The 72,089-nt window shown below is 44.2% G+C and overlaps 2 protein-coding genes and 1 long non-coding RNA gene across 3 annotated transcripts; all 3 read left to right on the top strand.

Moving 5' to 3' along the window:
* Positions 1 to 44,847: 44,847 nt before the first annotated feature.
* LOC123168207 (uncharacterized) lies at positions 44,848 to 46,115 on the top strand. The gene is made up of 2 exons (XR_006484244.1): positions 44,848 to 45,770; positions 45,837 to 46,115. It is a non-coding gene; the product is annotated as an uncharacterized lncRNA (long non-coding RNA).
* A 2,707-nt stretch (positions 46,116 to 48,822) lies between these two features.
* Positions 48,823 to 52,510, top strand: LOC123170996 (uncharacterized). Its single transcript, XM_044588679.1, has 4 exons — positions 48,823 to 49,445; positions 49,668 to 49,677; positions 50,216 to 50,316; positions 52,072 to 52,510. Exons 1-4 carry the CDS (start codon positions 48,823 to 48,825, stop codon positions 52,100 to 52,102), a joined length of 765 nt encoding a protein of 254 aa, XP_044444614.1. The 3' UTR covers positions 52,103 to 52,510.
* Positions 52,511 to 55,949: 3,439 nt separating this feature from the next.
* LOC123170995 (uncharacterized) lies at positions 55,950 to 57,815 on the top strand. The gene is made up of 3 exons (XM_044588678.1): positions 55,950 to 56,792; positions 57,122 to 57,326; positions 57,392 to 57,815. Exons 1-3 carry the CDS (start codon positions 55,972 to 55,974, stop codon positions 57,737 to 57,739), a joined length of 1,374 nt encoding a protein of 457 aa, XP_044444613.1. The 5' UTR covers positions 55,950 to 55,971; the 3' UTR covers positions 57,740 to 57,815.
* The last annotated feature ends 14,274 nt before the right edge of the window (positions 57,816 to 72,089 follow it).

The raw sequence follows: 72,089 nt of genomic DNA, 5'->3' as shown, positions 1-72,089 counted from the left end.
ACTATATTGCTATAGATGCCATTGAAAAAACTACAAGAAAAATGTAAAAAAATCGGGAGAACAAGATTACCCTGCACAGTACCAAATCGATTCGCACTTCCCTCAACAACAACAAAAAACAAATCAATTCCCACCAAAGAAAGAGTAATGTCCCTTTTTATATGATTACAGATGCCATGATCTCGAATTTCAATTTTTGAATCCACGTTATGTTGAATTCAAATATATCGTTAGGTGACCTTCCGGTTTATAATTGATGTAGTCGTACATTTTGATCTTCCATCATATATGAACATTTTACTCCACCATGTGAACATATATATTGTCGTCTACCATATGGACTAAATTTGAATCAATTTTCCTTATTTGAATACGATTGTTGTCAAGTTATACAATAATTTAAATATTATCTTGATAACAAAAAACATACATATAGCAGTAATCATACTTCACTATGAACTACATGTACCATACGCTCTCCAATTCAAATATTTGTATCCATTTTATGTTGAATTCAAATCATAGTACATTATTGGTCTAGGTAGCGAGATGTTTGGGATAATCTAAACCCTGTTTTCATACGTATAATTTTTGGCTGAATTGGGACAAGTTTTGGTATAAGCCTCTTGCAAAACCGGAGATTCTCTCAACAAGCCTCGTGGTTCCGAGAGGGAACGTGTCACCTTTGTGTGCGAAACGATATACGCTGCCTCCCCCTGATTTTATTTACAGAGGCAACATAGAACTATATGAGTGCCCTGTTAAATTTTGGAATTATTTCGCGTTCATTTGCCCTTTTATACACTAATTGAGTTTCTGGACTTTTAATGTGCATAATCTAAATATGAATTGCATGCACATGCTCCGGTGCACCAAAGTGGGTTGAAAAATCACATGTGTGTCCTTGGTTGAATTTCTAGGTCCCATGGAAGAAATGAGAATGAAATTCAAACATCTGGGCGTCATGACTCGGCCGAGAACATCGAGAAACTTTGATTTTGAATTCATGTAAATCCAAAACTCGTCTGGAAATCATGAAACTTGGCATGGTGTCATGTCATGGTACTAACATGTTGTGGTAAAAAATTGGGCCGATTTGGAAGCTCGTGGTTCTAAGAGGGAACGTGCCACCTTTGAGTGTGAAACGATATACGCTGCCCCCCTTGAGTTTCTTAACAAAGGCAACATAGAACTACATTAGTGCCCTGTTAAATTTTGGAATTATTCCGGGTTCGTTTGTCATTTTTTATACATTAATTGAGTTTCCAGTCATTTAATGTGCATAAGTCAAATTTGAACTACAAGCACATGCTCTCGTGCACCAAAGTTGGTTCAAAATTCACATTTGTGTCCTCGGGTGAATTTCTAGGTCCCATGCAAGAAATGAGAATAAAATTAAAACATCTGGGCATCGTGGCTCCGCCGAGAACATTGAGAAACTTGGTTTTAAAATTCTAGTAAATCTAAAACACATATGAAAATCATGAAACTTGGCATGGATGTCATGTCATGGTACTACCATGTTGTGGTAAAAAAATTGGCCGAATAGGAACAGATTTTGGTATAAGCTTCTTGCAAACCGAAGCTTCTCTCAAGAAGGCTCGTGGTTCGGAGAGGGAACGTGCCACCTTTGAGTGCGAAATGATATATGTTGTCCCCCTTGAGTTTATTTACAAAGGCAACATAGAACTACATGAGTGCCCTGTTAAATTTTGGAATTATTCCGGCTTCGTTTGGCCTTATTTACACATTAATTGAGTTTTTGGTCATTTAATGTGCATAATTCAAATTTGAACTACAAGCACATGCTCCCGTGCACCAAAGTTGGTTGAAAAATCACATTTCTGTCCTCGGGTGAATTTCTACTCCCTCCTTCCATCTATATAGGTCCTAATGCGTTTTTCGAGGCTAACTTTGACCAAACGTTAGAGCAATAATATATGACATGCAACTTACACAAAGCATACCTTCAAATTTGTATGTCAAAGGAGCTTCCAATAATATAATTTTCATAGTATACATCTCATGTGCTATTAATCTTGTCAATAGTCAAAGGCTGTCTTGAAAAACACATTAGGCCCTATATAGATGGAAGGAGGGAGTAGGTCCCATGCAAAAAATGAGAATAAAATTCAAACATTTGGGCATCGTGGCTCGGTCGAGAACATTGAGAAACTTGGTTTTAAAATCATGAAACTTGGCATGGTGTCATGTCAGGGTAGTACCATGCTGTGGTAAAAAAAATTGGCCGAATAGGAACAAATTTTGGTATAAGCTTCTTGCAAATCGGAGCTTCTCTCAAGAAGGCTCGTGGTTCTGGGAGGGAACGTGTCACCTTTGTGTGCATAATTCAAATTTGAAATACAAGCACATGTTCCAGTGCACCAAAGTTGGTTGAAAAATCACATGTGTGTCCTCGGGTAAATTTCTAGGTTCCATGCAAGAAATGGGAATGAAATTCAAAATTCTGGGCGTCGTGGCTGGGTTGAAAACATTGAGAAACTTAGTTTTTTAATTCCTGTAAATCCAAAACACGCATGAAAATAATGAAACTTGGCTTGGTGCCATGACATGGCACCAACATGTTGTGGTAAATTTGCAGTCCGATTTGCGAAGGCGCACACATTAACAATCAACAAAGTCATTTTGGAACAAGTGTTGTCACGTTACAATCGGAAACACAAGTATTATTGAAACTGTGGGCGTTCTACTTACTAGTACCATTTACGTGCCGCCACGCGTCCCCATTTTTTATTAGCTAGGAGGCGCCGTGCAGGGTAGCTATTTGAGTACGAGAGGCATGCGATCAGACCTCTGCGCCTGCTTATCGGTTGGAGAGCCCTTTGACCTCCATCTGCCGTCCACCTCTCTCCCAAGGTCTCCATTAATGGCACCCGAGCCTCTATTTAATGGCGTGGCTATGTCTCACTCGACTGAGATTTAAGAGAGAAAAAAGAAAATCTGAAAGCACGGATCTTGATGTAAGATTCGACGGACCTATATAGCATCTACTGCGACTTATAGCACGACTGATGAATATATAAGGACGATTAATTTTTTTTATCAAAGAAGGGCTTGCCCCTTCCGATTTTCATTACTGAAAACCACCACAATTCACAAGAAGTTTAGCACAACTCGTTGAGAAACCACAATTCAAGGGGCGGAGGCACAAGGGGCAGTGGAGCACGGTGAGGTCCATCGAGACCTTAGAGAGCTCCATCGTCGGGTCCTTTTCGGTCTGCATGTTCTCGCCCTCCTCGTGCACAACCATCTCTCGACTTGGGCCGGGGTATTACAAAGCTTTACCGTCACATATTTTATACTACTTCAAGGTGCATTAAATCAACACATGCAAGTATCAAAAGGAGAGTCACGGCATGCATGCATGCATTGTAATTAATGCATCGGTAAACGCAAATTATTGAAATATATCGAGTGTAGTGCTTTGATGTGTCGTGTCAACTCGTACATCAACAAGAAGTTTGATTATCCTCTCCCTCGCAGACTTAACTGCACCTGCCTTTGGCTGTATGACAGGTTGGCCACACACCTGTCAGGCCCACCTGTCATACACGCAAAGGCAGGAGCGTCCCTCCCTCGCCCATGAGCGTGGTGGCTGGCAAGACTAGGAGAAGCTTTCGCTACACGCTCTCCCTCCCGCACGCGGTGGACATGCAGCAGTTCAATCAGTGTCAGATGGCCAGAAGCGTACTATAGTACTCCTCCAGTGCAGTATTACTCCATCATTGTTCGACTTCCCGAAGAGGCGAAGAGCCAAGTGCAGCCCGGACGCTCGTGTGGCAGTTTCATGTGTAGAGTAGTCTAGGATAGCGTGTACCGTGCCTGTAAGCTTAAAATCGTTGGGGTCGGCTCCATGCTATGTGGCCGTCTCGAAGTTTTTAAAAAAATTAAAATAGTCTTCTGGCCCTACTTGACACCCTGGTGATTGTAGTTTGCACGCTCATCTGGTCAAGACAGGAATATATATATTTTAATTTGTTTTTTTTCGAAAAGGGGGGACTCCCCGGCCTCTGCATCAGAACGATGCATACGGCCACATATATTTTAATTTGTGGTGGGTAAATGTTAGAGGTTGCAGCAAATATATTGTACATTGTGGGTCTTTCAGCCAAGTTTAGAGGCAAGCATGTGGGGCCAGTGCTATGATATGTCGCGTCAACTCGTACAACGAGGAGAAGCTTGATTTTACTACACGCCTTCTCCCTCACCCATGCGCGCGGTTGCTCGCAAACGAGGACATGCTTTTGCTTAGTAGTACTTCTACAACAAGCTATCCGTCCCGCTCGTGGTGGACGGACATGCAGCAGTGGATTCGACACTGTAGAAGCAGTAGTAGTAACATCATTGTTCGTCTTCTCGAAGAGGCGAAGAGCCAAGCGCAAATCGAACGTTGCAGTTGCGAACATTGGAGCACGCATATAGCGAGGCTCTTGCATGAGACAAAATTGCTATGTGAGCCCACTATTGTACTAGTATGTACAACTACTTGCTACTATAGCCCTGTAAACCAGAAAGGAGTATTTGCCCTTCTAGAGATTTCAACAAGTGACTAGACTACACCGAGACGGAGTACATATGGAGCAAAATGAGTGAATCTGCACCGTAAATAAATACGTACTAGTTCTATCATTTTCCTCTCCGAGGTGCACAATATTGAGTATACTGACTAGTCTCTTTTTGACACGCATTTAAGTTTTTTTTACACAGTACAGACGCAAGCGCTCATATACACGCGCATACACTCACCCCTATGAACGCACACACGCACGGCACTATCATCTTGAAATTTACGAAGTCACCATAGGCACCTCGTCGTCGACAATGTAGGAAAATTATGAGGGGGGGTCTCTCCGACAGTGTTCCTTGGCTCGCACCTAGCATCACGGTGGTCGAACTTGGAGTCATTCATCTGGTACACGTGGCATCTCAGATCTGGACACAAGGTGACGCGACCTCTCACTTCCTCCACCATTTGAAGCGGCACGCTGGTGGAGGGCTAGCATACTCCAATATTAGGTTGGCTCTATGTGATGTGGCAACTTCATATACTAACCAGATGCTGGCTATACTCCCTCTGTAAATAAATACATGGTGTATTGTTTTATTCCTAAGGGCGAGGTAACTTAATGTCTTTTTGCTACTTAATAGGATTACATGCAATGAACTAACCACTGCATGTGGTGTTTGGTAGTCTCAAGTCATTGAAAGCATGCACGGGCATGGAGGGGGACGCAGCTTCATTGACTTACTGCACCTGCCTTTGGGTGTATGACACGTGGGTCCAACGGGTGGCTGGCCAACCTGTCATACAGCCAAAGGCAGGTGCAGTAGAGGGGCGAGGAGTAGATGGCCAACACCGTAATGCCCACGATGCGGCTATATCTCCCACGTGTCGAGGCACGACTTAGAGGCATAACCGCATTGTGGTTTTGTCGCAAGAAGGGTCATCTTCACACAATCCCATGTAATGAACAAGAATGGGATAAAGAGTTCGCTTACAATCGCCACTTCACACAATACATAAATATAATTCATACATCATCCAAAATACACACATAGACCGACTACGGTCAAGATCCAAATGAAAATAAGATAACCCCAAATGCTAGATCCCCGATCGTCCCAACTGGGCTCCACTACTGATCATCAGGAAAAGACACATAGTAACGACCACGTTCCTCGTCGAACTCCCACTTGAGATCGACCCCATCATCGGCACCTGCAACTGTTTTGGTAGAATCTATGAGTCACGGGGACTCAGCAATCTCACACCCGCGAGATCAAGACTATTTAAGCTTATAGGAAAGGATGGTGTAATGAGGTGGAGCTGCAGCGGCAATAAGCATATATGGTGGCTAACATACGCAAGAGAGAGCGAGAAGAGAAGCAACGGAACGGTCGTCATCTAGCAATGACCAAGAAGTGATCCTGAACTCCTACTTACGTCATTCATAACTCAAACCGTGTTCACTTCCCGGACTCCGCCGAGAAGAGACCATCACGGCTACACACACAGTTGATGTATTTTAACTGGGTCAAGTGACATGTTCTCTACAACCGGACATTAACAAATTCCCATCTGCCTCATAACCGCGGGCACGGCTTTCGAAAGATAATACCCTGCAGGGGTGTCCCAACTTAGCCCATCATAAGATCTCACGGTCAACGAAGGATAAACCTTCTCCCGGAAAAACCCGATCAGTCTCGGAATCCCGGTTTACAAGACATTTCGACAATGGTAAAACAAGACCAGCAAAGCCGCCCGAATGTGCCGACAAATCCCGATAGGAGCTGCACATATCTTGTTCTCAGGGCACACCGGATTGTCCAAGCTTCCGATAGGCCAGACCAGAGTTGCCCCTGGTGGCCACCGACGACTGACAGGTTGGACCAATACTCAGAGGAGCACTGGCCCGGGGGTTTAAATAAAGATGACCCTCGGGCTCGCGAAAACCCGGGGGAAAAAGGCTTAGGCGAGAAATGGTAAAACCAAGGTTGGGCCTTGCTGGAGGAGTTTTATTCAAGGCGAACTGTCAAGGGGGTCCCATAAATCACCCAACCGCGTAAGGAACGCAAACTCAAGGAACATAATCCCGGTATGACAGAAACTAGGGCGGCAAGAGTGGAACAAAACACCAGGCATAAGGCCGAGCCTTCCACCCTTTACCAAATATATATAGATGCATTAATTAAATAAGATATATTGTGATATCCCAACATATCCATGTTCCAACATGGAACCAACTTCAACTTCACCTGCAACTAGCAACGCTATAAGAAGGGCTGAGCAAAAGCGGTAACTTAGCCAAACAATGGTTTGCTAGGAAGGGCCAACTATTGTAAATCTCGAGGCCAACGCAGGACTGATCATCTAGGCTGAAGCGGCCTACTATATCACGACCAGGGTAGGTAACCACCGAAATGTCCGACGTATAGATACAGTTGCTTCTCATAAATGGTAGTAACGTTGTGTCAACAGCAGCTGGATCGGCTTTCACCATCATTGGATAGTTTTGTCCAAGGAAGAGCGAGTTTACTCCAAGAGCGAGTTTACTCCAAGAGTACTAATAAATAACTTTGATGTGTCCCGTCAACTCGCAGAACGACGAGAAGCTTGCTTACTACGCCTTCTCCCTCACCAACGCGTGCGCGGTGGCTCGCAGCACGAGGAGAAACTTTTGCTTACAAGCGGTGGACGTGCAACAGTTCATTTGGTGTTAGATTGCCAGAAGTACTACTGTAGTACCATCATTATTGCTCGACTTCCAAAAGAGGAGAAGAGCCAAGCGCAAGGTCACCTACTAACCTAGTACAGTACTACTATAGCCAAATCTGGTCCACCTTTTTAGAGCATGGTTAATAAATATAGGCGGCTCTTGCAGCGGCACATCATTTAGAGCAAGTACTCTCTTTGTAGGAACAAAGGAAGTGAAACAAAAGTTGGAGTGGATGCTAGATTGCCAATTAAAAGATGATTACATAGGGAAAGAATCCTATAGCATTCTATCCTATGAATCAAACGACCAATGTAGGAAAATTATGAGGAGGGTCTCTCCAACAGTGTTCCTGGGCTCGCACCTAACATCACGGTGGTCGAACTTGGAGTCATTCATCTGGTACACGTGGCATCTCAGATCTGGACACAAGGTGACGCGACCTCTCACTTCCTCCGCCATTTGAAGCGGCGCGCCGGTGGAGGGCTAGCATACTCCAATATTCGGTTGGCTCTATGTGATGTGGCAACTTCATATACTAACCGGATGTTGGCTATACTACTACGGTACTCACACTCCAAGAAGTGACTCGAAAACCATTCATAAATTGAGTCTATGACATGCATTCGCAACTGAAATGTACCATTCATTAAATACAACAAGTCATCAACACACAACGACAACGAGGATACATGTTGGATTATAGATTATTTCCAACAAAACATTCTAGCAAATACTAAAGTTTTCATCACACAACAAATAACAAGCAATGAAATGAACTTCAACTCAACCAATCCTCGGTGTTGGAAACGCTTGCTTTGAACCATAAGTGCTCTGGGAAGGGCCAGCTATTGTCAATATCGAGAGCAACACGGGACTGATCATCCAGGCTGAAGCGGCATATATCAGGACCAGGGTAGGGAACCACCGAAATGTCCGAGGTATAGATACAGTTGCTTCTCATAAATGGTAGTAACGTTGTGTCAACAGCAGCTGGATCGCCTTTCACCATCATTGGATAGTTTGGTCCAAGGAAGAGCGAGTTTGTTCCAAGACTATCAATAGTGAACCAGGGAGAAGGTGTTTGCGCTAGCACACTAGTATCCGTCCTGAATACCATGCAACGGGTGTTGGAATAGGTCAGGAGAGGGTGACCATGGGAGACAACACCTGCTTCCTCAATAGTAACAGTCTGAGTGCACTGTATACAGACAAGAAGAGGTGATCCATCGGAATTAGTTGCCAGGCGCCACTGAGTATGTAAGTTCTGCTCCTCCTCATGCTCGTGATCATCACCATCGTCATGTCCCCCTTGCTTATAAATTTTTTCAAGTATAGGTGGTGGAATGTTCATAGGACCTTGGAAACACAAGAAGAAAGTTAATTAGTAAAGGGAAACTTGCTAACACGCATGCATGTGGATGAAACAATTATAATTACGGTGGAAGACAAACGTACCGAAACTACGAGGATCCCATGCAAAAACAGTGCCATGAGTGGTGGCAGCAAACACAAGATCCTCGTATTCAATTGCATCACAGTACACATCCGTGTATAGAAACTGATTTTTGAGCAATATCCATCCAGTCGAACCACGAAGGACGGCAACAAGCTTGTCGAAGATAGCAACAACTTGATAGTTATTGTAATTCCAAGAGCGGTTGGGAACTCGACAAATTGCTATCTTCAGTAGACGACAGTCACCGTGATCGTATTTGAACGTACGTAGATCATCTGTGTGCTCAACATCAGGGCACTCGGAGATTTTTGGAAGTGGAATCCGCTGACAGGTGTACACATTCACAAGTTCCCACTCGCAATTGTACCCAATATAAACAACCCAATCTCCATTTGTGCTAGCCCAGGACTTACCCTTAAGCGATGGCATCTTGACATCACACGTATCATTATCAAGCGGCATCAACTTGCACAAGGCGAGGCCTCCGCTGTCCGTGCCCATGCGAACAGGCTTATAGCGAAGAAGATAAGGGAGATCAAACCGCTCCTGGACCCTTGGGTTCCTTGTAATGATGTTATTAGTTGAGTCGAGAATGGGCGTGAACGAACCTGCCATGCTAGCCGAGGTGATGACGTCGCACCGATCAATGAGTTCCCCCACCACGTCATCTTTCAGATCGGGGCAAGAATAACGGGGTCGTTTCCGGCTTGTTCCCTCCATGGAGAAGATGATCGAACAATGGCAGAAGGAAGGGTGAAGGCAAATGGAGGACAGAGGAAGAGCGTGCGACAGTAGTTCCAAATCGAGAGGGAAAGGCGAAGAGTCGGTGGACGGTTGCCAGTTTGCCACGGTACACGAAGAGGCGCCCCGGCCTGCACGTCCTTTCGGAAATTGTACAAAAGGACTCGCCGTCGTCTCACTGACATGTTGGAACGGGACCACATGTCAACGAAACATCGTGTGTAATTTCTCGTGCAAAATGCGATCTGGCCGCGTTGGCCCGAGGTGCCGCATTATTTCTCGACTTTATTTTTTTAATGGCGTGCCATTCAGTTTTGAAGCACGACTAACTGGTAATGTTTGCAGAGAAAATATAAACTACTCTACCACTACTCCACCTCTAGTACTAGTAGTATAAAAAAGATATATAGGCTTGAGCTTCAGAGCTTTCTTACTAAGGGCTGCCCACTTGCTTCTCACACTATCACCCTCTCTCCAGATCTAAAAAAGACGGCCTCTCTCTCCCTCCTCACCGGTGGTCACAGATCCGCCTGGGAAGAAAAGACATGCAGTGTTGACGCACTCGTCGTCGGCGAGCAAGGTCACGCACTGACGACAAGGCCGTCCTCTCAGACCTAGCGCCCGCGCGGGATGGCCTCCGTCCCCAAGCTCGCTGTCGTAGTGCGTGTGGAGGACGATGACCACGAGCGAAGCCACTTCCCGCCGACCCTTAGGTATGCTACCTCTTTTCGAACCATACCCTTGTTCTATTGCCCCATCTGCCATGTCGCTGCATGTGGATCTTTTTCCACTCCACCATCTTCCCAATTTGCTATCCTCTGCTCTGCTGGTCACGCAGACAAAAACCTTAATTTGCACTATTAAAGGAAACCCTACTTCATGCAGACTAATGCATGTCTGGGTTGAATAAGGAAAGGAAGGGAGACTGTACTGTCCAAGAGAGTAGGCATCGAACCCGCATCTAGGTTGAGAAGGGGAAAATCAGTAGCTAAGGAACGAGTCTCGTGTCTCTTGGTTGAAGAAGGGTAGAAAGGCATGACAACGCAATAGAGAATGACCAGGTCGATCGGTTTGTTGTCCTCACATAGGAAAAAGGTGGCTAAACATAACAAAAATGGGACATAATCCACATATGCTGCCTGGATATTTGTTGCTCTGGGCAACCATACCTCCCTCACCACTCTATGCGTCCGTGGAGGTACATCGTACTGGTGCGCCCACTGTCCGAATGGGCCTCGCATGCTCTTAGTCTAACTTTTTTGCTGTTAGTATAACGCCAGCGGTCAAGTCAAGCAATGCTACTGCTAAAGTGATGCCACATTTAACTAATGCCGCACTCAGTCTAATGCCACCGATAAATTTAAGCAATGCCATTTAATGTCACTGGATTATTTCAGGGTTAGCTGTTGATTGTGGATGTATTAAAGATTTTTCAACTAAGGCATTCTAATGATGTTGCACAGCCAGTATACCAACGATGAAACTTGTTACTACCTTTAGATTTTTGCACTGTTAATGCTTATAGATTACATACCTCACTTTCATGAGATAAGTTAATTTTTTTGTATAGTGTCACCAAAATGCCAAGGCGCTGATGTCATTTTATTTTGGTTAAACTGCACAAAAAATTATGAAGACAAGAGGAAAGGTTAAGAGTGGGCACCTCCTCCGGCTGTTCTCTTGATTCGTTCGATCAAGTTTTTATGTTTGATCGATTATCAAGATTGGGATAGCAATTTTTAAGGTCCCCCCGAGTTTGAAATGATATTTACCTTGGAGGTACATGGTTTGCAATTTTTATACTGTCATTAGTTAATAATGCTAGTTACCTTCAGACTTTTGTATTTGGTTTAATGCTCATGCATAGCTAGTATACCAATGCTGAAACGTGTTACCTTTACATTTTGTATTGTTAATTCTTATAGAAATCTTCCAGTGCCAGAGTTTATTGAAATCTGTTTAGTAAAACCATTGTACTGTACCCTGTAATAAAATAACTACTCTACATTTGCACTAGCCACTGGATTAGTGTATATTTGTAGTATTCGAAATTTCGAATTATGTTGCATTAGCGTATGGACATAAATAAAGGGTGGCAAGCTTTCCCAGATATGTGCTCAAGAAAACTACTACCTGTTTTTCTAAATACTAGTAGACGTTTGGGTACTTTAAACTGAACCGCAAAAACCTCTTATATTAAGGAACAGAGGGTGTAGAGTTCACTCAAATTATCCCGGTAAAGCTAGTCACACCTTTGTTAAAATTAATGTTCATTATGTTATCGGAGGAGGTCTGTAAGTTTGTCTCTAATGCCTGTCGACTACATACCTGACATCATGATGTAATGTTAAGTCATTTCCTTTTGTACAGTGTCACTGAATTGTCAAGGCGGTGATGGCATTTTATTTTAGTTGAACTGCACAAAATATGCTTAAAAGAAGAGGAAAGGTCAGGAATCGATCATTCTTTCAGAAAGAACTATATATGCCTTTCTGACATCAGCCTGTGTTCCCTTATTTATTCCTTCAAAAAGGTGGTTAGAAACAGTCTTGCTACCTTTTCCCATTAAGAAATTGGAATGCTTATATTTGTGAGTCTATGCTTCAACTAGTGCCACTTTTATAGTAATCACCCTTTCAATATCTATGCAAACAGGGATGCTCGAGTTTAGTGGAACTGCACAAAAAGTCCAATTGGTTCAACATTAGGAGCATGTTTTCTCCCAAACCTTTATATCCAATTGGTGGCACTATGCGCTGTTCATTAAGAAGGTACATGGTTTGCTACTATCTTGCTACTCTTTTTGTACTGTCATTAGATAGTAATACTAGTGGTTTGCATGTGAATTTATTGGCAGGGTGGACCTACATTGGAGGTGCAGGACATGATTCAATGACTGGATGCTCAATTTCGGTTGTATCGTTTTCACCTCTTCCATCACTGCGAACATGGATATCCTTGGTCTGATGAAGAATAGGCGCTATATTTCTGCTCTGAACAAGCAAATCAATTCAGTATGAAATTGTCCAGGGCAAAACATGACTGTATCAAATTGTCCAGTGCAAAACATGACAGATCTAAGCGGAAGAGACATGTTTAAACCGAAAATACAAGGTGGGGTATATGTTTACTAGCTGCTTGATATTTGTGCAGACAGAGATGTCTGCCCATTGCTATTTAGCAAACACACAAAGTGACCGCAATTTTGGTTGAACTGCACAAGAGAATAGTATAGTCACTGCATGCAGTGCCATTTGAAAATAGACACAGAAAGATTGGATAGTCACTTCATGGACTGCAGAAAAGTAGTACTGTACTATTTATTGGCCAACACTAGGTGCTTCATTGCTTTGGTCTGATTATACAATGGGCATCATTTTGCCTAAGTTAAAGTTTGTATTCCGAAAATAGTCTCGCCGTGTGATCAAGAGAAGACCAAATCATATTGCAGTGGATGTTCCTCCATCATGTGTGGTTCATTCCCATGGTTCCAGCTGTTGGTGAAACCACTTACGTTTGCAAGAGGAATTGTAGACTTCACAAACAAATTTGTCATTCAGTCTGTACTGAATGTTGGCCAAGAGAAGCATCCATGTTAGTAGGAAGAACATATGTTTTTTCTAGATCTTTGCTTTTGGAGCTACATATTTGTATATGATCTGTGAATCATTGAGATGCATTAACATGTTCATATTATGTATGGGAATCGTACTAGTTGGTTTTAGTTGTGGCTGATCTTTGCTTTTGGAGCTACATATTTGTATATGATCTGTGAATCATTGAGATGCATTAACAGTTCCTTATATCTGTTCGCTCAGTGTTTACAAGTTATCGATCGATCACTAGCTAGCCTACTAATGCGCTCCTGGCTGTTTTAGTTGCGACGCAAGATCCGAAGTGGCAGTTTTTTGAATAGAAATGCCTACCTCTGAAGAAACTGACAAGCTGCTCTGAAGAAAATGCCATGCGAAGAAACTGCTAGCAAAAACGTTCACAAATGCCTTATCTCCCAGCTAAAGTTCATCAATTAATGCCCTCGGCTGCGACTCGTTGCATGCTGCTCCGCGTACTGGCTGTGAGCGATTTTGAGTGCCCGCATGCAGCCGGCCGTAATTAAGGCAGCTAACTGATGCAAAAAAGATGCGCTTTAATTGTTGCGGGCCTTTTAAATCCATGGAATCATTATTGACAAGGAGGGAGATGATTCGAGTGCACTCGTTTGACCGTAAGGCCGGCGTGCAACCCAGCACGGACGGGACGGGACGGCACAGTCAGAATTTAAGTTTCTCTAGTTTTCCACGGCAAGCTGGCGCGCTAAGCCATGCCTGCTTCATTATACATTGAATTCCGATGACCGTCGTGCTACCTTCCGCTTATAAGTACTGTTTCTCGGCCTTCTATGGTGGCACCATGACCCAACTCGCCCTATCCTCATAAGCCCCCCACCGGCCCGACGTTGCTCGCCACTTATCCTCGCTCTCGCCACATCCGCCATGCCCCCGCCCATCCGCGATAGGCGTGGCCGGAGGCGGTCACCGCCGGAACTAGTGTTCGGTTTTTCACCGGAAGGCAGACGGAGGGAGGAGGCATTCTATCGGTCTTTAGATGGCAATGCGGAGATCGAGGACTTGTTGGAGCGCGACCGCCTGGCGGAGGAGCAGGAGTTGTTGGAGCGCGACCGCTTGGTGGATGAGCAGCGTATCACCGATTTGCGCCGCCAGCGGGACATGGAGCAGCAGCGCACCGACGCAGAGCTCCCGCACGTGGGCTGACTACATGGAGGCCGGCGCCCGGCAAATAGCCCTAGAGGCTGTCGGGCACGCACGCGTTCGCGACGCTGATTTTTACTACCAGCTCGTCAAGTGGGTTTCCCGCTTAGAAGCCGAAGCTTCGGTGGTCCACGCCGGCATGGAAAGGGCCAACGCGCGCGAGCAACGTGCCCTATCGCACCTCTAGCAAGTCCGAGGTGAGGCGGAGGACGCCGGTGCCGGCGTTTAGCGTGTACCGCAGATGGCGGCCGACATCGTCTAGTTAGCTAAGAGTAAGTTAGTACTTGTACGCTACTAGAGTATTAGTGGAAGTAGATAGTTAACTTGGCTATGATGGTTGTCAACGTGGAAGTTCAGTACTCTATATGTGGATCAGACCTGTTACTTTGCTCTGAATGTTGAACTTTTCGTTTAAACATATGGAATGGGCTGTTATTTTTTTAAATGGGTTGTATTTGTCCTCCACGGGTTTAGAGGCTGACTTGTGGGCCTACCAAGTTGACGCGTACACAACCAGGAGATGATTGTACGTGGAGAGGATGACAGCAGGGACCCGCCAAGGTCATGGCAGTACGCAAGCAAAGTGCCTCCTTATTTCAATCCAATAAAAAAATGGCTCCTCGTAATGGATTTCTGACATCTGGGTCCCATGCCATTGTCAACGTAGTCAATAAACGAGAGAGTTGCACAACGAGTGGCTGACATCAGGGACCCAGCAGCTCGCCCAGTTATTTTTGTTTTGGGTTAATTTGATAAATGCCACTCCAAATCTGGTGTTTCTAAGAAATGCCATTGCAATTTCCAAACTTTGAAAAATGCCATTTCATGCCATCCCCAGTGGCATTTTTCGAAGTCTGGAGTGGCGTTTTTCAAAGTTTGCAAATTGCAGTGGCGTTTTCCAAAGTTTGCAAAAATTGCAGTGGCATTTTTCAAAGTTTGGAAATTGCAGTGGCATTTTTATGAATCGCCATATTTGTTGTGGCATTTATCTAATTTGTTTTTGAGACGGAAGCAGGGTGTCAACTGGGCTGTGCAGGGCACTCTGGCATGTCTAGACAGCCTTCTCTTTTATGTTTACCACAGACCAGCCCAGTAGTTTTTTTTTCTTTCTGAAAATGGCTAGCCCAGTTTTTTTGTGATTTTCCAAGTAAGTCGCTTTGTCAGGCCTATTGGGCTGCAAATCTTTCAAAACAAGGAGAGCTTCATTCGGCTGGACGAGAAAATGGCCTATCAGTAATGAGAAATGGGCTGTACATTTTTAAAACACATCAAACCGGCAATTACTTTCAAATTTCTTTTTTTCATTTCAAGATTTTAAATTGCATTAATTTTTATGCGTGGACAATTTGTTGGATTTTATATTGATATACATTTATTTTTAAAATCAGTTTGAATGTGACTCGAAATTTCAGGATTAAAAACAGTTCGAACCGCACCGAAATATGCAACATTTCGTATAATTTTTTTACCATGGCCACAATATGGGCTGTAATGCTAACAAAAAGAATATGGGCTCCAAAAAAACCTTCAAAATTAGCAAATGGGCTGTAAATTATTAGAAATAATGGCAGATGGGTTGTATGATGTTTTCCACAGATTTGAGGCTTTCCTAAAAAAAGGTTGACGCACAAGCAGTGACTGTTGGATGTCCATCCAACCGCCGTCGTGCTTCTTCAATCTCTGCTCTTCCTGCTCCAGCCGCTCAAACAAGCGCCGGTGGGACTGCCTGCTCCCTCCTCCCCGCGGCCGGCTGTGCTACCGCGCAGGCTTCACCGCCCCACCATACTCCCATCGCTGGCCTAGCCATCCCTCTACTCACGCACACCTGTTGTTATTCTTCGGCGACGGCAGACGAACCAGTAAACCCTCGTATATTCGTACTCCCCTCTGCGTGAGAAACAACTGCCGAGTCTTCCCTGCCTCTGTGTCGTTCCCTTCCTAGGCCTCGCCGTCGTCCACCGCCCTGGTGCTCCCGGCGCGGCCTGGTCAACGTGGTCAACGACCGACATGCATCTGAAGTGGACTGTACGTGGAGAGGCTGACAGCTGGGTCCATGGCCGCACGCAAGGAAATGCCTCCTTATTACGTGCAAAATAATGATTCCTCCACCTGACATCTGGGACCCACCGAAAGGGCCTCTGTATTTCGCGAAAAAAACATTACCGCCGCTGACAGCTCGGACCCACCAGCTATATCTTTGCACGCAAGGAAGTGCGTCCTTATTACGCACAAAAAAATGAATACTCCCCCTGCTAGCTGGGACCCAGTATAGTGGCAGGCTGACTTGTGGGCCTACTAAGTTGACGGGGACGGAGGGCTTTGTCAACTTAGTCAATATGCACGATTCTAGCTCCAGTGACCGTATGATGTCCATCCAACGGCCGTAGTGCTTCTTCAACCTCTGGTCTTGTTGCTCCAGCCGCCCAAAGCAGCGCCGGTCGTGCCGCATGCTCCTGCCTCCCGTGGCCGGCTGTGCTGCGCGAGAACTCACCGCCCCTACTATTCCCACCGCTGGCCAGGCCCTGGGCGACGCAGCCTCACACCGCAGCCGAACCAGTGAACCTCGTACTCCTCTCCGCGCGGGCTTCCACTGCCGTCTTCCCCGGCTCCGCGTCATCCCCTTCCTAGGCCTCGCCGTCGTCCACCGCCCTGGTGCTCTCGGCGCGGCGTGGTCAACGTGGTCAAGGAACGGCTTCCATCGGACGTGGACTGTACATGGAGAGGCTGACAGCTGGGTCCACAGCTGCAGCAAGGAAGTGCCTCCTTATTACGCGGAAAATAATTATTCCTCCACCTGACAGCGGGGACCCACCGGACGGGCCACCGTATTTCGCGAAAAAAACGTTTCCCCCTGACTGCGGGGACCCACCAGCTACATCTTCGCACGCAAGGAAGTGCGTCCGGGCAAAAAAAAACGATTCGCCCCCTGACTGCTGGGACCCACCAGCTACATCTTCGCAGGCAAGGAAGTGCCTGACAGTCGGGACCCACCTGGTCGAAGCGTACGTAGCATTGTCATTCTGGTCGCGAACGTGTACATACATACTGGTCAATGTAGAGGCGCGCACGTGTTGTAGTAGAGGCACGCACGTACCATGTACACGTACGTACAGCGGCCAGTGTGCAAGAAAGAAAATACGGCCACGTACGTACATATGGGCAGGGTCTCGAACGCCTACTCGCGCATACGTACGGCCAGGGCTCGTGTACATGGCTGGGTCGGAACGGAGAAACAGCGTCGTCGTCGTGTTCATGGGGAGCCAACCGGCTGGGTCTCAACGGAATGCGTCGTCGTGTTCATCGCGAGGGCTTGGACGGAACAGCTGATGGAAACGAGGCCTGGCGTACCGCAGAACGGAGGAAACGGCCTTGTGTTCGACCGGCCACGTTTGAAACGGGATCCTGTTCATCGGGGGGGTCTGGCGTACCGCAAAACGGAGGAAACGGACCTCCTACGGTCGAAAAGGGGGTCCTGTTGATTGGGAGGGGTGTGCCATACCGCAAAACGGAGGAAACGGACTTGTGTTAGAGTGCTACGGTCGAAACGGGGGTCCTGTTTCTCGGGAGGGGTGTGGCCTACCGCAAAACGGGACTCCACGGGACACTGTTCATCTCCACCGTCGACCCCCTCCAGCCTCCATGGGTTACTGTTCATCCACCGTCGACCTCCTCCAGCCTCCACCTGCGACTGTTCATCCACGGGCTCCTGTTCCTCCAGCCTCCACCACACGCTACTCCACCGGTTACTGTTCAACCAGCCCTCTCCACGGGCTCCTGTTCAACCACCCCTCCATGGGCTACTATTCATCCACCCCTCCACCGTCTACTGTTCATTCTGTCCTCCACGGGGTGGTCCTGTTCATCCTGCCCTCCACGGGGTCCTGTTCATCCAGCCCCAACCGGCTCGATCGATCGGGGTCCTGTTCATCCAGAGGCAGCACCACGGGGTCCTGTTCATCCACCCCCACCGGGAACTGTTCATCCAAACCCCCCAGCAACGATCACTCTTCATCCAGAGGCAGCATCGATCGGCTTCAGTTAGCAGCAGTAGCGAAGGAATCGCTCGATCGGGTTTAGTTAACAGCCATCGATCGATTGCTCGGGTTCAGTAACGCGTAGCCTGCAGTGCAATCACTCGGGTTCATTTAGAGCCCAACGCCTCGCTCGGGTTCAGTTAGAGCCAACGCCTCGCACACACGCGCGTACGTGTACGAGAGAAACGCGCATCGCTCGGCCCCCGACCTCCCACCGTAACCGGGAACTCCCCGAAATTTTCCTCGCCCTCGCTTCTACCACGGTTTTTTCCGTCATGGACGGCCCAAAGAATGTCATGCGGCTGCGTCTCCAGCCCGCCCAGGACGAAAAGCCCATTTTCTGTCATGCTTTTTTGTCATAGAAGTAGGAGCCCACCACATCTATGATGATACCGGGTTTTGTCACAATTATCGTCATAGAAGTGGCATATGTATGACAGAAAAAAAATTCGTTCGGCCCAAAATGTCACGGGTGTGTCTTTTTTTTGTAGTGTATATTTGGATATCGGAAGTGTTCCGGGTGAAATCGGGATTTTACCGGAGTACCAGAGGGGTTACCAGAACCCCTCGGGGGTTTAATGCGCCATAGTGGGCCTTAGTGGAGAAGAGGAGGGGCGGCCAGGGCAGCCCGCGCGCCCCCTCCCCCTCTAGTCCGAATTGGACAAGGAGGGGGGCGGCGCCCCCCTTTCCTTCTTCTCCTCCACCTCTTTCCCCCTACACTCCTAATACAACAAGGAAAAGGGAGGGATTTCTACTCGCGGTGGGAGTAGGACTCCTCCTGGCACGCCCCCTCCTGGCCGGCCGCACCTCCCCCCTTGCTCCTTTATATACGGGGGCAGGGGGCACCCTAGCGCACAACAATTGATCGTTTGATCTTTTAGCCGTGTGCGGTGCCCCCCTCCACCATAGTCCACCTCGATAATACTGTAGCGGTGCTTAAGCGAAGCCCTGCATCGGTGGAACATCATCATCGTCACCACGCCGTCGTGCTGACGAAACTCTCCCTCAACACTCGGCTGGATCGGAGTTCGAGGGACGTCATCAGGCTGAACGTGTGCTGAACTTGGAGGTGTCGTACGTTCGGTACCTTATCGGTCGGATCGTGAAGACGTACGACTACATCAACCGCGTTGTGCTAACGCTTCCGCTTTCGGTCTACGAGGGTACGTGGACAACACTCTCCCCTCTCGTTGCTATGCATCACCATGATCTTGCGTGTGCGTAGGAAAGTTTTTGAAATTACTACGTTCCCCAACACCTTGGACTACTCCAGCCCGAGCATGCTTAACTTCTGTGTTCTATTCGACTAGGCTAGCGGATGGGAAGCCGGCCCTTGCTGATAAGAATTGCCTCCTTGCCATTAAGGCGTTTCACGCTGGTCACCCTATGGGACCTACTCCCTCCTATCACACACATTTGTGCTTTTAGAAACTGTGTGGGATATTTTACATGGTCGGTGTGTCGCCGCTAGCCTTCAATGAGCACGGACACTGGTACCGGGAAAACGATGGGAGAAGAGGCGGGAAACCGATGAGAGGAGTGGCGAGAAACGGTAGCCTGTTTTGAAAACCTAGTAGAGAAGGAAGCGTGAGCTACCACGACGCATGCGCACAACGCTTACCCATGTACTGCATGTGTTGTCGAAAGGGCTCAGGGTTGCCGTTCGATCTGGGAGCATCCAACGGTGCACACGTATGATCCGTGGGGTTTGGGTTCTGGCGAATCAGAACGCGTGACTCAGATCGCGCGCGCAGCAGGGGGAGAATATCATAGGTAAACCAACATTCGGTGGAAACCGGTGAAAACCATGAGAAAAAGATGTTTTGAAGTTTCAATTTTTTTTTTAAAACGCGGGATGTTAAGAGGATGATGTTTTATTGCCACACAAAATTTCAAGTTGAAACACATTACGAGATGTGAGCTATGAAAAAGACAAAATCAGCGTTGAATAGTGCCAAATAGTAATGTCACTATTTAGGGCTGAATTTGTCTTTTTCATAGCTCACATCTCGTAATGTTTTTCAACTTGAAATTTTGTGTCGCAATAAAACATCACCTTCTTAACATCCCACATTTTTTCAGATTTTTATGAAACTTTAAAATATGTTTTCCACGAAGTTTTCCTTGAATATCTGCTTTCGTGAGTGAACCGTGTGCTATTTGAAAACATTTCATGACAAGAATCTTGGTTTTAAATCCCCGTAAATCCAAAACTAAGCCGAAAATCGTGAAACCTGGCATGGTGTCACGACATGGCACATATATGTCGAGGAATTTTTTCGTCCATTTTGGCGCAAGTTTTATTACAAGCCTCTTAAAAACCAGAGCTTCTCTCAAAGAAGCCTCGTGGTTCCGATAGGGAAACGTGTCCCCCTTGTGGGCGAAACATTATCACTGCCTCTTTTCGCCTTGTATTTTCTTCTACGGGAAACATGGAACGACAGGATATCCGTGCTAGGGTTCGTTTGGCCTTTTTATACACTAATTGAGTTTCCTAGGCATTTCATGTCCATAATTCAAATCTGAACTTCAAATACATGCTCCAGTTCACCAAAATGGCTAGAAAATTTATACATGTGTCCTTGGGTGCATGTTTAGGTCCCATGCCAGGAATGGAAACGAATTACAACCATACCCGCGTCCTGGCTCGTCCTCAAACATTTGGAATCTCGGTTTTTAATTCCCCGTAAATCCTAAACTCACCAGAAAGTCATCAAAGGTGGCATGGTGTCACGTCATGGCACATATATGTCGTGGTAAAAACATTGTCCAATTTGGGCCAAGCTTTATTACAAACCTCTTACAAACCGGAGCTTCTCTCAAAGAAGCCTCATGGTTCCGATAGGGAAACGTGTTCCCCTTGTGGGCGAAACGTAATCACTGCCTCTTTTCGCCTTGTATTTTGTTCCACGGGCAACATGGAACGACATGATATCTGTGCTGAAATTTAAACTTATTCAGGGTTCGTTTGGTCTTTTTATACACTAATTGAGTTTCCTAGGCATTTAATGTCCATAATTCAAATCTGAACTACAAATACATGCTCCAGTTCACCAAAATGGCTAGAAAAATTATACATGTGTCCTTGGGTGCATGTTTAGGTCCCATGCCAGGAATGGGAACGAATTACAACCGTGCGGTGTCCTCGCTCATCCTCAAACATTTCGAATCTTGGTTTTTAAGTCCCCATAAATCCAAAACTCACTAGAAAGTCATCAAAAGTGGCATGGTGTCACGTCATGGCACATATATGTCGTGGTAAAAACACTGCCAATTTGGGCCAAGCTTTATTACAAACCTCTTACAAACCGGAGCCTGTCGTGAGAACCCTCGTGGTTTCGATAGGGAAACGTGTCCCCTTGTGGGCCAAACGATAATCGCTCCCTCTTCTAGCCTCGTATTTTCTTCTACACATGACACGGAACAACGGGAGATTCGCGCTGAACTTTGAAATTATTCAGGGTTCGTTTGACCTTTTTTATTCATTAATTGAGTTTTCTAGGCATTTAATGTCCATAATTCAAATCCGAACTACAAATACATGCTCCAATGCACCAGCAACTAGCCAGTGGTCAACCGGGTCGAAGCGCCTGGAACGGGGACGCCGGTTCAGCCGCGCGCAATGGATCCCCCTCCTCAGAATATCCCGTCCCAACATGTGCCGACGCCTCCGGGTCATTACTCCAACCCTTTGGATAACATAGTCGCAGTCACTTCACGATTGGCGGCCCTCCCAGTCGACGGTGAGTCCCCCGTAGCGGTGGAGACGCAACGGGCTAGAGAGCTCCTTCGGACAGCCTTGACTCAGCAGCATGCTTATTCATACAGCCGCGAAAGGATTCATTCTACTCCCCGCCCGAGCCGGAGTTACAGCAGGCATATGGATGAACCGGCCGTGTCCAGCAGTGCGCGGAATCGTAATCCGCCTCGTGGCCATAACCCGGCAGGTGGCGGTGGTGATGCTCAGGATGTGGTGGATCGTGCTAGGGCACGTCGAGAGGCCGAGTTAGTGGCACAACATGAAGCTCGCCAGCTTACTCCGGTTCGTCCAACAACTTCGGTGGAACTAGGGGTTACCTCCAGTTCGTTGGGGGTACCGTGTCTCGTCCCAGCACTGCGCAATGTACGGCTGCCCATGGATTTCAAGGGCCCACGTAAAGTGCCAAATTACACTGCCGATTTATCCCCCGAGTCGTGGGTTGAAAGTTATGAGATGGCGATGGATATGCTGGATGTGGATGATGCGGCATGTGCTAAATACTTCACCATGATGTTGGAAGGAACGGCAGGCACTTGGTTGAAGAACTTACCAGCTAACTCTATTGGGTCGTGGGCCGAGTTAAGAGCCCGGTTTATTCAGAATTTCAAAGACACGTGCAAGCAGCCCATGTAAATTGTGGACTTGGCTGCCTGTGTCCAGGAGGAAGGAGAGTCAACAACCCATTGGGTGCGACGGGTTTCGGAAATTTTGCATTCATCAGACCGCATCAACGCTGATACAGCAGTTTTAACGTTGGAAGGCAATTGCTGGTTTACACCTCTGAAGTTGAAGTTGGGACGGCTCAAACGCCACTGCAATGGCATGGGGACTCTTATGGCAGCCTTGCTGAAGTATGCCGACTCTGATAGTACCAAGGACCCTGAATCTGATGATGACAAGACAGGAAAGGGAAAGAAGGGCGGCAGCACCAAAGGGCAGCAACATAACCCGGCGGGTCATGGAAACAGCGGTAAACGTAAGGCGGATAACAGTTCAGATTTTGTGGCTAATACCAATGCGCAGGGCAATGGTCAGCGTCGCAAGGGTAAACCGCCCCCGCGCGGAGGAGAGCCAAGTCCCAATCCGGAGCGCCTGTCTTACCTGTTGAACCAGCCCTGCCCAAAGCACGGATCGCAGGACAAGCCGGCCACGCACCTCTGGAAGGATTGTTATATTATGCGGGAGTTCAAAAATTCAGATTTTTTTCGAAATGATCATGGACCGGCCGGCGGGTCAGGCCCCGGATCTCATGGGCCGGGTTATGGTGGAAGCAGTTCCGGTTCAGGATTTCACGGTAATCAAAGCGGACATGGCAATCAAGGAAACCAAGGTGGTTATAATCACCAGGGGAATCAACAGCAGTAGCAGCAGTCGGGTTACCAGAGCAACCCGAAGCAGTTGAACAGTGGGCAGTACCATGTCTTCACCACTAGCCTGTGTAAGCGCGATCAGAAGCTTCATAAAAAAGCAGTGAATTCCGTTGAACCGGCGGTGCCTCGTTACTTACGCTGGTCTGAACAGCCCATTGTGTGGAGTCGAGAAGATCATCCACCTCGGGTTGATAATCCGGGTCATCCGGCATTGGTGGTGGCACCTCAGGTTGGAGGTTATAAGTTCACCAAGGTACTCATGGATGGATGGAGTAGTATCAATATCCTTTATTATGAAACCTTCCGTCGCATGGGGTTAACAGATAAAAGCTTAAACCATCCAACACCATTTTCCATGGTGTGGTGCCTGGTAAATCGGCGTATCCAGTGGGTAAGATAGCTCTGGAGGTTGCTTTTGGTGATGAGCATGATTCAAGATCAGAGACATTGACTTTTGAAGTGGTGAAAATCAAGAGCCCGTATCATGCCCTGTTTGGACGGCCGGGTTATGCTAAGTTCATGGCAAGGCCCTGTTATGTCTATCTGCAGCTCAAGATGCCGGGTCATAAGGGGACTATCACAGTGCATGGGAGCTGCAAGATCACTTTGGAATGTGAAGAAGGTGATGCGGCATATGCTGAGTCGGTTTGTGCAACAGAGGAGTTGAAGTTCTACAAGGACAATGTTGATCCGGCGGATATGACTTCTTTGAAAAAGCCCACTACAGAGCATGATCCGGCCTTGAAGTTTAAATCGGCTGATGAGACTAAGCTGGTTGATTTTCTTCCTGGCGATTCATCCAAGTAGTTAGCATCAGCGCTAACCTAGATCTGAAATAGGAAAGCGCGCTCATCGAGTTCATCCGTGAGAACCGGGACATCTTTGCATGGAAGCCTTCTGACATGCCAGGTGTACCAAGGGAACTCACTGAGCACACACTTAATGTTGATCCGAAGTTTAAACCGGTCAAGCAGTTTCTTCGCCGGTTCAATGAAGAAAGACGCAAGGCTATTGGTGAGGAGGTAGCCAGGTTCTTGGCGGCTGGCTTTATCATTGAAGTATTTCATCCTGAGTGGTTGGCCAATCCAGTGCTGGTACTAAAGAAGAACGGCACTTGGCGTATGTGTGTGGACTACAAAGATTTAAACAAGGCTTGTCCAGCAGACCCTTTTGCCTTCCCTCGTATTGATCAAATCATTGATGCTACGGCGGGTTGCGAGCCTTTGAGTTTTCTGGATGCTTATTCTGGTTACCATCAGATCAAAATGGCAGTTAAGGACCAGGAGAAGATAGCTCTCATTACTCCCTTTGGAGCCTTCTGCTATGTATCTATGCCGTTTGGGCTCAAGAGTGCCCAGGCGACTTATCAGCGCTGTGTGCAGAATTGTCTTCATGATCAGATCGGTCGCAATGTTCATGCTTATGTGGATGATATTGTGGTGAAATCCAGAAAGGAGGAGACATTGATTGATGACTTGAAGGAGACCTTTGATAACCTCCGGGTTTATAAAATGATGCTTAATCCGGCCAAATGTGTCTTTGGTGTACCGGCAGGCAAGCTCTTGGGCTTTCTGGTGTCTAACAGGGGCATTGAAGCTAATCCGGAGAAAATCAAGGCTATAACTTCTTTGGCTAAACCGAAGTGTATTAATGATGTTCAACGCCTGGCAGGCTGGATTGCAGCCTTGAGCCGGTTCATCAGTCGCCTTGGTGAGAGGGCCATCCCTTTATATCAGATGCTGAAGAAGACGGATGACTTCGTCTGGAGTGCCACCGCCAATGAAGCATTTGAGGACTTAAAGCGGCAGCTGGCTAATCCGCCGGTCCTTGCTGCTCCTGTTGATAAAGAGCCATTGTTGTTATATGTGGCTGCTAACGCCCGGGCTGTTAGCGTGGCTATTGTAGTGGAGCGCAAGGAGGCCGGAAAGGAGTATCCGGTTCAACGGCCAGTTTATTATATAAGTGAGGTACTTATTGAGTCCAAGCAAAGGTACCCGCATTGGCAGAAACTGGTGTATGGAGTTTTTATGGCGAGCCGAAAGCTTAAGCAATATTTCCAGGGTCATCCCATTACTATGGTCAGTTCTGCTCCTTTGGGGGATATAACCCAGAACAGGGAAGCGACTGGTCGGATTGCCAAGTGGGCTATTGAGCTTGGGCCTCACGGGTTAAAGTATATGCCCCGAATGGCGATCAACTCTCAGGCACTTGTGGATTTCATCAATGACTGGACAGAATTACAGGCGCCAAAAGAGAAGCCGGATCATACCTATTGGACTATTCATTTTGATGGGTCCGGACAATTGGAGGGCTCGGGGGCTGGAGTCGTATTAACTTCCCCGTGAGGTGATAAGTTTTGTTACGTTCTCCGTTTAATGTTCCCTTATACTAACAATGCAGTTGAGTACGAAGCTCTACTCCATGGTCTTCGAATGGCTAAGGAGATGAATTTGAGCCGGGTTAAGTGCTTCGGTGACTCGGACCTGGTGGCTCAACAAGTGTCTGGTACTTGGGACTCTAAGAATCCGCTCATGGCAGCGTATCGTCGAGAGGTGGATATTGTTGCAGGTCACTTCAAAGGCTATCAGGTTGATCATGTGGACCGGCGGAAGAACGAAGTGGCGGACGCTTTAAGTCATTTGGGTTCCCAACGTAAACCGGTTCCACCCAACGTCTTTCTGGATGTGCTACATAATCCGTTGGTCAAGCTCCCAACGGAGGAAGATTTGGTTGTTCCTGATCCGGAGGCTCAGTTGGTGGCGGCTATTCATGTCATCCCAGATTGGACGGTCCCATATTTGGTGTATATGAACTGAGGCGAGTTACCGGAAGATGAAACCTTGGCCTGGCAGATAATCCGGCGGTCCAAGTCCATGACTATTATCAATAGAGAGTTACATCATTGCAGTGTGACAGGGGCGTTTCAGCGTTGCGTGTCTCCTGAAGAAGGCTGTGAGATTTTGTGCACGAAGGAGATTGTTGTCACCACGCCGGTTCAAAGTCCGTGGTAGCTAAAGCCTTTCGTCATGGCTTCTATTGGCTGACGGCTCATGCTGATGCAGAAGACTTGGTGAAAAAGTGCGACGGTTGTCAGAAATTTTCACGCCGAGCTCATGTTCTGGCCCAGGAATTCAGGATGATTCCAATTACTTGGCCGTTTGCAACTTGGTGGCTGGATATGGTTGGCCCCTTTAAGAGATCCAAGGACAAGAAGACCCACCTTTTGGTGGCGGTTGATAAGTTCACTAAGTGGGTGGAGGCAGAGCCAGTCAGTAAGTGTGATGCAGCTACAGCGGTTCAATTCATCAAGAAGGTGATTTTTCGGTTTGGCTTTCCACACAGCATTATAACCGATAATGATACCAATCTGTCCAAAGGTGCTATGAAGGAGTTCTGTCAACGTGAGCACATCCGGCTTGACGTATCATCAGTGGCTCACCCCCAGTCTAATGGTCAAGCGAAGAGAGCCAATCAAGAGATCTTGAGAGGCATCAAGCCCCGGCTTATGGTTCCTTTGCAACGGACGCCGGGTTGTTGGGTGGAGGAGTTACATTCTGTGTTATGGAGCATCAATACCAGCGAGAATGTCGTCATCGCCTGCGAAGGCCTTCAAGAACGCCGGCTCGCCGCGATGGCCGACACCCCGAATGTGCTTGTGAGAGCCCTCGCATGCCTGTGAGAGCTTGTTCGAGGGCTCCGTGGCACGCCGGGACATCTCTGCTACGGCTGCGGCTTCGCGGCGGGACCTCTCTAGTGCTTCCGCGGCCTTGGTCTTTGCTTCCTGGTTATATGTCCACCCTAAACTCCTCCTACCGGTCATGGTGGAACGACTTGACAGGAAAGACCAGTTTTGTGGGTGATGACGAGAGGAACTGTGAAGTAATTTTCGAGTGGGTAGTTTTTATAGCCCGGTGCTAAGTGTGAACACATATTAGTTTGATAGGTGTGAACAGATTTGCAATTACATATTGCGTTGTAATATGCAATGTGACGAGAAACAAGGTCAAAATTTATTGATGGCAGAAGGTTGACCACGTGGTTGCTCGCCGTTGAGTGGGCTGTTTGCCACGTATCACACACATCTTGTTAAGTTGAACCGTTTCTGTTGTGTTCTCTAATCAAAAATAGTTCGTCCGAGTGAACCGTATGCCCTATATCACACACACCTTGATCTGGCTAACCGTTTCTGTTGCACTCCCTAATAGCAAACAGCTCATTGAAGTGAACTGTATGCCGTATATCCCACACACGTTGATCTGGCTGCCCGTTTCTGTTGTTCTGCCTCATCGCAAACAGTTCGAACGGGTCAACCGTGTGCCCTGGATTGCACACGCAACTAAAATCTGAACCGTGTTTGATGTATCATTCATCGCAAATGTTTTGCACCTTTTTTGACGGTTTTTACATCCCCGTTTGTGATTAATGCATCGCACACAATTTCGTTAAAGGGTCTCTGATCGTAGTGTCGCGTTAGCAGCATCCTGCAGCAGTGATTGGACCCGATGCACTAGGTACTACACCTAGATCGGATATGAACTCCTTCATCCAGACTCATTCATTTGCTGCTTCCGAAGCAGCTATGTACTCCGCTTCACACGTAGATCCCACCACGACACTCTGCTTGGAACTGCACCAACTGACAGCTCCACCATTCAATATAAATACGCATCTGGTTTGCGACTTAGAGTCATCCGGATCAGTGTCGAAGCTTGCATCGACGTAACCATTTACGACAAGCTCTTTGTCACCTCCATAAATGAGAAACATATCCTTAGTCCTTTTCAGGTATTTCAGGATGTTCTTGACCGCTGTCCAGTGATCCACTCCTGGATTACTTTGGTACCTCCCTGCTAAACTTATAGCAAGGCACACATCAGGTCTGGTACACAACATTGCATACATGATAGAACCTATCGCTGAGGCATAGGGAATGACTTTCATTTTCTCTCTATCTTCTGCAGTGGTCGGGCATTGAGTCTGACTCAACTTCACACCTTGTAACACAGGCAAGAACCCTTTCTTTGACTGGTCCATTTTGAACTTCTTCAAGACTTTATCAAGGTATGTGCTTTGTGAAAGTCCAATTAAGCATCTTGATCTATCTCTATAGATCTTCATGCCCAATATATAAGCAGCTTCACCGAGATCTTTCATTGATAAATTCTTATTCAAGTATCCTTTTATGCTATCCAAAAATTCTGTATTATTTACAATCAACAATATGTCATCCACATATAATATTAGAAATGCTACAGAGCTCCCACTCACTTTCTTGTAAATACAGGCTTCTCCAAAAGTCTGTATAAAACCATATGCTTTGATCACACTATCAACGCTCCAACTCCGAGATGCTTGCACCAGTGCATAAATGGATCGCTGGAGCTTGCACACTTTGTTAGCACCTTTTGGATCAACAAAACCTTCTGGTTGCATCATATACAACTCTTATTTAAGATATCCATTAAGGAATGCAGTTTTGACATCCATTTGCCAAATTTCATAATCATAAAATCCGGCAATTGCTAACATGATTCGGACAGACTTAAGCATCGCTACGGGTGAGAAGGTCTCATCGTGGTCAACTCCTTGAACTTGTCGAGAACCTTTCGCTACCAGTCGAGCTTTGTAGACAGTAACATTACCGTCAGCGTCAGTCTTCTTCTTGAAGATCCATTTATTCTCTATGGCTTGCCAATCATCGGGCAAGTCAACCAAAGTCCATACTTTGTTCTCATACATGGATCCCATCTCAGATTTCATGACCTCAAGCCATTTCACGGAATCTGGGCTCATCATTGCTTCCTCATAGTTTGTAGGCTCATCATGGTCTAGTAACATGACTTCCAGAACAGGATTACCGTACCACTCTGGTGTGGACCGTATTCTGGTTGACCTACGAGGTTCGGTAGTAGCTTGATCTGAAGTTTCATGATCATCATCATTAGCTTCCTCACTAATTGGTGTAGGAATCACTGGAACTGATTTCTGTGATGAACTACTTTCCAATTCGGGAGAAGGTACAATTACCTCATCAAGTTCTACTTTCCTCCCACTCACTTCTTTCGAGAGAAACTCCTTCTCTAGAAAGGATCCATTCTTAGCAACGAATATCTTGCCTTTGGATCTGTGATAGAAGGTGTACCCAACCGTTTCCTTTGGGTATCCTATGAAGACACATTTCACCGATTTGGGTTCGAGCTTATCAGGTTGAAGCTTTTTCACATAAGTATCGCAACCCCAAACTTTAAGAAATGACAACTTAGGTTTCTTGCCAAACAACAGTTCATATGGTGTCGTCTCAACGGATTTAGATGGTGCCCTATTTAACGTGAATGCAGCCGTCTCTAAAGCATAACCCCAAAGCAATAGCGGTAAATCAGTTAGAGACATCATAGATCGCACCATATCTAATAAAGTACGGTTACGACGTTCGGACGCACCATTACGCTGTGGTGTTCCAGGTGGCGTGAGTTGCGAAACTATTCAACATTGTTCCAAATGAAGACCAAACTCGTAACTCAAATATTCGCCTCTGCGATCAGATCGTAGAAACTTTATTTTCTTGTTACGATGATTTTCCACTTCACTCTAAAATTCTTTGAACTTTTCAAATGTCTCAGACTTATGTTTCATTAAGTAGATATACCCATATCTGCTCAAATCATCTGTGAAGGTCAGAAAATAACGATATCCGCCGCGAGCCTCAACACTCATCGGACCGCATACATAGGTATGTATTATTTTCAATAAGTCAGTGCCTCGCTCCATTGTTTCGGAGAACGGAGTCTTAGTCATCTTGCCCATGAGGCATGGTTTGCAAGCATCAAGTGATTCATAATAAAGTGATTCCAAAAGCCCATCAGCATGGAGTTTCTTCATGCGCTTTACACCAATATGACCTAAACAGCAGTGCCACAAATAAGTTGCACTATCATTATTAACTTTGCATCTTTTGGCTTCAATATTATGAATATGTGTATCACTACAATCAAGATTCAACAAAAATAGACAATTCTTCAAGGGTGCATGAACATAAAAGATATTACTCATATAAATAGAACAACCATTAGTCTCTAGTTTAAATGAGTAACCGTCTCGCATCAAACGAGATCCAGATATAATGTTCATGCTCAACGCTGGCACCAAATAACATTTATTCAGGTCTAAAACTAATCCCGAAGGTAGATGTAGAGGTAGCGTGCCGACGGCGATCACATCCACCTTGGAACCATTTCTGACGCGCATCGTCACCTCGTCCTTAGCCAATCTTTGCTTAATCTATAGCCCCTGTTTCAAATTGCAAATATGAACAACAGAACCAGTATCAAATACCCAGGCGCTACTACGAGCATTAGTAAGGTACACATCAATAACATGTATATCAAATATACCTTTCACTTTGCCATCCTTCTTATCCGCCAAATACTTGGGGCAGTTCCGCTTCTAGTGACCAGTCCCTTTGAAGTAGAAACACTCAGTTTCAGGCTTAGGTCCAGACTTGGGCTTCTTCCCGGGAGTAGCAACTTGCTTGCTATTCTTCTTGAAGTTCCCCTTTTTTCCTTTGCCCTTTTTCTTAAACTAGTGGTCTTATTAACCATCAACATTTGATGCTCCTTCTTGATTTCTACCTCCGCAGCCTTTAGCATCGCGAAGAGCTCGGGAATCGTCTTTTCCATCCCTTGCATATTATAGTTCATCACGAAGCCTTTATAGCTTGGCTGCAGTGATTGAAGAACACTGTCAATGACACTATCATCAGGAAGATTAACTCCCAGTTGAGTCAAGTGGTTATGGTACCCAGACATTCTGAGTATGTGTTCACTGACAGAACTATTCTCCTCCATCTTGCAGCTATACAACTTGTTGGAGACTTCATATCTCTCAACTCGGGCATTTGCTTGAAATATTAACTTCAACTCCTGGAACATCTCATATGCTCCATGACGTTCAAAACGTCTTTGAAGTCCCGTTTCTAAGCCGTAAAGCATGGCACATTGAACTATCGAGTAGTGATCAGCTTTAGTCTGCCAGACGTTCATAACGTCCGGAGTTGCTCCTGCAGCGGGCCTTGCACCTAGTGGTGCTTCCGGGACGTAATTCTTCCATGCAGCAATGAGGATAATCCTCAAGTTACGGACCCGTCCGTGCAGTTGCTACCATCATCTTTCAACTTAGCTTTCTCTAGGAACGCATTAAAATTCAAGGGAACGGTAGCACGGGCCATTGATCTACAACAACATAGATATGCAAAAAAAACTATTAGGACTAAGTTCATGATAAATTAAAGTTCAATTAATCATATTACTAAAGAACTCCCACTTAGATAGACATCCCTCTAGTCATCTAAATGATCACGTGATCCATATCAACTAAACCATGTACGATCATCACGTGAGATGGAGTAGTTTTCAACGGTGAACATCTCTATGTTGATCATATCTACTATATGATTCACGTTCGACCTTTCGGTCTTAGTGTTCCGAGGCCATATCTGCATATGCTAGGCTCGTCAAGTTTAACCCGAGTATTCTGCACGTGCAAAACTGGCTTGCACCCATTGTATGTGAATATAGAGCTTATCACACCCGATCATCACGTGGTGTCTCGGCACGACGAACTGTAGCAACGGTGCATACTCAGGGAGAACACTTATACCTTGAAATTTAGTGAGGGGTCATCTTATAATGCTACCACCGTACTAAGCAAAATAAGATGCATAAAAGATAAACATCACATGCAATCAAAATATGTGACATTATATGGCCATCATCATCTTGTGCCTTTGATCTCCATCTCCAAAGCACCGTCATGATCTCCATCGTCACCGGCTTGACACCTTGATCTCCATTGTAGCGTCGTTGTCCAACTATTGCTTCTACGACTATTACTACCGCATAGTGATAAAGTAAAACAATTACATGGCGATTGCATTTCATACAATAAAGCGACAACCATAAGGCTCCTGCCAGTTGCCGAAAACTTTTACAAAACATGATCATCTCATACAATAACTTATATCGCATCATGTCTTGACCATATCACATCACAACAAGCCCTGCAAAAACAAGTTAGACGTCCTCTACTTTGTTGTTGCAAGTTTTACGTGGCTGCTACGGGCTTCTAGCAAGAACCGTTCTTACCAACGCATCAAAACCACAACGATTTTTCGTCAAGTGTGTTGTTTTAACCTTCAATAAGGACCGACCGTAGTCAAACTCGATTCAACTAAAGTTGGAGAAACAGACACCCGCCAACCACCTGTGTGCAAAGCACATTGGTAGAACCGGTCTCTTGAACGTGGTCATGTAATGTTGGTCCGGGCTGCTTCATCCAACAATATCGCCAAATCAAAGTAAGACGTTGGTGGTAAGCAGTATGACTATTATCGCCCACAACTCTTTGTGTTGTACTTGTGCATATCATCTACACATAGACCTGGCTCGGATGCCACAGTTGGGAAACGTAGCATGCAATTTCAAAAAAATTCCTACGATCACGCAAGATCTATCTAGGAGATGCATAGCAACGAGAGGGGGAGAGTGTGTCTATTTACCCTCGTAGACCAAAAGCGGAAGCGTTAGGTTAACGCGGTTGATGTAGTAGAACGTCTTCACGATCCAACCGATCTTAGTACCGAACGTACGTCACCTCCGTGTTCAGCACACGTTCAGCTTGATTACGTCCCTCGAACTATTGATCCAGCAGAGGGTCGAGGGAGAGTTCCGTCAGCACGACGGCGTGGTGATGGTGATGTGATCCGCGCAGGGCTTCGCCTAAGCACTATGACGCTATGACCGGAGGTGTAAACTATCGAGGGGCATCGCACACGGCTAACAGAACAATAGATGTGCCTTTGGGGTGCCCCCCGCCCCCGTATATAAAGGAGGAGGGGGGAGGCCACCCGGCCCTAGGGGCCGCGCCAAGTGGTGGGAGTCCCACTAGGACTCCTAGTCCTAGTCGGCTCCTGTAACGACCCGAATTTGACAAAATCCAAGTCTCTGTGCTTCCTGTGCTATCCCTGGATCGTAGCTAGCACACACAGTAACAATAATGAATATCAGTAAAACATACATTATTTTACTACAACGATAGATCCATAATTAAGCAAATACATACCATTTGCACAGCTCAATGCTGGCACATAATACAGTGGAATTATACGTAGTCACTAAGTTAGGCTCCATCAACGCCACTGGGCTCGTTGAGTGTAGACCATAACCCTATCGTCTCTTAATTTGTCGAGATCTGCACATGACAGGTGCAGATGAGTACGTGGAATGTACTCGCAAGTTGCAAAGGAAAGTATAACAGATTATATGTGCAGGGTAGCTATTGGTGGAGGTTTCCTTTGCATAAAGCCAATTTTCTCCTATGCTAAATTTTTATAAACTTCTTTTGAAAAAAATAGTTTTTAGTATAAAAGGTAGGAGTGAGACACTTGGATATACGCACCAGTGCTCATTCTCCAAAAATAGTTTAAAACATACATAAGGTTGAAGTGAAACACATTCACTGTGCTCATTCCTCAACTTTAACCCTTAAAACAGATTTTTTTTTTTGAAAAGAGAGGGGAGATTCTTCTTCAGTCCAAGTCTTCAGTTGCTCAAATTGACCGTAATCGGGGGCACGGCTAATCGATTAGGTTAAACCCTCTGCAGAGGTCGTACACGTTCCCCACATGACACAACCAACCCCGTTTACCGTTACACACTTGGGTGTACGACTAGGAGGAGATTGTGACGAAGCCTTTCCGTAACAGCCCCCTATACCTGACCAAGCCGCCCGCAACTTAGGCAATGAAAGCCCCTCTCTGATGGCGGTCCTGAGGTAAGGGTTTCCCGTTAGTACTAAGCTAAGCTAGAGCCCATAGTAGCATGTGGCTGTACTGGAAGCTACATCAAACTGTACTTGGAAGATCTCATTCCCCTGGATGGCGGTCCCCACCAAAAACCTGTGTGCAAGACCCCAGTCGGGCGCATTCACTGCAAGACCCCGATGGGCGCAATCACTTGTAGACGCTCCCGTCATACCATCCCGCCCAGGGAATAGAAGTAAAACAATATATAACTTTGTTTTAAAAAGATTTTCTCAAAACTTTGCTCTAAAGAGAGCAACTTTAAAGTTTAAAACAAGTTTGGTTTTCATCCGACCCATTTTGTGCAAGCGTGGCCAATGGTGAGTCTTGAACCTATGGCTCTAGCTAAATATAATACTTTGCAAAACTTTTATAAAACATGCATAGTATTAAAATTTAAAGAGTTATGCATAGTATGAAAATATAGGTCGAAGCATGATCAATTTGCAACTTGCCTTCGGTTTCGTAGTCACAAGGTTCTACCTCCTCGTAGAATTCACCTTCGCACTCGTCGCAATCTAACGCGATAAATAACTCAAGTAAGACACTCGGCATATCCACATTCACATAACAATGATTCAAGCAAGCATTCAACACACAAATAACATCCAAATGAAAATCCAAATAACAACACAAATTATTCAATTGCCACTATCATAATTTCTATGGCACGGTTAGGGTTGATATAGAATCAGGTGTGGTCTTGGAAGAAAATATGACATAGTAATATTCTAGGGTTGGAAATGATACTAAGTGAAGATCTTGGTTTGATATAGAAGATGGGTTGTGAGACAAATTCTTACAACAAATTCTATCATGAGATTATTCGGAATATTTGACTTGGGTTAAATAAAACTGGCGTGGCATAAGTTTCAAGATGAAAGGATTAAATCCTTAATCTTGTAACTTCAAAGTTTTGTGGTGATATCAAATGTCCAGAGAGGCTTCCTAGGGATCAATCTAAGAGTTTTACCCTATAGTCAAATTTTATTTTAACTAAGTTATTAAATGATGATCCAAGAAGGTCAAACCAAGGTGTTGATGATAAAACAGCATCTAAACTATGTTGGAAACCTAATCCATCAGTCCAACAGAAAGGCTAGGTCCTAACGTCCAACTTCCATATATAAAACATTTTTATATGGTTTACAGAATAAAAGATATAGCAAAATTACTCAAATTCGTATTTAAATCAAAACTAAATTTTAATTTGCGCAAAAATGAGATTTATAATTTTTATAATAAACTAGAGGTCTGCAGCTATCCAGGGATATCTTATTTTCAAATTTGGATAAGCGGCTTAAAAGATGTGATTTTTCTAAGTTGGGCTAATTTTCTGGAAAAGAAACAAGGTAAGAAAAAGAGACGCCACGTGGCAGAATTCTATAGGCTAATACTGTTTTGTTTTTTTAACAGAGAAAGAGGGCTGGCCTCACCGGGGATGGAGATGGCCGGCAGCGGCGGCTCGGACGTGAGGTGATGCGGTGATCTTCGGCAACGAGGGAGAGGAATTCGGGGTGAGTCTCCAGGACACGACGTCGGCTCCTGGTTCGCCTTGAGGTGGCTGCTAGATGTCGCTGGAGTTGGGCGCAACTCCGACCGAAAGCGGACAACAAAGAACTCGTGCTCCGGCTGCGAGTTTTCAAAAGAAAACAGGTCCATAAGATGCGCAATATCGAGATATGAAGGATGGAAGAGTTAGAATGTCTGCTTCACCTCGAACTCGCCGGAAACTTCGATGAACAGCCGCGGTGTCAAGCAACTCCGGCGAGCAATTTACGACGATGGGCAGGGGTATATGCTCCCGAAGGAGAGGGCTTCGAAAGAGGAGATTATGGGCGACGCCCTAAGCTTATATAGAGGGTCAGGGGAGGTCGGTAAGGCAGATCAAGGGGCTCAACGTGGCCATTAATGGCTGTTTTGTTCGTGTACATTTCACGGCTCCATGCGTCCAATTAACGCAACAATGTTGGGTTTTAATTTCCTGAATGAGTTCTCCTTGCGTTCCTCTTTAATTTTCGTGTTGGTGGAAAGTCGAAAGGATGTCTGTGGTCAGCACTAGAGGCAGAGGAAGAGGTGGAGGTGCCATGACAGTCTCTCTGTGTTCCTGAAGATTGAACGAACAGAGAGGTAGACGAAGACCAGCGCATGGGCCTGCGCTAAGTGAAAGAGAGATAGGCCTTAGTGGGAAAAGTGGCCCAAGGGCAAAAACAAAAAACAATAGAAGAGATGGATGGGCTAGATGGGCTCATAGAGAGAAAGCATAACTAATAACAAATATTAGACTAGATAATCAATGAATAAATTGCTCGCTCTCTCAGAATTATTATTTAGATCTGAGAAAAATGTTCACATATTCTGATTGATTATTTCTAGCTTAGGAAAAGTGGTTTCATAAATAAATAAGCAATAATTTTGTGTATGTACATGTTTCGATAATGCACTATGGGCTTCATAATTTTACCAACATAGCTCTTAGTATCTTATGAATGCCAAAAATTCCAAAGAAGAAATATTAAATACTTCCAATCATATTTTTGGAGAAGTCATATTATCTCCTCTCATTTTTTATTTATTTAGTAATTTGGAAATATTTATATGACACTATAACTCCAAATAAGATCCATCTTCAAATAGAAATCCAAATTCGAAGAACTTCAAATGAAATATTTATTCGCCACATTTTGAGAAAGTCATTTTATTCCCACTCCATTTTTATTTGTGGTTTCAAAATATTTCATAGGTGTCCAAAAGAAAAGCAATTGGATGAAATATTTGAAACAAGAATCAAAAGGTTTTAATTTTCCATGAAAATCATAGCAATTCACTCATTAATATCTTATTATTAACATTCCAAAATTTGGAAAATTTTGGGATGTTACAAACTACCACCCTTAAAAGAAATCTCGTCCTCGAGATTTGCAGGGGCTAGCAAGAAATAGGTTAGGGTTTGGGTTCCTTGGGTTACTTCCTCGGGGTTTGGTCATATCATATATAGGTTTGCGGTTTATCCTTTTTCCTCCAGTCTTGAGAGAATGTCTTCTATTAATTTAATGTTGTGTATTCCAGTTCTTCAGCATGCCTATATTCGAGGCTTTTGTCACCATTCTGGATCTTTGATGATTTCTTGTGTGACCCAATTATCAATGTAGGGTGTTCGGGTGCTACCACCCTTAAGAACAAACTTGAGGGGATTTCCACAATTTCTTCATTCCTTGTTGGTTCTTCATAAAGATTCTATAGTCAGAACCGAGCTTTCCCTCAAAAGAAAGCCTTTCTCAAAATCCATAAATTCAGAAACTACCTATCGAAACTCTCATGGCGGTCGATGGCTTCTGATGGAATTCCTTGAAGATCTTCGTGTTTATTTCTCACCGTTCAATCTACGTTAGGTAGGGTAGCCTACCTATAAGAGTAATACATCTTACCATTCTATGGTTATAGGATTGTCGCAACAACAATCTACTAGAGTTTCAAGTCTCTCTGATTTACCAATCAAACATACAAAAGTATATAATAAGAGTCTCCAGTATGGGGGCCAATCCATCCCGTACTCAAATCATTTCCTCATATGCAGATAAGTAAATCGCGTGTTCTAACACTCGATCTTTCTCACTCCTCCTTAAGAGGTCTTCACCTGCAATACTAATAAAACGCTTTTGGGTGATGTTGTTCCTACACATGTCGTGTTATAACTTACATCCGAGAAATAGCGGAACTTTTGTGTGCCAAAGTTGCATTCTCCTTACGAATAGATTCCTTATTACATCCTTTAACCTCTCATACAACTTTGAGTTCAAAATAGCTTATTACAAGTGCTGCCATCCACATGGATTGGTATGGTCAAGCATGTAAACCCAACATTATTCCTCTCCTTCGTAAGAAGTTTAGTCCAGCTGAAAACGTGCGATGTAGTCCTTGAACTCATTAATCCTATGCTCCTTCATGGCGGCCATGAACTTCATGTCCATCAGCTTAGCATATACTTCCCGCAAGTACTCTTGGGCATGACGGAGTCTGGCTTCAAGGATTTCCCCAATCTGACGTATGGCTTCCATGGCAGCTTCACGAACAGAGTCGAAGAAGGTGGTTCGAGGTACTCGGGAAATGAAAAAGTATTGCCCAGTAGTCTTTGGACAAACTCCTTTTTCACGGAAGAGGTGTACTTCCACATACCAAAGTTCCACTCCATTTTCAATGAAAGGATAACCCTTGTAGACAGCATCTCCTTCAAGGTGAATATGTCCCATCATATCCTTCGGGATCTTTGGAAAATCATGGTCACTAGTCAAAGTTATGATCATTTCTGGGCCCTTATGGAATGACTCGTAAAGGGTTGCCATCTGCAGGTGAAAAGGAAAGGTAGAGTTCAAAACAAGGTACGTATCTCCTTCGAAGAAATGTGGTTGTTTCCATGAGGAAACGTTTAGTGGTTGGTTCGTCCATGGTTCAAGGTTTTGGTCTAGGTGAGATAGAGCTTAGGAAGGAAAAGAGATGGACACACACACGCCACAATCAACAACCAACTCCTATCTCAATGTTCTTAGCGTTTATAATAGGCTCGTTTACTATGGTTACGTCCTGAAGTCTTCAATCCTTTTGTTCTTGAAAGTCCTCCGTGCGTGACGTTTCACCCATATGAAGGTCTTCTGTTAATCATCCGTAACTTGCACCTCTCAAGGTTGAATAAATAATACAAACCTACGGAGTTCATATCCTAATAACGCAAAATCTTAAATCACACAATTCAAATGACAACAACATCAAATCAATGGCGAAAAACTCCAATAAAACTCCAAATTCACTCATAGATTTCAAACAAACAATTCCTATGGTACCTTCATCCACATGAGTTGGCATGGTCGGGCACACTAATCGCACTCTCTCGTTTATTTCACAACTTTCATGGTGGGTTTGGATTCAAGTAGGATATTCCTTGGTAGTGGTAATCTTCAGCTTCTTCATATCCATCTTAGTCTTGACTGTCCTGAGTTCTTATTCAACCTCTTGGATGTAAACTTCAGTACCGAAGACTCCCTCGCTTAGCATCAATTCCATGAAGTAACCTTTAGGCTCTTGAAAATCCATACCAAATATCATTGTCAAAGTCATTGGAGTCTATAGGCGGTTGACATCTAAAATTTTGAAAGCAGATTGCAACTTAGTAAAGAAAAGAAGAGGATACGAGAATACTTGTCGGTGCTATTGAAAATATAAGTTGTTCCTCTCAAGGTTTTTCTATTTCTAAACCATTTTCTAAGGTCACGTCCTACAGTCAACGTATGCTCTGATACCATTTTGTAACGACCCGGATTTGACAAAATCCAAGTCTCTGTGCTTCCTGTGCTATCCCTGGATCATAGCTAGCACACACAGTAACAATAATGAATATCAGTAAAACATACGTCATTTTACTACAACGATAGATCCAGAATTAAGCAAATACATACCATTTGCACAGCTCAATGCTGGCGCATAATACAGCGGAATTATACGTAGTCACTAAGTTAGGCTCCATCAACGCCACTGGGCTCGTTGAGTGTAGACCATAACCCTATCGTCTCGTAATTTGTCGAGATCATGACAGGTGCAGATGAGTACGTGGAATGTACTCGCAAGTTGGAAAGGAAAGTATAACAGATTATATGTGCAGGGTAGGTATTGGTGGAGGTTTCCTTTGCATAAAGCCAATTTTCTCCTATGCTAAATTTTTATAAACTTCTTTTGAAAAAAAATAGTTTTTAGTATAAAAGGTAGGAGTGAGACACTTGGACATACGCACCAGTGCTCATTCTCCAAAAATAGTATAAAACATACATAAGGTTGAAGTGAAACACATTCACTGTGCTCATTCCTCAACTTTAACCCTTAAACAGATTTTTTTTTGAAAAGAGAGGGGAGATTCTTCTTCAGTCCAAGTCTTCAGTTGCTCAAATTGCCCGTAACCGGGGGCACGGCTAATCGATTAGGTTAAACCCTCTGCAGAGGTCGTACACGTTCCCCACATGACACAACCAACCCCGTTTACCGTTACACACTTGGGTGTACGACAAGGAGGAGATTGTGATGAAGCCTTTCCGTAACAGCCCCCTATACCTCACCAAGCCGCCCGCAACTTAGAAAATGAAAGCCCCTCTCCGATGGCGGTCCTGAGGTAAGGGTTTCCCGTTAGTACTAAGCTAAGCTAGAGCCCATAGTAGCATGTGGCTGTACTGGAAGCTACATCAAACTGTACTTGGAAGATCTCATTCCCCTGGACGGCGGTCCCCACCAAAAACCTGTGTGCAAGACCCCAGTCGGGCGCATTCACTGCAAGACCCCGATGGGCGCAATCACTTGTAGACGCTCCCGTCATACCATCCCGCCCAGGGAATAGAAGTAAAACAATATATAATTTTGTTTTAAAAAGATTTTCTCAAAACTTTGCTCCAAAGAGAGCAAGTTTAAAGTTTAAAACAAGTTTGGTTTTCATCCGACCCATTTTGTGCAAGCGTGGCCAATGGTGAGTCTTGAACCTATGGCTCTAGCTAAATATAATACTTTGCAAAACTTTTATAAAACATGCATAGTATTAAAATTTGAAGAGTTATGCATAGTATGAAAATATAGGTCGGAGCATGATCAATTTGCAACTTGCCTTCGGTTTCGTAGTCACAAGGTTCTACCTCCTCGTAGAATTCACCTTCGCACTCGTCGCAATCTAACGCGATAAATAACTCAAGTAAGACACTCGACATATCCACATTCACATAACAATGATCCAAGCAAGCATTCAACACACAAATAACATCCAAATGAAAATCCAAATAACAACACAAATTATTCGATTGCCACTATCATAATTTCTATGGCACGGTTAGGGTTAATATAGAATCAGGTGTGGCCTTGGAAGAAAATATGACATAGTAATATTCTAGGGTTGGAAATGATACTAAGTGAAGATCTTGGTTTGATATAGAAGATGGGTTGTGAGACAAATTCTTACAACAAATTCTATCATGAGATTATTCGGAATATTTGACTTGGGTTAAATAAAGCTGGCGTGGCATAAGTTTCAAGATAAAAGGATTAAATCCTTAATCTTGTAACTTCAATGTTTTGTGGTGATATCAAATGTACAGAGAGGCTTCCTAGGGATCAATCTAAGAGTTTTACCCTATAGTCAAATTTTATTTTAACTAAGTTATTAAATGATGATCCAAGAAGGTCAAACCAAGTTGTTGATGAGAAAACAACATCTAAACTATGTTGGAAAACTAATCCATCAGTCCAACAGAAAGGTTAGGTCCTAAGGTCCAACTTCCATATATAAAACAGTTTTATATGGTTTACAGAATAAAAGATATAGCAAAATTACTCAAATTCATATTTAAATCAAAACTAAATTTTAATTTGCGCAAAAGTGAGATTTATAATTTTCATAATAAACTAGAGGTCTGCGGAAAAGTGGTTTCAAAATATTTCATAGGTGTCCAAAAGAAAAGCAATTGGATGAAATATTTGAAACAAGAATCAAAAGGTTTTAATTTTCCATGAAAATCATAGCAATTAACTCATTAATATCTTATTATTAACATTCCAAAATTTGGAAAATTTTGGGATGTTACAGCTCCCCCCTTCCTTCCAACGGAGAGGGGGAAAGGGGAAAGAGGTGGAGAGGGAGAAGGAAAGGGGGGCCGCGCCCTCCACCCCTTGTCCAATTCGGATTGGCTTGGGGAGGGGGAGGGACGCCACCTCCCCTGGCCTACCTCCTCCTCTCCACTATGGCCCATGAGGCCCATTAACTTTCCCGAGGGGTTCCGGTAACCTCCCGGTACTCTGAAAAATCTCCGAACCTCTTCGGAACCATTCCGGTGTCCGTATATAACCTTCCAATATATCAATCTTTACCTCTCAACTATTTCGAGACTCCTCGTCATGTCCGTGATCTCATCCGGGACTCCGAACAAACTTCGGTCACCAAAACACATAACTCATAATACAAATCGTCATCGAACGTTAAACATGCGGACCCTACGGGTTCGAGAACTATGTAGACATGACCGAGACACATCTCCGGTCAATAACCAATAGCGGAACCTAGATGCTCATATTGGTTCCTACATATTCTACGAAGATCTTTATCGGTCAAACCGCATAACAACATACGTCATTCCCTTTGTCATCGGTATGTTACTTGCCCGAGATTCGATCGTCGGTATCATCATACCTAGTCCAATCTCGTTACCAGCAAGTCTCTTTACTCGTTACGTAATGCATCATCCCGTAACTAACTCAATAGTCACATTGCTTGCAAGGCTTATAGTGATGAGCATTACCGAGAGGGCCCAGAGATACCTCTCCGATACACGGAGTGACAAATCCTAATCTCGATCTATGCCAACCCAACAAACACCTTCAGAGACACCTGTAGAGCATCTTTATAATCACTCGGTTACGTTGTGACGTTTGATAGCACGCAAGGTGTTCCTCCGGTATTCGGGAGTTGCACAATCTCATAGTCAGAGGAATATGTATAAGTCATGAAGAAAGCAATAGCAATAAAACTTAATGATCATTATGCTAAGTTGACGGATGGGTCTTGTCCATCACATCATTCTCTAATGATGTCATCCCGTTCATCAAATGACAACACATGTCTATGGTCAGGAAACTTAACCATCTTTGATTAACGAGATAGTCAAGTAGAGGCAGGGACACTCTGTTTTGTCTATGTATTCACACATGTACTAAGTTTCCGGTTAATACAATTCTAGCATGAATAATAAGCATTTATCATGATATAAGGAAATATAAATAACAACTTTATTATTGCCTCTAGGGCATATTTCTTTCAATTGATAAGTGGCATTTGCTCATGGGCAACTACCACTTATCAGTGGCACTTGCTGTTGGGCAAGTCCACTGATAAGTGCCACTGATCAGTGGCATTTGCCCAACAGCAAGTGCCATTGATAAGTGGCATTTGGCAAAGAGTTTGTGCACTGATCAGTGGCATTTGTTCTTGGGCAAATGTCTCTGATCAGTGCCATCTTGCAAAGAGTTTGTGCACTAATACTTGTCATCTTACCTGACAAGATATTGAAGAGTGACTGGGATGTCGCGGGTGGAGGAGCTCAGGTGGTGGCCGGAGCTGAGGGAGCTGAGGATTTCATCCCCACGAACAGGTGGCTCAGGACGGTGGACCTGCCTGGCAGGATCGCCTTCATGAGTCTGCCTCGTTCAAGGGGACGATCTCCAAGGCAGGGCCACGAGGAGGGGGCTTGGGAGCTGCTGCGCTTCTACCAACATATCAAGGACAACGAGGACCTCGCCATGCTCGTCGTCCCTCGCAAGTTCGTGGAGGTGATGAACACCTGGCTGGTCATCAAGCGGCTCTCGCGCGTGGTCAGGCTGTCGGCAAACAAGCGGTGTGTGTTCTGGGTGCAGGTCCAGAACTTCGAGAGGCACATGGTGCTTGGCCGGGGCTGGAACTACTTCTGCCGCCGCCACCGGATCGTCCCCGGCGACCTCGTCGTTGTGCGCATCTCAGGACTCGGACTGAAGGTTCAGATCTACAACCACGACTCCTCGGTCATGTGCAGGTTTCGTTGCAGCAGGCACAACTGCGTTGGTGACATTGAGCATGCTATGTAGTTAAGTTAAGTAAGGTGTTAGTGTTGAACTTTTATGGTCTGTGGCGGTACTTGTGCTGGGAACTTGTTCATATTTTGGCCAGGAGCAGCACCCTGGCGTGGAACAGGGAAGGAGGATGCCCCTGCTGTTAAGCTAGACTTATGCTATGTAGTTAAGTAGTTTGTTGTCATTTCCTTGCTTGCTTTGTTTGATTTTATTTGGTTGCTTGCTTTGTTTGATCTCATATGTGCTTGCTGTTGTGCTAATTATGTGATGGTAAGGCCATCACATTTGAATGGGGTGAGCAGAACACAAACGCTGTTTGTAACCAAACAACTGAAGTTTGCATCTGCTCACACCCTAAGCACAAAAACGGCAACCAAACAGCAGGGGGTAAGTGCCCCTTCATGCGATGCAGGCAACCAAACAAGTTGCATCTGCTGCATATGAGGTTGCATTTCAAGAACCAGACTAGCTGGAGATGGACATGCAATGCAGCTACTATTGCAAACTAGAACCAAACATGCCCTAGATGTTGGCTTCGCCCCAACAGGGGATGCACGCGGTGGCGAGTTGCACGACGACTGCTACGAGCGACGGCCCGCGGTGCTACGATACGAGGCGTCGAGGCGGGGATGCACAGCCCTCGGCGAAGCTACCAGCGGTGGGGCGCTTTGCTTCGACTGGTGACCTGTCGACGGAGATGGGACGGGGCACGCGTGTCGCAGGCGATGCCACGAGCAACGAGAATGAGATGGGCGACGCATGCGGCCGACGATGCCAGGGTTGCCAGCGCCTACTGCGGCCAAATGATGCTACGAGCGGGGCCGAGGCGTGCGACACACTGATGTGAGAGGCGTCTTGGTGTTTGTCTTCGTGTGGTGTGCGTGGTGGAAGCGTGCTGAGATGAAGCTGGTGCATGATCTATCAGAAACTCATATATATCAGAAACTCATGTTAGAGGGTGGGTATATTAGAATAACACCTTCTAAGACCTTATTCTGCTAAAACCCGTGCTTATTCTGCTAACACCTCCCATTCGCTAAAAAGCACACCCACCGACGACCCGGGCTGCCCACTACCCCCGACCCCCACCTTCTTCTCCCGACACCTCCCACCCTCAGCGGCGCCTCACCATCACCCACCACCGCGGCGCCCCACCTCCACCCCACCCCTGGCGCCCCACCTCCACCCCAACCCCCCAGTGCCCCACCTCCACCCCACCCTCGTCGACCCACAACCACCCCACCCCTCTTCCTCCTGGCCGGCGCCGCCTCCCATCCTCTTCCTCCCGGTCGGGCCCGCCGCGCCTCCTCTTTCTCACGGCCGAGGCCGCCGCGCTTCCTCTTGCTCCCGGAATTGCCACCGCCCCTGGATCCCCTTCCTTCTTCCACCTTTCTTCAATGCCCATGGTCAGCCCACTACGCCTCTCCTAGTCGTTGCATCCCTCACAGATCCTCCTTGGCGTCGCCCAGATCCGGTGGAGCACGCGCCCGATTAGCCATCGGGCTTTGGTGGCCGGGGGTGACCACTGTCGGAGGAGGAGGTTGGGGGAAGGAGTGGACCATGGGATCCGGCGGATGCGCGTACGAGGGGAGGTGGTGAGCCTGTCGTGGCGCCGGGGATCGGAGGTTCTGAAGGTGGCCGAAGATCACTGTCCTCCTCTCTCTTTAGTGGATCCTGCTATCCGATGAGGGCGAGTAGTGGAGCCTGCTACCCGATGCAGTTCGATTCGGTCATCCTCCCTTGCATGAGCAGCCCAAGGCGTGTTGCTAGAGCAGTACACAGCAGCAGGTGTGCTCGGCCATCAGCCTCTGGGATTCAGTTCGCCAGAGCATCCCTCACATCTCCCTTCTCACCGGAGAAGTATGGCAGTGTGCTGGCTTGCAGTCCGGTGGTGCCGTGTAGTTAGCCGTCCCAATCCCATACAAGGTTGCTGTTATTCAGAAGAATTTTCTAGTGTTTTTCTGAAAATTTGATGAGTTGTTTTGGATGCAGTACAGTACCGTGTGTGGGCGTGCCAGCAACGCAGCCCACCCCAAAATGTGAGCGACGACGGCAGCAACGCATCCCACCCCAAATGCGAGCGACGGCGAGGATTTGCCAATGCAGTGCATGCATGCACTTCAGCTTGTCTGTTTTGTTTGAAGATTTTATTACTTATAATGGCAGCGATTCATTTGTAAAAAAGTGGTGGAACTTCGATGCAGCTCATTCCAGAAAACTCTGTGGTTCAGTTCAAAAATTGCGCCTCGGTTTTGTTGTTCTTGCAGTAGGGGGTAACATCAAAAGGCAAAAAAAAGAAGTGAAAATACAGATGCAGTTCTCTGCCTAGGGTAGGTCTCCTCGGTACCAAATGTATCTGCAGTACAGATGTCTTGAATGAATTTGTTTGAAGAAGACAAAAAAAGTAGTTGACTCCAAATTGTGTAGCAGCTCATTACCCCTCTGCATGAAGTGCAATTTGTTTTGTGTGTCTCAAAATTTAGTCGACTACATCAACACTTGCAGTGCGTTTGGTCCTCGGATGTGGTTCACTTTTGAGAGTGATGATGTTCACTTGCACAAAGCGTGGAAGTGTGAAAAAAATTAGCGAAACAAAAAATAGTAATGCTGTTCACTTCCATGTATGTCGAGGTTCATTTGCACTCATCTTTGCGGTCCACTCTCATCCATATTTTTTTAAAAGAAAACAAAAAACTCGTTCGAGAAAATTTACGTCCAACAAAAAAATCATGAAGTTCGCTTGACTGACTGATGCAGTGTGGTTTTCCGTCCGAAGCAGTGTGTTCTTCTGTCATTCATAAAAAAATGACAACAAAAACTCACAAAAGCTCATCTGAGAAAATTTACGCCCGACAAAAAAATCATGAAGTTCGCTTGACTCTCTGATGCAGTGCGGTTTTCCGTCCGAAGCAGTGCGTTCTTCTATATTTCATAAAAAAATGATAACAAAACTCATAAAAAGCTCATCTGAGAAAATTTACGTCCGACAAGACAAATCATGAAGTTCGCTTGACTGTCTGATGCAGTGCGGCTTTCCGTCTGAAGCAGTACGTTCTTTTGTCGTTCATAAAAAAATGACAACAAAAACTTACAAAAAAGCTCATCTGAGAAAATTTACGCCCGATAAGACAAATCATGAAGTTCGCTTGACTGTCTGATGCAGTGTGTTTTCTGTCCGAAGCAGTGCGTTCTTCTGTCTGATGCAATACACACGTCGGTTTTGGTGTCTCAAAAAACAGAGTATCCGCATTTTAGTAATTTTAAAACTGCTCTTAAACCGTAAGGAATTAGAGAGCATGTTCTACATGAAAAAGTTGCGCCTCGTCGATATCTTTCTGATGACGTATCATTTGCATCATTCCGCCGAGCGGTTTGAAAATTTTACGAAAAACGGCCGCTAGCACTCGTTGTTCGTCGCACGATTTTCAAAATTAACTTAAAACCGTAAGGAATCTCAAAAACGTTTCAACGTATGAAAGTTGCGCCTCGTCCGTAGCTTTCCAACGGCGTATCACACGCCTCGTTTCGACAAACGGTTCAAAAACTAGAGCGAAAACAGTACCGAAAATTTGAATTTTTTTGAAAAACACAGTTCCGCGATTTAGTAAATTTGAAACTGCTCTTAATCCGTAACGAATTAAAGAAAAATAATAGATATGAAAAAGATGCGTCTCGACGATATTTTTTCAACGGTGTATCATTTGAATCATTCCGACGAGCGGTTTAGAAAAACACGTGAAAAAATGCTCGCTGCCACACGTCGTATGCCGCACCATTTTCAAAACTGCTCTTAAACCGTGAGGAATCTCGAAAAGTGTTCAACATGGCAAAGTAGAGCCTAATTCATAGCTTTTCAACGATATATTACACGCCTCGTTCCGATAAACAGTTAAAAAACTAGAGCAAAAAAGGTACCAAAAAACAGAGCATCCAGTTTTTTTGCGATGAGAAGTTCACTCGCCTGAGTACTGCAGCACACTTGGTTTAAACAATGACGTGCACTTGCGTTGAGCGTGCAGTGCGGAAGTGTTATCAGAATAGTTATTCTGCTATTATTAGCAGAATAGACCGGCTGTATCTTTCTTGACCAAACTGGGAGCGTGGAACTTTACGTGATGAAATAGGGAAAGACAGAAGATAGAATAGAACTTAAAAGGATAATTGAAGTGACTCGTCTTCGAATCTATTTTGGTTGGAGTTCGAAAAAGGAATAAAAATAAAGTAAATTCAAGGAAGAGCTTTTTTTTAACAGCCTCACTGAAAAATTCAAGTAGTTCTTAAATAATAAAAAAAGAAATTTTCTTCCTTCCAATTTTGTTTGCCCAAAAGACAACTTTTTTTCTCTCGATTTTGTCGAGTGATTACACTGATTCAATAAATGATTATCAAGCGGTTCTTATTCGAAGAACCCTGGCCTTTTGTTTAGCTTGTGTAGCGACTAGACCTCAAACAGTCTGATCTACTGTGCACCAGTGTCATCCCTGGATCAGTAATGCTGACACGCACAGTACTCGAAGGATTTATAATAGAGTAGCAATCACACACTTATTACATCGAGTGTCTCAAAAGAGAACTAAGTATGATAAATATGGCTTAAGGCCATCTAAAAACGATAACAGCGGAAGACTTGGAAGATAAGTGAGTCCATCAACTCCAACGGCAACCACTACACCACGGTAGAGCTTACGTGACACATTTTTGTGGGCAAAGGTCCAATAATCTCCACAAAATAACTGTCACCATAGCTTTTATGCTTTGTCTTCAGATCATGTGTCGGCAAAGGTACATCACTGTGAACACACTAAGAGTCAGCAATCACAAAGCAACGGTGTATCTGTCAGTAATTGTTTAATAACATGTTATGTGTCGGCGTATGTATGGACCTTGACATTTTTCAGTCGGCGTAGGTATGTACTTAGCGACCTGAAATGTGTCGGCGTACATAGGGTGTATGGACACAGACCAAGTGTCGGCGTAGATGGACACGTGTCAATGGACTGAAGGTTGGAAACTTGTGGCGCGCGATTTTCGCGCGAGGGGTGGAATTTTTGGGGTGTTTGTGCAAAATATCGTTCACCCCCGTGCAGAATATCCCCAAGGATCCCAACTCGAACCCGAGTCCACAACCCTAACCAGTGGCTACCGCCGCCGTCCTCGTGCTCGATCCACAATCCCGCCGCCGGCCTCGCACTCCACCCCGTCGTCAAGCCGTCGTGTCGGAGCTCGCATTCCCCCTGCCCCCGAGCTCCACCCCGACATCTACCCGTCCTTGCACTCCACCCCTTGCCCCCGAGCTCCATCCCAATACCGAGTCGCCGTCCTCGAGATCCACATACAACCGCCGTCCTCGGGCTGCCCCCTCGACATCCAGCCGTCGTCCTCGCCAATCCCCGCCCTGCTGCTGCCGGGGCCCCATCTCCGGCTCCCCCCATTGCTGCACCTGCTGTTGCCAGGCCTCCATCTCTGGGCTCCCGCTGCTGCCGGTCCTGCTGCAATTGGACCTGCTACTGCCGGTCCTGCTGCAATGGGACCTGCTGCTGCTGGGGATCCATCCCCTTCGAGCTGCGCCCCTCTCGAAGCCAGCCGTCGCCATGCCCTGAGGTAAGCATCAAATCGTCCTGAGATTTCCTTCTCTGTAAGTGTCAAATGGAGGTGGCTTCCCATGGTAGTGAGGATGTGTAAGAGACGCACACCTTATTTTCTAATGGTCTTGAAGTCAATTAGGCATACACTTGGGAGTTTTTATATCGTGTACCCTAAATTAATGTGACATTTTAATAAATTGTTTAGAGTATGTGATGGTTCTTTTTTTCGGATGTGCAGTGTCATACAGGTGGATAGTTGTTCAACAAATGATATGTGAACTTCAAGCTCGTATCGTAAAAAAATATTTGCTTCGGTGTTCTGAAGTTTCTCGATGAAGTGTAATATATTTGACCATTAGCGGCACCCTTCACTATTAGGCATAGATGTACCAATGATGTTATTTCTTGAAGCCAATTTGAAATTTTGTATCTCTTGTGAGTAACAAGTAAACTGCTCAGGTTGATCTTATTTCTATATCTTGGAATTGTTTCTTGGTTGATGTATTGGAAGAGCGTTGTTAGTCCAAAATTAATCAGTGTAATTCAGTTTGGTTCAGTTCAGGACATAGAAGTATGCTTTAGAAAAAATAATCTAAATTATCTGTTACGAAGAACATGTCAGGCTTGTGTTTTCAATCTCTCTGTACTTCTATGGTTCCAAATCTTCTCCTATAGCTTTATTGTCTTAACTGCTTGTAGAACTGTACTGCAAGTGAGTTTGTTATTGAAGAAAAAATCATTTATTATGCTATTGTCAGATTGTGCTAAATTTTGCGATTGCTGAAGGCAAGGAAAAGAGATGGTGAAGAAGGAGCTTCAGCAGGCATGATGGTTCGACAACCACAACGTCGCAAGGCCATCCCCATTGCCCGTCAACACTATTTCAGGTATGCCTCTCGCTCCCTACCCGGCCACTCTGTAGTGGATGTTATTATTTTGGTTACTCCATGGACTGATTGGTTGCTTTGTGGTTGCTCCAGGGACTAATATGACCTTCACTGAAACCATTACATTTACAAAATTGCCTACCATTGTTCTAGCATATTAAATTTTATCATCATGCTCCAATGCCTACGAATTGTTCTGTCAGGACATATTTTTGTTTCTGCTATCATGATATGTGTGAAGTTTGCAATGACTAGAGATCTCACTAATGGTCGTGGCTCCAAAACTTCCACTTGTTCTATTGATATGCTTAACTTATTTTTTAGATAATGGAAGATGGTTCCTCAGCCTCTGCATTGTCCCATAATTTATATTGCCCAGACTTTTTATTTCTCTGTGGCTTGATCTGGGATCCTACTTTGTTATACAAGTGCCTGCTAGTCAGTGCTTTGCCATTGTTTCTCTTGGTATCACTCTGCATATCAGAATATTTTTACATACTGCATTTATGCTCTATCTACATTGTAATTTGACATGTCATCCTTGACTGTTACCTCTATCTTTCTCAAGCTTATATTGTAGAAATTATGTTTTTGTTAATTATAACTGCATACTATTCTTTCACCGTTTCAGATAAAATCAGAATATTATTTTTGGATAAGCTGGAAGGGAGGTCATTATGTTATTTCATCAGTGTAAAAACTATGGTAGCCCACTAAAGCTGTATACCAAGATTAGGTTATTTAGTGTAGACTTTGTAGTTTGTGGTTAATGGCAATTCCGTATTACTCTTTGTCCCAAAATAAGGGTTCAACTTTGTAACAAAGTTGTACTAAAGTTGAGACACTTATTTGGGACGGAAGAAGTATTTAGGGAGTTGTGAATGCGTAGTATATTTATTATACATTTTTGTTGATTTTATTTGAATAATTGCCTCTTGACTAGGATGAATGAGAAAAATATCTTCATTTGGTTATACGTGCATTGCACGTGCACGCTCACTGGTTAGAGTAAAAAATAGATGCAAATAGTGTAGTTACACATAGTTGTCATAATTAATTACAATGCCTGATGAGAAACAAGTTACTAATTTATTTAGTCTTGCCGACAATAGCCGGGAACCACGACCACCAGCATGCAGCATGAGCAATGGGTAGAGAACAGATGACTACCTTGCTGGGAACCATGGTCGCGCACGTGCAGCAGAAAACGAATGGTGCATGGAAAGGCTACGTCACCGGGAACTAGGACCGCGACTTGTAGTAGGCAACTACTAGGTACATTTTCTGTTTCAGTAGTAATTAGCTCACACGCTATTGCATAAGAACATTTTCTAAAATGTCACTTTACAAGGTTGCCTAACCTATGTGTTAACACTAAATTGCTTGTGTATATATGTGTCATGGTTTCCTTTTCTATCCATGGTTATGTGGCTCTTAATCATGAAAATCTGGAGAGGTTGCCAAATAGGTTGTCTTTTCTTCAGTGAATACTTATGTAATAGGCTATAAAATAAGCTACTAGGTTGTAGGAACTCTGTTTCGGATGGTCAATGCCTTCATTGTTGATAAAAGTGGAAGCACAGGAGCATAGTTCTATATAGTACCATGTGATCCAATTATAACTTTTGTAGAAACTATATTGTTAACTATGATATCATGAGGATTTTTTGATCGAATATGTGTTAATCCACATATGAGCTTTGAACAACTTGAGTTGATTCCACTTTCTTAACAAATTTTTGTGAAAAATTTCAGGCACTTAGCCAACTGGTGCACATGGACGTGATGACTTTGCAGTGTTTATGGACCAACCAACCTGTAATCATGGATCTTATCTGTCTACTAGACAATTTGATGTTTCGAGTATTTTGGAGCTTGCACTCTGTGCATGTGGATGCATACTTGTGTGTTCTGGACCATCTAGCTGAAGTCTCTTGTACCAGCAAATAGTGCTCATCCTTTTGTGACTTGTGTACTCTGGGTGATTGTTAAGATGGTCAAACTATGCTTTGTCAAGATTTGATGTGTTTGTCAACTTGCGTTCAATGTATATGCATGTTTGTGAACATATTTTAATTGTTATACAGTATGTGTTAATCTTTAACCTGCTTCTGGATGTGAGGTTAATAATTGAATCTGTTTAGAGCTTGTATATATGGATAATTATATATATGTATATTGTTTTGGCTGCACATCACTTTACCAGCAATTTATATGTCGGCAAAGGCAATATCTGTCAGTATAGGCAGGGTATTTGTTGATATACTATCTGTTGGCATAGGTATGGTGTACCTAGCTAATAAAGTGTCGGCATAGGTTGGGTGTATGTGGACAGGCTATCTGTCGGCGTAGGTAGGGTGTATCTTGTCTGAAAAAGTTTCGGCGTAGGTAGGGTGTATGTGGACATACCATCTGTCGGCATAGGTAGGGTGTATGCCGACTGAAAAAGTGTCGGGAAGTAAATAACGGTCGGCAATACCTTTGCCCACAGCAAGTCCTCCGACTCTTTCATCTTCTGTCAGCATTGGTGTTAGCTACAACTTATCTGTCGGCAAAGGTACCCTATGCTGACACATTGGTGTGTCACGGAAGCTCTACCGTGGTGTAGTGAACACTGAGTATAAGACCACGACCTAAGGCACCTTACTCGTCGTCTGAAAAGTCTGCAACATGAAACGTTGCAGCCCGAAAACGGGTCAGCACATGGAATATGCTGGCAATGTAACACATAGAGAGTAATGAACAGAATAAGGCTATACTACATGCATATTTGGCTGGTGGAAAGCTCTATGGTTACAGTTTTTGCGAAAAGCCAATTTTTCCCTACTGCAAAGGAATAAAATTTTATTTAACTATCATGGTGGTTGTTGAACATTGAGATGGTTGACAGCATCTCAATCCCAATTAAGAACGTGATTAACCCAATTAAATTAACTTAAGTAACGTGGTGATGAGATTCACATGATAATCCAAGAACTAGATACTCAAGATGTCCATAACCGGGGACACGGCTAACCATGATTAGTTTGTACACTCTGCAGAGGTTTGTGCACTTTTCCCCACAAGACTCGATCTCCTCCGTTGGGATTCTCGCACTACATGATGTTTGAGAAACGGATGACCGAGACACAGTCTTTCAGAAGCATTAACTCTAACCCCGGGTAGACAGTACCAACCTACATCCCCTACATCTGCTAGCCTACCACTGGAAGAGGTCATGCAACCTACTCAACTATGCTAGAGCCCATAATAGCTTGCGGCTGCACACGGAAGTTTCTAGCATGAATAATCTTATGATCCCTTTGAGCCTGGGTGGCGGTCCATAGGATAATCACACGGAACCCCGGGATTTCCAAAAATACAGGCAACACTGGATTCTCCAGGTGCCTCAATCCACCCAGATGTGAGTTTAATTTGCCACCTTAAGTTTAACCATTAATTAATAATCTCACAACTGTCATGGAAAGATCTCTCAAACCCAATCCATGTCTACTAGCATAGCATAGCAATATGAGCAAACGTAGAAGTAACTCCCAAAGGTTTGATAACAAAACAGGTAATAGGTACTGCCTCATCTACTTCCCGATACCCACAATTTAAACAGATCCTAATCATGCAATGTTTGAGGATTGGTCTAATGCAATAAAACTGGGTAGTAAAGAGGTATGATCAAAGTGTTACTTGCCTTGCTGATGATCCGTGAAACCTAGAGATTCGAAGTAGCAAGCGGCGCACTCCGGGTACTCTATCGCAAACAACAAGCATACAATAAGCACTCATCTAATGCATAGGTAAAACTCAAATAAAAGATCTAACCAGAAAGTTCAACTTAAGAACTCCGGTTTGCAAAAAGAATCAAATCAAACGAAACAACGAAAGTCAAACGGCGAAAGAAACAAGCTTCGTTTACTAATCTGGATCTAAGTCAAATTTTACAGTAGCAAAAACTTGTTTGAGTTGGTTAAACGGAAAGAGAATTTCAAGACGAAACTCTAGGCGCTTGAATCACCTGATTCCGATAAACGAGCGAAAAGTTATACTAGAACGAAAATCGGATCAGAAATGCGATCTGGAATAATCGCGGAAAAATCCGAGAAAAAGAAAAACTGACAAACAATTTATCGAACGAACGTTCGTTAACTGTAACTAAACGATGAACGCGTTCGTTTAAACGAACGAACGAGCGAACGCTCGCTAAAAAGACTAAACCGAAAAAAAACAAACCGATCTATAAAAAAAATAAACCAGGGTTTCTAAAAAAACTGCACGGTTTTCCGGCGAAAACCGGCGCGATGGCTACCTCGGGTCCGGCGGGATCCGGCGGGGTCGGGCGGCTCCGGCGGGGTTCGGGAGGCGGCGTGGGGCGGCGGGGCTGCGGGTCCGGGCGGCGGGTGGCGGCGGGGTCGACGGGAGGCGTCGGGCGGCGGCTTCCCGCGGCGGTGGCGTTCGGCGACGGCGGCGGCGGTTGGTGGCGCGGGCGGCGGGGTTCGGGGTGGGGAACGAGGTGGCGGGGCGGGGTACTTATAGGTTCGGTGGGGTGGGGGCGTCTGACTTGGAGAAGGGGGCGACCCCGGGCGGCGGCGGCGGCGGCGTCCCGGACTCCAGTGGGAGTCCGGCTCGGCCACGATTCGGGCGAGGCGGCGCGGCAGGTGGGCCGGCTGGGCCTTCGGCCCAGTTCGGTCCGCGGGCGATTTTTTTTTAAATTACGCCGAACTAAAATAAATCCTAGAAAAATAAATAAAAATCTAAAAATGCGAAAAAGCAAATTTTCACCGTCTAATTAAAATAATTAGAACGCGATGAACATTTTCTTGGCCCTAAAATGAAATTTTGAAAACGTGTAAATTTTTCTAATGCAAATAAAATGCAATAAAATCCAAATAAAATCGAATATTTGATTTTAATATTTTTCCTCCAATATTTCAATTATTTTGGAGAAGTCATATTTTCTCCTCTCATATACTTTTATATGAAATATTTTCCGGAGTGAAAAATAATTAAAACCAAAATTCTCGTTTCATAATTTGATGAAAATCAAATATGAAAACCGGGAAATCCCCAACTCTTTCCGAGGGTCCTTGAGCTGCTTAGGATTTCGAGGGTTAGCCAAAATGCAATAAAATATGCTATACAATGTTGATCTAGTGTATAACATTCCAAATTGAAAATTTGGGATGTTACCGCTTGAGACTAAATCATCATGGCTCTAGTATGAATCTAAGGTTTTAATTGGCTATAGTATGAATCATCGTGGCTCTATATATATATATGACAGGAGGCTCACGTAGGACTTCTTTTCTCTGCGTGGGCTCAAGTAGGACTCGGACAGACAAAACACTACTACTACAAGACTTCATGGCAATTCAAAACTAACAGGACTTCATGGAAGTTCGGACGCCGGGCATTTCGTCGAGCGCTCTGCGGGCGCGCGCTGATGATGTCCAGAGCGCATTCGCGGCGTCCGTAGGCGTCAACAACAACCACCTTGTCCAGGAAGAGGAGGGGAGGGGGGAATCCTACCCCGTCTCCAACAGCCAACGGCGCCCCAGCTCCGACTCGGATACAGGCACTAGAATCCACACGCTATAAGAGAACACCACCCAAGCGGAAGGGAGCGAACAGCACAACAGCAAGCAGCGAGCACGGGCGAGGCCGATGGACCAGCAGGCCGACCAGACGCGGCTGCTGCCCGAGGACATGCTGGCCTGCGTCCTCGGCCGCCTCGCTCCACGCAGCCTCGCCACGTCCCGCTGCGTCTGCAAGGCGTGGCGGGACACCATCGACGCCCGCTGCATCCTGCGCGCGGACCTCCTCCCGCTCTCGCTGGCCGGCATCTTCATCAACTTCAACGAGCTGAGGTACTCGGAGTTCTTCTCCCGCCCGCCGCGGCCAGAGGGGCTCGTCGGCAACAGAGAGAGCAGGCATGTCCAGTGCGCGATGAAGGATCACTGCAACGGCCTCGTCTTGCACTACAACAGGGTGGCCAACCCGGCGACGGGGTGGACGGCGCCCTTGCCGCCGCCGCCGCCGCCCAAAGGCGCCGGGATGGAGTGCTTCGTCGACGAAGCCTACCTTGTGTACGATCCCACGGTGTCGGCTCACTATCAGGTGGTCTTGATACCTTGCGTTCCTTACATCGAGCTTGACATAGAGCCGGGCGAAGAGATTGACTTTGACGTCGACCCGGCGGTTTTAGAATCGGAATGGCCGCCGTCTTCGTGCGTCCAGCGGGTCTTCTCGTCGTCGGCCAAGCGATGGGAGGAAAGGACCTTCTCCCGGGAAGGGGAGACTGCAGGAACGGTAGCCTATTTGGGAACAGATTGTTCATGGAATAAGCGCCACGCCGTCTACTGGCATGATGCACTGTATGTGCATTGCCAGAAAGGTTTCGTCATGAGGTACGTAGCAACTGATCACTTCTTGAGCATTATTATTATTATTATTTTATCATTTATCATTTCTATTTTTATCTGCTGACACCTTAGCGAATCAACCTGTGGTTGAGATGGTTAGGTGGACAGTGGTATTCCCAACTCACCAGGGTTCAAATCCTGGTGCTCGCATTATTCCTGGATTTATTTCAGGATTTCCGGCGATGCGCTTTCAGTGGGAGGAGACGTTCCCGTCGACGACGAGGCGCCTATGGTGGCTTCGTAACTCTCAAGATGATATGCCGGCTCAGTCTCTCGGAGGTGCTCATAAGGATAGGGTGTACGTGTGTGCGTTCATAGGGTGAGTGTATGCGCGTATATATGAGCGCTTGTGTCTGTACTGATGCTAAAAAAAAATATATGATTTCTTGCAGGTTATCGTTATCAAACAGCACATACCAAATGATTAAACGGCCGGGAGATCTTGAACCCGAGAGCTGCACGGATCTCAACCTCGGAAAGTCGAAAAAAGGAGTGTATTTTGCATTAGTTAGAGCCTCGCACCAAATTCAGGTGTGGGTTCTCACTGAATCGTGCGGTCATATTAAATGGGTGCTGGAGCATGACACGCGCCTTAAGGTACCGCCGCCATGTCTAAATCATGGCCAGCAAGGTTATGGGCCGTGGGTCTTGCAGGAAGTTAATATAACAACGGAAAGTACATCAAACATTTCGGCGGCAATGCCACCACAGCAGTTGAAACAACAATTGAAGAGAACTTTGAATGGAACTCCGATGATGACAACGATGATGGTGTCGACACAAAAGATGTGGTTGACAAATGCAACCGTGGCATTTATTTCCTGGGATTTCACCCTTTCAGAGAAATCATCTTCCTGGAGAGAAATTTGAGCAGAGGCTTGGCGTATAATTTAAATACTTCCAAGATTCAAGACCTCGGTAACTTGTGTCCAAAGTATTACGACGCTATTGCCGGCCCACGTGGACTTATTGAAGCATCTTTTCCGTACACGCCTTGTTGGATGAAATAGTTCCATGTAAAAAGATCATATAGGTTGATTTTGAGTATTAGCGTATATTGGCTCTGTAGAACACATACAAAGTATAAAGCTTACTCACTTTCATGATAAAGTTTCTACACTGTTTCGTTCACATGGAAAGTAATTCACATCGACCGAGGACGCCCTTCGTGCTTGGATCCTCGCGAAGTGGCAAGCCCCGATATGTGTGCCCTCGCAAAGGAGCAAACCTAGGTGGTCCGTGCCCTCGCTAGACTACCCCCAAAAAGGAGGAGGAGGAGAAGGCCGGTGACAAATCATATAGCTCGGACAGTGGGCATATGCAGCTTGATCCATATTGCGTTTTCGACCGCTACTTCTGCGACGAAGATGACAAGGGTAAGGGCTAGAGCGGCTGTGGATGAACTTCCTCCATAGCTATATATTTTTTGGCAGTTCAATGACATGTATGAACTTCTCTATGTCGTGTGTGTTGATCTAGATGAACGACATGTGTCATTTTTAATGTTGCATGAATTTGAGGACTTTTTTAGAACAAAGGCTCGTGGAGAGCCCGGCTTTGAATTAACAAAGCCATCAACCGGCCAGGAATTACAGACACACAACAGACCACATCGGCCCAACGATACAATGGAGCACTCTAGGAAGCTTACAGCTCAACGCAGCGCACAAGCACGAAAGAAAGATAAAACAGAGCCCATTGCTTGCACTAGTCAAAGACCACAACAGAACTGGTACCAAGGGTAGCGACCGACAAGAGCAGGATGAGGACATGTTAATACGGAGTGTGGGAACGAACTAGGCTGACTCCCAGGATGAAGAAATCCAAGCATCTTCCTCCTCTCGCGCCACAGAGGGACCTTCCCTCTCGCCTTGGATCGAAAGGCGTTGAACCAACGGACCTGAGAAGCGCTCACCCTAGAGGAGCAGAGATGCCGACCTCGAGACCTGGAGCAAGCGCAGAGTACAACCCCTTGGATAATGAGCACACAACATACACCATACCACCGCAACTTAGGACGCCAGTAAGCTGCAGGAAAGCCACCGGGAGCAGCTGGTGAAGAAAGGCCAGCAAGGACATCAAGGAAGCCTGCAGAACGTCGAGGAGCAAGGCCCGTCTGCCGTTGAAGAAGAGAACCGGGAGCCCATAGCCGGAAACGTGTTGCTATTGCTGGGAAAGGGAACCCTATCCCCTACCGCCGGATCGAAGGCACCGCACCGCCAGCCTTGAGCCAAACACGCTGCCACCAGTGGGCACCACCCTTGAGGGGAACGGAGACAATGCCAGCCATGCAAATCTTGACGGAACCACCACCGCCAGACAACCAGAGCCACCCAAAGCTCAGACCTTTGACACACCGCACCCGAACACGAACCCTCCCCAGGCGGCACCTCCAAGGAGGAGCACGACACGAAATGCTCCGTTGCCGCCCAATCCTAGCCGGATTTTGGGCTTTCACCCGGGAGGGGGAACGAGGGTGGAGAGGCGAGGACCTCGGCTGCACCTCCAAGGAGGAAGAACGACGCCAATGGTGTCGCTGCCACCGGGCCGGTCAAGCCGACCAATGGTTTCCCGCAGTCCCAAGCCGCACTACCGAGCACATGAATGTGAGGATTTGCTATGAGAAAGATGGTCGTGGAGTAGACATTTGAAGAATGGACGGTCATTGTCCATAGACACAGCCGGACGCGTCGATGCTACCTCTTGAGCACTGCGTTGGTTTTCCCTTGAAGAGGAAAGGGTGATGCAGCAAAGTAGCGTAAGTATTTCCCTCAGTTTTTGAGAACCAAGGTATCAATCTAGTAGGAGGCCACACGCAAGTCCCTCATACCTACACAAACAAATAAGAACCTTGCAACCAACGCGATAAAGGGGTTGTCAATCCCTTCACGGGCACTTGCAAAAGTGAGATCTGATAGAGATGATAAGATAATATTTTTGGTATTTTTATGATAAAGAATAAAAGTAAAGAAAGCAAAATAAACGGCGACAGAAATAGCTTGTTGACGGGAGATTAATATGACGGAAGATAGACCCGGGGGCCATAGGTTTCACTAGTGGCTTCTCTCAAGATAGCATAAGTATTACGGTGGGTGAAAAAATTACTGTCGAGCAATTGATAGAAAAGTGCATAATTATGAGAATATCTAGGCATGATCATGTATATAGGCATCACGTCCGCGACAAGTAGACCGACTCGTGCCTGCATCTACTACTATTACTCCACACATCGACCGCTATCCAGCATGCATCTAGAGTATTAAGTTCATAAGAACAGAGTAACGCATTAGGTAAGATGATATGATGTAGAGGGATAAACTCAAGCAATATGATATAAACCCCATCTTTTTATCCTCGATGGCAACAATACAATACGTGTCATTTCCCCTACTGTCACTGGGATCGAGCACCGCACGATTGAACCCAAAGCTAAGCACTTCTCCCATTGCAAGAAAGATCAATCTAGTAGGCCAAACCAAACTGATAATTCGAAGAGACTTGCAAAGATAACCAATCATACATAAAATAATTCAGAGAAGATTCAAATATTGTTCATAGATAATCTCGATCATAAACCCACAATTCATCGGATCTCGACAAACACACTGCAAAAAGAGTTACATCAAATAGATCTCCAAGAAGATCGAGGAGAACTTTGTATTGAGATCCAAAGAGAGAGAAGAAGCCATCTAGGTAATAACTATGGACCCGAAGGTCTGTGGTAAACTACTCACACATCATCGGAGAGGCTATGGTGTTGATGTAGAAGCCCCCCGTGATCGATGCCCCCTCCGGCAGAGCGCCGGAAAAGGCCCCAAGATGGGATCTCACGGGTACAGAAGGTTGCGGCGGTGGAATTAGGTTTTTGTGGTGCTCCTCGATGGTTTCGGGGTATGTAGGTATATATAGGAGGAAGAAGTAGGTTGGTGGAGCCACGAGGGGCCCACGAGGGTGGATGGCGCGCCCAGGGGGTAGGCGCGCCCCCTACCTCGTGGCCTCCTCGGTGATTTCTTGACGTCCACTCCAAGTCCTCTGGATCACGTTTGTTCCAAAAATAACTCTCCCGAAGGTTTCATTCCGTTTGGACTCCGTTTGATATTCCTTTTCTACGAAACACTGAAATAGGAAAAAAAAACAGCAATTTGCACTGGGCCTTGGGTTAATAGGTTAGTCCCAAAAATAATATAAAAGTGTATAAATAAGCCCATTAAACATCCAAAACAGAATATATAATAGCATGAACAATCAAAAATTATAGATACGTTGGAGACGTATCAAGCATCCCCAACCTTAATTCCTGCTCGTCCTCGAGTAGGTAAATGATAAAAAAATAATTTTTGATGTGGAATGCTAACTAGCATATTTCTCAATGTAATTTTCTTTATTGTGGCATGAATGTTCGGATCCGAAAGGTTCAAGATAAAAGTTTAATGTTGACATAAAAATAATAATACTTTAAGCATGCTAACCAAGCAATTATGTCTTATCAAAATAACATAACCAAAGAAAGCTTATCCCTACAAAATCATATAGTTTGGCTATGCTTCATTTTCGTCACACAAAATGCTCTCATCATGCACAACCCCGATGACAAGCCAAGCAATTGTTTCATACTTAGCCTTTTCAAACTCTTTCAACTTTTACGCAATATGTGAGCGCGAGCCATGGACATAGCACTATGGGTGGAATATAATATAATGATTGAGGTTGTGTGAGAAGACAAAAAAGGAGAAAGTCTCACATTGACGCGGCTAATCAACGGGCTATGGAGATGCCCATCAATTGATGTCAATGCAAGGAGTAGGGATTGCCATGCAACGGATGCACTAGAGCTATGAGTATATGAAAGCTCAACAAAATAAACTAAGTGGGTGTGCATCCAACTTGCTTGCTCACGAAGACCTAGGGCATTTGAGGAAGCCCATTGTTGGAATATACAAGCCAAGTTCTATAATGTAAAGTTCCCACTAGTATATGAAAGTGACAAAATAGGAGACTCTCTATCATGAAGATCATGGTGCTATTTTGAAGCACAAGTGTGGTAAAAGGATAGTAACATTGTCCCTTCTCTCTTTTTCTCTCATTTTCTTTCTTTCTTTTTTTATTTGGGCCTTCTTCTCTTTTCCTTTTTCTTTTTGGCCTCTTTTTTTTTCGTCCGGAGTCTCATCCCGACTTGTGGGGGAATCATAGTCTCCATCATCCTTTCCTCACTTGGGACAATGCTCTAATAATGATGATCATCACACTTTTATTTACTTACAACTCAAAGATTACAACTCAATACTTAGAACAAAATATGACTCTATGTGAATGCCTCCGACGGTGTACCGGGATATGCTATGAATCAAGAGTGACATGTATCAAAGAATTATAAAGGTGGCTTTGCCACAAATACGATGTCAACTACATGATCATGCAAAGCAATATGATGATGCGTGTCATAATAAACAGAACGGTGGAAAGTTGCATGGCAATATATCTCGGAATGGCTATGGAAATGCCATAATAGGTAGGTATGGTGGCTGTTTTGAGGAAGATATAAGGAGGTTTATGTGTGATAGAGCGTATCATATCACGGGGTTTGGATGCACTGGCGAAGTTTGCACCAACTCTCAAAGTGAGAAAGGGCAATGCGCGGTACCGAAGAGGCTAGCAATGATGGAAGGGTGAGAGTGCGTATAATCCATGGACTCAACATTAGTCAAAAAGAACTGACATACTTATTGCAAAAATCTACAAGTCATCAAAACCAAGCACTACGCGCATGCTCCTAGGGGGATAGATTGGTAGGAAAAGACCATCGCTCGTCCCCGACCGCCACTCATAAGGAAAGCAATCAAAGAACACCTCATGCTTCAAATTTGTCACACAACGTTTACCATACGTGCATGCTACGGGACTTGCAAACTTCAACACAAGTATTTCTCAATTTCACAAATACTCAACTAGCACACCTCTAATATTACCACCTTTATATCTCAAAACAACTATCAAGTATCAAACTTCTCTTACTATTCAATGCACTTTGTAAACTAACATGCATGCTGTTCTAAAGGACTCTCAAAATAATATAAGTGAAGCATGAGAGATCAATAATTTCTATAAAATATAACCACCACCGTGCTCTAAAGATATAAGTGAAGCCCTAGAGCAAAATTGTTTAGCTCAAAAGATATAAGTGAAGCACATAGAGTATTCTAATAAATTCCGAATAATGTGTGTCTCTCTCAAAAGGTGTGTACAGAAAGGATGATTGTGGTGAACTAAAAATCAAAGACTCAAATCATACAAGACGCTCCAAGCAAAACATATATCATGCGGTGAACAAAAATATAGCTCCAAGTAAAGTTACCGATGGACGAAGACAAAAGAGGGGATGCCTTCCGGGGCATCCACAAGCTTAGGCTTTTTGGGTTTTACTTAGATTTTACCTTGGGGTGCCTTGGGCATCCCCAATCTTAGGCTCTTGCCACTCCTTGTTCCATAATCCATCAAATCTTTACCCAAAACTTGAAAACTTCACAACACAAAACTTAACAGAAAATCTCGTGAGCTCCGTTAGCGAAAGAAAACAAAACACCACTTCAAGGTACTGTAATGAACTCATTCTTTATTCATATTGGTGTTAAACCTACTGTATTACAACTTTTCCATGGTTCATAAACTGCATTACTAGCCATAGATTCATCAAAATAAGCAAACAACACACGAAAAACAGAATCTGTAAAAAACAGAACAGTCTGCAGTAATCTGTAACTGACGCAAACTTATGGAACTCCAAAAATTCTAAAATAAGTTACTGGACGTGAGGAATTTATCTATTAATCATCTGCAAAAAGAATCAACTAAATAGCACTCTCCAGTAAAAAGTTGAAGCTAATCTCGTGAGCGCTAAAGTTTCTATTTTTTACAGCAACATCGCAAAGACTTTCCCCAAGTCTTCCCAAAGGTTCTACTTGGCACAAACACTAATTAAAACACAAAACCACATCTAAACAGAAGCTAGATGGATTATTTATTCCTAAACAGAACCAAAAAGCAAAAAACTAAAATAAAATTGGGTTGCCTCCCAACAAGCGCTATTGTTTAACGCCCCTAGCTAGGCATAAAGACAAGGATAGATCTTGGTGTTGCCATCTTTGGTAGGCGATCCATAAGTAGCTCTCATGATAGATTCATAAGGTAATTTTATTTTCTTTCTAGGAAAGTGTTCCATGCCTTTCCTTAACGGAAATTGGAATCTAATATTTCCTTCCTTCATATCAATAATTGCACCAATCGTTCTAAGGAAAGGTCTACCAAGAATAATAGGACATGAAGGATTGAAATCTATATCAAGAACAATGAAATCTATGGGCACATAATTCCTATTTGCAACAATAATAACATCATTAATTCTTCCCATAGGTTTTTTAATGGTGGAATCTGCAAGGTTCAAATTTAAAGAACAATCATCAAATTCACGGAAACCTAGCAAATCACACAAAGTCTTTGGAATTGTGGAAACACTAGCACCCAAATCACACAAAGCATAGAATTCATGATCCTTAATTTTAATTTTAATAGTTGGTTCCCACTCATCATAAAGTTTTCCAGGGATAGAAACTTCCAATTCAAGCTTTTCTTCATAAGATTGCATTAAAGCATCAATGATATGTTTAGTAAAAGCTTTATTTTGACTATAAGCATGCGGAGAATTTAGCACGGATTGCAACAAGGAAATACAATCTATCAAAGAACAATTATCATAATTAAATTCCTTGAAATCCAAAATAGTGGGTTCATTGCTATCTAAAGTTTTGACCTCTTCCATCCCACTTTTACCAAATTTTGCATCAAGATCTAAAAACTCCGAATCATTGGGACGCCTTTTAACTAAAGTTGACTCATCTCCAGTCCCATTATTATCAAGATTCATATTGCAAAACAAAGATTTAATAGGGGACACATCAATCACTTTTAGATCTTCATCCTTATTATCATGAAAACTAGAAGAACACGCTTTTACAAAGCAATCTTTCTTAGCACGCATCCTAGCGGTTCTTTCTTTGCACTCATCAATGGAAATTCTCATGGCTTTGAGAGACTCATTGATATCATGCTTAGGTGGAATAGATCTAAGTTTCAAAGAATCAACATCAAGAGAAATTCTACCTACATTCCTAGCCAATTCATCAATCTTAGGCAATTTTTCTTCAAGCAAAGCATTGAAATTCTTTTGAGAAATCATAAATTCTTTAACACTAGTCTCAAAATCAGAGGGCATCTTATTAAAATTTCCATAAGAGTTGTTGTAGGAATTACCATAATTATTAGAGGAATTACTAGGATACGGCCTAGGATTAAAGTTTCCTCTATAAGCGTTGTTACCAAAATTGTTCCTACCAACAAAATTCACATCCATAGATTCATTATTATTCTCAATCAAAGTAGACAAAGGCATATCATTGGGATCAGAAGAAACACTCTTATTAGCAAACAATTTCATAAGTTCATCCATCTTTCCACTCAAAACATTAATCTCTTCAATTGCATGCACCTTTTTACTAGTAGATCTTTCAGTGTGCCATTGAGAATAATTAACCATAATATTATCTAGGAGTTTAGTAGCTTCTCCTAAAGTGATTTCCATAAAAGTGCCTCCCGCGGCCGAATCTAAAAGATTTCTAGAAGCAAAGTTCAATCCGGCATAAAATTTTTGTATAATCATCCATAAATTCAAACCATGTGTAGGGCAATTACGTATCATTAATTTCATTCTCTCCCAAGCTTGTGCAACATGTTCATGATCAAGTTGCTTAAAGTTCATAATATCGTTTCTAAGAGAGATGATCTTAGCGGGAGGAAAATACTTAGAGATAAAAGCATCTTTGCACTTATTCCAAGAATCAATACTATTTTTAGGCAAAGACGAAAACCAAGTTTTAGCACGATCTCTAAGCGAAAAAGGAAATAGCTTCAATTTAACAATATCATTGTCCACATCTTTCTTCTTTTGCATATCACACAAATCAACAAAGCTATTCAGATGGGTAGCGGCATCTTCACTAGGAAGGCCGGCGAATTGATCTTTCATGACAAGATTCAGCAAAGCAGCATTAATTTCACAAGATTCAGCATCGGTAAGAGGAGCAATCGGAGTGCTAAGAAAATCATTGTTGTTGGTATTGGCAAAGTCACACAATTTAGTATTATCTTGAGCCATCGTGACGAGCAAGCAATCCAACACACAAGCAAACAAGAAGCAAGCGAAAAAGAGGGAACGGAAAGAGAGGGCGAATAAAACGGCAAGGGTGAAGTGGGGGAGAGGAAAACGAGAGGCAAATGGCAAATAATGTAATGCGAGGGATAAGAGTTTGTGATGGGTACTTGGTATGTCTTGACTTGTGCGTAGACTCCCCGGCAACGGCGCCAGAAATCCTTCTTGCTACCTCTTGAGCATGCGTTGGTTTTTTCTTGAAGAGGAAAGGGTGATGCAGCAAAGTAGCGTAAGTATTTCCCTCAGTTTTTGAGAACCAAGGTATCAATCTAGTAGGAGGCCACACGCAAGTCCCTCGTACCTACACAAACAAATAAGAACCTTGCAACCAACGCGATAAAGGGGTTGTCAATCCCTTCACGGCCACTTGCAAAAGTGAGATCTGATAGAGATGATAAGATAATATTTTTGGTATTTTTATGATAAAGACTAAAAGTAAAGAAAGCAAAATAAACGGCGACAGAAATAGCTTGTTGACGGGAGATTAATATGATGGAAGATAGACCCGGGGGCCATAGGTTTCACTAGTGGCTTCTCTCAAGATAGCATAAGTATTACGGTGGGTGAACAAATTACTGTCGAGCAATTGATAGAAAAGTGCATAATTATGAGAATATCTAGGCATGATCATGTATATAGGCATCACGTCCGCGACAAGTAGACCGACTCCTGCCTGCATCTACTACTATTACTCCACACATCGACCGCTATCCAGCATGCATCTAGAGTATTAAGTTCACAAGAACAGAGTAACGCATTAGGTAAGATGACATGATGTAGAGGGATAAACTCAAGCAATATGATATAAACCCCATCTTTTTATCCTCGATGGCAACAATACAATACGTGTCGTTTCCCCTACTGTCACTGGGATCGAGCACTGCATGATTGAACCCAAAGCTAAGCACTTCTCCCATTGCAAGAAAGATCAATCTAGTAGGCCAAACCAAACTGATAATTCGAAGAGACTTGTAAAGATAACCAATCATACATAAAAGAATTCAGAGAAGATTCAAATATTGTTCATAGATAATCTTGATCATAAACCCACAATTCATCGGATCTCGACAAACACACCGCAAAAAGAGTTACATCAAATAGATCTCCAAGAAGATCGAGGAGAACTTTGTATTGAGATCCAAAGAGAGAGAAGAAGCCATCTAGCTAATAACTATGGACCCGAAGGTCTGTGGTAAACTACTCACACATCATCGGAGAGGCTATGGTGTTGATGTAGAAGCCCCCCGTGATCGATGCCCCCTCCGGCAGAGCGCCGGAAAAGGCCCCAAGATGGGATCTCACGGGTACAGAAGGTTACGGCGGTGGATTTAGGTTTTTGTGGTGCTCCTCGATGGTTTCGGGGTATGTAGGTATATATAGGAGGAAGAAGTAGGTTGGTGGACCCACGAGGGGCCCACGAGGGTGGATGGCGCGCCCAGGGGGGTAGGCGCGCCCCCTGCCTCGTGGCCTCCGCGGTGATTTCTTGCCGTCCACTTCAAGTCCTCTGGATCACGTTTGTTCCAAAAATAACTCTCCCGAAGGTTTCATTCCGTTTGGACTCCGTTTGATATTCCTTTTCTGCGAAACACTGAAATAGGCAAAAAAACAGCAATTTGCACTGGGCCTTGGGTTAATAGGTTAGTCCCAAAAATAATATAAAAGTGTATAAATAAGCCCATTAAACATCCAAAACAGAATATATAATAGCATGGAACAATCAAAAATTATAGATACGTTGGAGACGTATCAAGCATCCCCAACCTTAATTCCTGCTCGTCCTCGAGTAGGTAAATGATAAAAACAGAATTTTTGATGTGGAATGCTACATAGCATATTTCTCAATGTAATTTTCTTTATTGTGGCTTGAATGTTTGGATCCGAAAGTTTCAAGATAAAAGTTTAATGTTGACATAAAAATAATAATACTTTAAGCATGCTAACCAAGCAATTATGTCTTATCAAAATAACATAACCAAAGAAAGCTTATCCCTACAAAATCATATAGTTTGGCTATGCTTCATTTTCGTCACACAAAATGCTCTCATCATGCACAACCCCGATGACAAGCCAAGCAATTGTTTCATACTTAGCCTTTTCAAACTCTTTCAACTTTTACGCAATATGTGAGCGCGAGCCATGGACATAGCACTATGGGTGGAATATAATATAATGATTGAGGTTGTGTGAGAAGACAAAAAAGGAGAAAGTCTCACATTGACGCGGCTAATCAACGGGCTATGGAGATGCCCATCAATTGATGTCAATGCAAGGAGTAGGGATCGCCATGCAACGGATGCACTAGATCTATGAGTATATGAAAGCTCAACAAAATAAACTAAGTGGGTGTGCATCCAACTTGCTTGCTCACGAAGACCTAGGGCATTTGAGGAAGCCCATTCTTGGAATATACAAGCCAAGTTCTATAATGTAAAGTTCCCACTAGTATATGAAAGTGACAAAATAGGAGACTCTCTATCATGAAGATCATGGTGCTATTTTGAAGCACAAGTGTGGTAAAAGGATAGTAACATTGTCCCTTCTCTCTTTTTCTCTCATTTTCTTTCTTTCTTTTTTTATTTGGGCCTTCTTCTCTTTTTCTTTTTCTTTTTGGCCTCTTTTTTTTCGTCTGGAATCTCATCCCGACTTGTGGGGGAATCATAGTCTCCATCATCCTTTCCTCACTTGGGACAATGCTCTAATAATGATGATCATCACACTTTTATTTACTTACAACTCAAAGATTACAACTCAATACTTAGAACAAAATATGACTCTATGTGAATGCCTCCGGTGGTGTACCGGGATATGCAATGAATCAAGAGTGACATGTATGAAAGAATTATAAAGGTGGCTTTGCCACAAATACGATGTCAACTACATGATCATGCAAAGCAATATGACAATGATGCGTGTCATAATAAACGGAACGGTGGAAAGTTGCATGGCAATATATCTCGGAATGGCTATGGAAATGCCATAATAGGTAGTAATGGTGGCTGTTTTGAGGAAAATATAAGGAGGTTTATGTGCGATAGAGCGTATCATATCACGGGGTTTGGATGCACCGGCGAAGTTTGCACCAACTCTCAAGGTGAGAAAGGGCAATGCGCGGTACCGAAGAGGCTAGCAATGATGGAAGGGTGAGAGTGCGTATAATCCATGGACTCAACATTAGTCAAAAAGAACTCACATACTTATTGCAAAAATCTACAAGTCATCAAAACCAAGCACTACGCGCATGATCCTAGGGGGATAGATTGGTAGGAAAAGACCATCGCTCGTCCCCGACCGCCACTCATAAGGAAAGCAATCAAAGAACACCTCATGCTTCAAATTTGTCACACAACGTTTACCATACGTGCATGCTACGGGACTTGCAAACTTCAACACAAGTATTTCTCAATTTCACAAATACTCAACTAGCACACCTCTAATATTACCACCTTTATATCTCAAAACAACTATCAAGTATCAAACTTCTCTTACTATTCAATGCACTTTGTAAACTACCATGCTGTTCTAAAGGACTCTCAAAATAATATAAGTGAAGCATGAGAGATCAATAATTTCTATAAAATATAACCACCACCGTGCTCTAAAGATATAAGTGAAGCCCTAGAGCAAAATTGTTTAGCTCAAAAGATATAAGTGAAGCACATAGAGTATTCTAATAAATTCCGAATAATGTGTGTCTCTCTCAAAAGGTGTGTACAGAAAGGATGATTGTGGTGAACTAAAAAGCAAAGACTCAAATCATACAAGACGCTCCAAGCAAAACACATATCATGTGGTGAATAAAAATATAGCTCCAAGTAAAGTTACCGATGGACGAAGACAAAAGAGGGGATGCCTTCCGGGGCATCCCCAAGCTTAGGCTTTTTGGGTTGTCCTTAGATTTTACCTTGGGGTGCCTTGGGCATCCCCAAGCTTAGGCTCTTGCCACTCCTTGTTCCATAATCCATCAAATCTTTACCCAAAACTTGAAAACTTCACAACACAAAACTTAACAGAAAATCTCGTGAGCTCCGTTAGCGAAAGAAAACAAACACCACTTCAAGGTACTGTAATGAACTCATTCTTTATTCATATTGGTGTTAAACCTACTGTATTCCAACTTTTCTATGGTTCATAAACTCCATTACTAGCCATAGATTCATCAAAATAAGCAAACAACACACGAAAAACAGAATCTGTAAAAAACAGAACAGTCTGTAGTAATCTGTAACTGATGCAAACTTATGGAACTCCAAAAATTCTAAAATAAGTTGCTGGACGTGAGAAATTTTATCTATTAATCAGCTGGAAAAAGAATCAACTAAATAGCACTCTCCAGTAAAAAGTTGAAGCTAATCTCGTCAGCGCTAAAGTTTCTGTTTTTTACAGCAACATCGCAAAGACTTTCCCCAAGTCTTCCCAAAGGTTCTACTTGGCACAAACACTAATTAAAACACAAAACCACATCTAAAAAGAAGCTAGATGGATTATTTATTCCTAAACATAACCAAAAAGGAAAAAACTAAAATAAAATTGGGTTGCCTCCCAACAAGCGCTATTGTTTAACACCCCTAGCTAGGCATAAAGGCAAGGATAGATCTTGGTGTTGCCATCTTTGGTAGGCAATCCATAAGTAGCTCTCACGATAGATTCATAAGGTAATTTGATTTTCTTTCTAGGAAAGTGTTCCATGCCTTTCCTTAACGGAAATTGGAATCTAATATTTCCTTCCTTCATATCAATAATTGCACCAATCGTTCTAAGGAAAGGTCTACCAAGAATAATAGGACATGAAGGATTGCAATCTATATCAAGAACAATGAAATCTACGGGCACATAATTCCTATTTGCAACAACAATAACATCATTAATTCTTCCCATAGGTTTTTTAATGGTGGAATCCGCAAGGTGCAAATTTAAAGAACAATCATCAAATTCACGGAAACCTAGCAAATCACACAAAGTCTTTGGAATTGTGGAAACACTAGCACCCAAATCACACAAAGCATAGAATTCATGATCCTTAATTTTAATTTTAATAGTTGGTTACCACTCATCATAAAGTTTTCTTGGGATAGAAACTTCCAATTCAAGCTTTTCTTCATAAGATTGCTTTAAAGCATCAATGATATGTTTAGTAAAAGCTTTATTTTGACTATAAGCATGCGGAGAATTTAGCACGGATTGCAACAAGGAAATACAATCTATCAAAGAACAATTATCATAATTAAATTCCTTGAAATCCAAAATAGTGGGTTCATTGCTATCTAAAGTTTTGACCTCTTCCATCCCACTTTTACCAAATTTTGCATCAAGATCTAAAAACTCCGAATCATTGGGACGCCTTTTAACTAAAGTTGACTCATCTCTAGTCCCATCATTATCAAGATTAATATTGCAAAACAAAGATTTAATAGGGGACACATCAATCACTTTTAGATCTTCATCCTTATTATCATGAAAACTAGAAGAACACGCTTTTACAAAGCAATCTTTCTTAGCACGCATCCTAGCGTTTCTTTCTTTGCACTCATCAATGGAAATTCTCATGGCTTTGAGAGACTCATTGATATCATGCTTAGGTGGAATAGATATAAGTTTCAAAGAATCAACATCAAGAGAAATTCTATCCACGAGCCAATTCATCAATCTTAGGCAATTTTTTCTCAAGCAAAGCATTGAAATTCTTTTGGGAAATCGTAAATTCTTTAACACTAGTCTCAAAATCAGAGGGCATCTTACTAAAATTTCCATAAGAGTTGTTGTAGACATTACCATAATTATTAGAGGAATTACTAGGATACGGCCTAGGATTAAAGCTTCCTCTATAAGCGTTGTTACCAAAATTGTTCCTACCAACAAAATTCACATCCATAGATTCATTATTATTCTCAATCAAAGTAGACAAAGGCATATCATTGGGATCAGAAGAAACACTCTTATTAGCAAACAATTTCATAAGTTCATCCATCTTTCCACTCAAAACATTAATCTCTTCAATTGCATGCACCTTTTTACTAGTAGATCTTTCAGTGTGCCATTGAGAATAATTAACCATAATATTATCTAGGAGTTTAGTAGATTCTCCTAAAGTGATTTCCATAAAA

The sequence above is a fragment of the Triticum aestivum genome, chromosome 7D (assembly GCF_018294505.1).
Source record: "Triticum aestivum cultivar Chinese Spring chromosome 7D, IWGSC CS RefSeq v2.1, whole genome shotgun sequence".
Lineage (NCBI taxonomy): Eukaryota > Viridiplantae > Streptophyta > Magnoliopsida > Poales > Poaceae > Triticum > Triticum aestivum.
The sequence above is the reverse complement of the archived record's forward strand: the minus strand, read 5'-3'. Positions and strand labels throughout refer to the sequence as shown.

What these genes read in the sequence shown, in the direction of transcription:
- LOC123170996 (XM_044588679.1), top strand. Translation starts at nt 48,823, where the DNA reads ATGGACACGTGTCAATGGACTGAAGGTTGGAAACTTGTGGCGCGCGAT. An exon ending in GCCCGTCAACACTATTTCAG is followed by an intron (nt 50,317 to 52,071) that starts GTATGCCTCTCG and finishes GAAAAATTTCAG; the next exon opens with GCACTTAGCCAACTGGTGCA.
- LOC123170995 (XM_044588678.1), top strand. Translation starts at nt 55,972, where the DNA reads ATGGACCAGCAGGCCGACCAGACGCGGCTGCTGCCCGAGGACATGCTG. An exon ending in ATTTCTATTTTTATCTGCTG is followed by an intron (nt 56,793 to 57,121) that starts ACACCTTAGCGA and finishes GATTTCTTGCAG; the next exon opens with GTTATCGTTATCAAACAGCA. An exon ending in AGCATGACACGCGCCTTAAG is followed by an intron (nt 57,327 to 57,391) that starts GTACCGCCGCCA and finishes GCAGGAAGTTAA; the next exon opens with TATAACAACGGAAAGTACAT.